Source organism: Lagopus muta, chromosome 1 (assembly GCF_023343835.1).
Source record: "Lagopus muta isolate bLagMut1 chromosome 1, bLagMut1 primary, whole genome shotgun sequence".
NCBI lineage: Eukaryota > Metazoa > Chordata > Aves > Galliformes > Phasianidae > Lagopus > Lagopus muta.
Window position 1 is genome coordinate 163,665,437 of NC_064433.1, and position 72,089 is coordinate 163,737,525.

General features: G+C 41.1%; 1 protein-coding gene across 1 annotated transcript; it reads right to left on the reverse strand.

Moving 5' to 3' along the window:
- Window positions 1-18,081: 18,081 nt before the first annotated feature.
- OLFM4 (olfactomedin 4) lies at window positions 18,082-42,254 on the reverse strand. Its single transcript, XM_048963901.1, has 6 exons — window positions 42,174-42,254; window positions 40,089-40,163; window positions 35,515-35,667; window positions 29,241-29,453; window positions 28,141-28,294; window positions 18,082-18,875 (listed from the first exon to the last, which is right to left on the reverse strand). Exons 1-6 carry the CDS (start codon window positions 42,252-42,254, stop codon window positions 18,082-18,084), a joined length of 1,470 nt encoding a protein of 489 aa, XP_048819858.1.
- Between the last annotated feature and the right edge of the window lie 29,835 nt (window positions 42,255-72,089).

A 72,089-nucleotide genomic window follows, 5' to 3' on the forward strand; every position in this document is an offset into this window, starting at 1 on the left:
CTGAGAATCAAGATTGTCACACTACATCTTTCAATAAAAAAAGATCAGAAGGCATTTTTGACTGAGCATACTCTGCGTGTTATGGCAAGGTTCAAAGTTCAACCGGGAGGATTCTTTCTGAGCCACAAAAAAAAGAATAAATCAGCTGTTGATTCTGAAGTTTGTTTGGATGTGCCAGCACACCCTAAAACACCAAGTGAATCCAGGCTGCTTGGGTCGAGGGATTATATAAGAGAAAGTTTTCTTCTAATCACAGCAGAGAAAGAAAATGAGAAAATGAACTGCCCTTTGTTGAGCTACTGCAAATGTCAGCAGAGGAAGCAGAAATTCTATCCTGCTCTCTGATCCTGGATAGCAGGTCACCTGCCAGTGATAGGTTAAATAACAGGAACACATTGCTTTACTAAAGAGCCTTACAATACTTCAGGACTCCTTTTTTGCACAATTTTATTTCTAGTTATCAAGGAGCGACAAAATACTTTTCAGCTATTAACATGCTGGTAACAGTCTGAGCTCTATACGACACATTTGGATGCTTGGGTCAATTCTGAAATATTCTACAAAACCATGGGAAAACATTTTGTAAATCTAATTGGGACAGATTAAAGGTGCAAGATTAGAAATACAGAAAAATAATGTAGTAAAAAGCATCATAACTAGTTGGGCTACTGCTGTTTAGAATCTTGAGAGGTATAAACTGATGAAAAAAAAGAAAGCAAGGTGCTTTCTGACTATACATAAGAAGAGCCTGGGCAAAATTAACCTTTGAAATGCCTGAATTAGTGTCAAGGCAAATTCCTGAAGTCAAGGCTGTAAATTGGAATAGGGATAGTGTATTGCTGAGTCATCAGGCAGGAGAAGTCACAAGTCAGGACCTGAACAGAACCTCCAACATCACAACAGATCATTCAGGCTACTCCCAGCACCACAGCATTTAAATTGAAGTGAGCCAGGTGAGACATAGTAACGTACTTGTGTGGTGAAGGGGAAAGAAGCATGAAGCAGTGAAGTTTCTCAAAAGTAGCCAAACATCCCTTACATCTGTTCCTTGTTAAACATACAACAGGTCATCAGATTAAAAGAAAAGGCAAGTGATGTGCCATAAAAATATAGACAGATGACAATGTGCTTTGCACACCACAAATGTTTAGGGACATCGTTTAGTGGGCATGGTATTGATGAGTTGACAGTTGGACTAGATGATCTTAGTGGTCTTTTTAAACTTCATTTACTCTATAATGCTATGAAATAGTGTGACAAGTACACCAGGCTCTGTTTGCTTGCCCAAGGACCTTGGCTGGTTTATTTAGGATGCAGCAGTGTTTGTGTTCTCCCTCCTCTTCACTGCCACCAGGTGTTGGTTGCTTCAGCTAAAGGCAGTTGGCAGGCAGAAGTTCTACAACACCTCAGTAGTGCTACTATTTAGTTTTTAAGCTTACACAGCTGTATACAGCAAGCTTGCACAAAAATTCGGCCCCCGTTGACACCTATTCTGCATTACATTTTCAGAAGTCTTCCTGAGCTGGCTGAGTGCTGTGATGGCTTTTGAAATGAGAACTGATAAGGGCTGAGTTGGGAAATAAAAAGGAAAAGGAGGTGGGAAGACTAATGCTAGTGACATTGCCTAGGAAGAAACAGAAAGATTTTAGCATGATCGATACATTGGGATTTGCAGAAATTATTCAGGTGAGAAAAAAAATGGTTGTTTGATGTTCAGTGGCAGAGGAAGGAAAGGGGGCTTCGGAGGGGCTACTAAGAGCTCCATTTTGTCTGCATTAAGCTTATGCTGATGGTTTCAAAAGCATAATTGCTTCTAAAATAGTCAAATTATGCATTATGAATACATTATCTCATGCATTTAGCCTTCTTTTTCTGCTGACAAATAATTCACAAAACAATCCTGATTTCTGCAAATGTATCCACTCAAAGCTCAGAAATTAGTCTAAAAACAGATCTTTACAGCACTGAGACAAACACCTCCGCTAGTTCAGCTACATTAGTAGGTCAGATAGATCTTTCATTAGATATTTTTTCTCGCCCCCTCTCTCTCTCACACACACATACATACACATATAAGTCAGTACCTACTACACAGTCTCTATATTATGGCAGCCTTGTGAACGTTTCTCAGCTCACAACAGCAATTGCCATGGAAATGTTGTGACAATCCCCTCGAGGCAAATGAGTGGTCTACACAACAGCATTTCTGAGCTCAAGAGGTCCCTTTTCAAGGCTATATTGTATTGAGTAAGTCACACCATTACTGAGGCAGTCTCAAGACTGGCAGTGCAAAACTATACAGTGATCTGCCAGCCTTAATCGCTTTTCAGCTCTATGCAGCAGCCTTCTGGAAGTTCTGAGACATGCTTTTCCAACAGTTGTGCAGTATAACTGAAGCATCCATTGTTAAGAGGCTGTTTTCAATTTTTCTTAGCAGTCCCTTTTGTAGCAGGGTCAGCTTTTTAGGGAGGGTTAACTCTCCTTCGCTGTCAAAAGGACCCCAGTTTCCAAGAAAAAGATCCCACAAAATAAAAAGAATTCAATGGGCTATTTAAATAAAGTAGTAGCATGTTTTCATAACTCTTTAGTTCTGTCCTTGTTCAGGACAGCTAAACTCTACTCCTGCTTCATGCAGCTTTCAGGTATGAATCTGTTAGGGTCTAGGAATACTCTTTATTCTCTCCATTCTTTAGCTCTTCCCATCTTTTCTCCTCCCAAGATCTCTCTCTTTGTCATTTGTTTGATACATAGATATTAAAAAATAGTGCATGTCATGACCTATTGCATACTATCACCTTCCTACCACACTGGAACTGGTATAATCTACCCCACTTCAGAGTATTGTCTTTTATGTGTGTATTTTATACTGGAGAGACTTAAGCTTTTAGTTATTGCTTCTAGGCAATACACCTGACAAATCAAATTTCAGGAACATTTCAACTTGGGAAGGGGATCTTGCTGGTTATACAGACTGCCTGCAAGCTCTAGGCTCATGTCGTTTACACTTGGTATGTATCTCCTGGAATGGAGGATAGTCTACATCCAAGGTTTGGTTCAGTGACACCTCTCACTGTAAGGGGATTAACTGAATACAAAAAGTGTGAGAGTGACAATCTGGGAATGTAGAAGCCTTGCTCAGGGACAGAAATGGCAGTGTAAGTAAGAACATGACAAGGACTTCAGTTCACAGCACATTACAGTGCTAAGTTTGAGGGGTCATGCCTGTAGGAATTGTACACATTCACTCCACCCTGACATCTTTGCTGATGTGACTAACAGGGCTGAGCATTTAGGTGACAATGGTGATGTGGTGATAACTGTTTCTGCAGAAACCAAATTACGAAGATCTAATTTCCTGTGAGCCACCAAATGGCCATTTCCACAACCACAGCCCTTGGCATTTACATGGAGGCCTTATTCACAATGTTCTTTCACCCTTCTCATCCCAGTTAGGAAACGATCATTACAGATCCCATTTTTAGAAGAGAAGAAACAATAACAATCAATGTGAATAACCTGCCCACAAGGAAATAGTTCTTATAACTCATTCTTAGGGCATGTCACCTGGGCAGCTCCTCCCCACCAAAGAGACTTCCTTACCTACATCCCTGAGTTGGTCAGACCTGAGACAATCATGACAAGTTCCACAATCCACGTGCACAGCATTCACTCATCCTGCCCAAATCTTAGACTGTCCTTGAGAGGCTCATTGCTATAATACATACTGGAAAATAAATGTACATATCTCATTGATTACTAGAACGACTGCAATAAAATTCCTTCCTCGTGCCTTTCTGTTGTTTTTCTTAACTCTGCACATGTAATTTTCCATCCTATTGTACTTGCTCTGAACTCTGCTTTGAAGAGCTTTTCCATTTACTGAAATACTAAACAGTCACAACAGTTTATTTGCACTTCCATTGTGCCTGCCTCCCTTCGAAGAATATCAACACAAATTACAAACATTAGTGATTTTAGCCTCAATTCACTCCAGCAATATAATCCCTAGTTTACAGATGAGGAAACTAAAATGTGACTTGACCAAAGTCACATAGAAAATTCACTCTGGAAATAAGGGGTTCTCGAGTATGTTGGAGGCCATAGGTACCATGAGCATGTGCAGCAGAGAAACACTATGCATGTGGAAAGAACAGCTACTGAGAAAGGGCTGAGGATTTACTCCATATGAGTCTCTAGTCATGTAATGCTACTGCTCAGAAAGTCTGGCCTATTTGGCTGGAGGGCAGCTTTAGAAGGAAGGACTCAGAACCTAAGCCTTGATGTACTCAAAGTTAACGCAGCACAGCCAAAAGCAAAAGGCTCTACATACATGTTCCTACCTATATGTTCCTGCCTAAATTTTAGACTAAAATGAAGAAAAAGATGTGCACATCACCAGAAACTTTCTTTTTTTTTTTCTCCTCTTGTCCGTATCATCGCATGATACAAACAATTCACCTGCACCAGGCAGAGCTTTTAATGATCAACTAAAACAAATTTCATAAAGTAATGCTTCACTTCTCTGTTTGGGGATTGTTGCTTTTTGGAGGATTTTTTTCCCCTTTTAGACTAAGGAGAAAAAGGGACTACATGAATCATGGATCACTCAGCTGCTCTTATAGGAACATGTACAATGTAGTGGTCTATAGTCTTTCTGATCCTAACTCTCACCAGTTGGCAGCAAACAATTCCATTAGACTATTAGAATAGAGTACAGCTTGCTGATACTTGAGTCTAATTTAAACTTGAATTACTGGGTGTAAGATGAAATCCTACCAAATATTTTCAGTCACTAGCAAATATGGAAATGTGAAGACTTTGAAAGGGAGATTATCTTTCCAACTCAACTGACCAAATAGAGGTGGGCTACATGAGTTTTCAGAGGTTTGTCAGGAACAACTAATTAATTCCCAAGTGCTTACATAGACAATACCCTTATAAAAGCTTAGTTTCTTCCTCTAAGATTGCTTTACAAGTAGCTTGAAATTTAAGCTGATGTTAAATGCATAAACTAGAATGACTAGGCCTTACTTTATCTTTTTTATCTAGTAAGTTGTGCTTTACTTTTACTTAAAGGAAAGTGTCCAAAATTATTTCTGTAGAAGTCAAAATTGAGATTCTATTCATATTATTACTGAATAGACATTAGTATCTATTCAGTAAAAATGATTATGTAGCCAACCTTCTTAACGCAAATATTGTCGGTGCTGAATTTTCAGTCCTCCTTTTACAGTGTTAAGAGTCACAGAGAATGAAGTGTCATATTCTTCTTATAGCTGAATTCACACTGTGCTCATTATATAAGTTGTCTGCTCACACATCAGAAATAGAGCTATCCCAAAAATGTAGGTGAATAATAGATTTGATAAAATATGTTGTTTTCATGTGATAGAAAGTATGTAAATTTGATTTTCATTTATTTGACATTTCGTCTGAAAAAAAACAGGAATGAAACTTTCCAAATGGCACAACATTTCATTTCAACATTTTCAAAAGGAATCTTTTCTGCATTTTTTATTTTAAAATGATTTTTCCGTATCAAAATTGACCTCATTTAAAAATAAGGAGATTCAACCGTATATGGGACGTGCTTTTAGTTGACTACACATTTTAGTTATGTCAGTGTGGAACAAAGTGTATCATTTTAGGGTCCCTGCATCCTCTCTTCCTCCATCCCCAGCCCCACCACTACAGAGGAGGAAAAACGCTCCAGTGTGATTTTAGTTGAGCTAGACGTTTTTTCCCCATTATTTTATGGCTCAGCCCTCAAACTGTAAATTCTGTACATTATTCTTTTCTCATCAGGAACGAATCATTGGGTTAGATTCACTTCATCCAACTTAAGTTCCTCTGAATGCAACAGTAAATATCAGGCACTTATAAGATATGCAAGATGGAAGGTGTCTACACATGAAAAGGGCTTGCAAGAAGCCAACTGAATACAGCTAATGGAGTCGAGAGAGATAATGAGGATAACCTGGAGGAAACACATGCATCTGAACAGCTGAGGAAATCTTGAGTTTCACTGACCAAGATGACTGAGGACCACACATTCGGGGCTTTCTTGATCACTGTGTAAGCAGCTGGGGCTGTTTGAGGCACTCTAGAAGAGATGCATATGATACAGAATTAGAGAAAATTTCTCTGGACCAAGTAGAGGCAAAGAAGAATATTCTAAGGTAGGTCAAATAGTTCTAAAAATATTTTGATGGGCAACAGAATCAATCTCTAGGCTTTTCTTCTAATCTACATACTTTGACACAATAGTCTATGGTGTTATCCAGCCTACTAATTATTTTGTATTTTTGCTTAAGGAGTAAATGGATTCATAGTCAGACACTCCCTAACCCTTGTGCCCATACAACTAGCAGAGACTTAATACATTTTCTAGATTGATAAAGTTGCACTAAAAAACCCATGTTCCATCTAATTAATGTGGATTTACTGTACATTAACAAATGTGAATTTTGAATATTCACATCAAACTCTATATACTTTGAGAACCATGAATAAAATACAACCAGTCACATCAAGTACTTCATGAGCTTTTTGCTAACATTTCCCTAAAAAAGAAAAATGACTTTGGTTCTGTAATTAAAGTACTCATGCCAAATTAATTGCTGTGCTAAAACAAAACTACCCATTACAGCACTTAGTTTCACTCCTGGAAGCCTAGGCAGTGTTCTGACTGGCACCTGGGAGGCTGGAAATTGCCATGTTTAGGCTGCCCAATGTAGTGTCTGAATGAGGAGGCCGATTTTCCCAGGTTCCCTGAATAAATCATAGAGAAAGTACAAAAGGAAAAAAAACCCTTCCAACCCTACAGATGTTTTGAATTATTAATAAATTTGTTCACTCACTCTCATGGGAGAAATTAGGACTATGTGAGATGTCCTCAAATATCATGGCTTTCGGACAGGGAACCCTCACCCATCTGTAACTGCTGTGGGAAAAGGTCCTACTCTTACACATCCGAACATCACTGAACCTAAACAACATTACAGTCTAAGTGACATCCTCCTTCACCACAAATTTCCCAGATCTTTTATTACCCATGCACACTGAAAAGGACCTCTGTTTTGAATCTAAGCATTTATTGCCCACCCAACACTCCATTGCCATCCAAGATTAGGCAGACAGGTGATGTTCAGGAGATTCAGTCTCATTTTTTTCTCACCCGGCAGAAATTCCATGGGAAGCAAAATGTCCCTCTTGCTGAAAAGGCTTTTGATGGAAGCAGAAAAAGGTAATGTACTGATTTAACGGTTGTATTTGAAATTCACTTCAGTGTGCTGGGTCTTGTTTCCCCCTGCAATTGCCTCCCCCTTGTCTGGATTGAACAATCCCCCTGATGTGACTGCGGAGGTCCTTGAGATGTGCACCATATTTGGGACAAAATAATGCTATTATCATACAAATGATGCTGAAGAGTTGCCTCTGTTGTGCAGGCTACACTACAAAATGAATGAAAAAAAAAAAAAGATTAGATTCTGTGAGATCCTTCCTTGCAGGAACAATGTATTGTAAAGCAGATTTGCTTCATTTCCTTCAAAATCCCTCAGATAATGCAGGACAACGCTTTTCAATAGTTCCCACTATATGCACTGCGTGTCTAAGTAAATGGGAACATGGTACACTTCAGAAATCATTGTAAAGAATTACTGTTTATCTGGATAAGGAAGGGGAGGCTTGAGACCTGATTATGCCTACTGATCCAAACGCATTGAAAACTCTGTTCTCATTTTCACATTCCTCAAGTAGCAAAACTTGACATCTGTGCAAAAACTGTCCCGCCGAACAAAAAATATGGCTGCTGCTGCAACTAAAAGGGCTGGAGTTCGTTGCTAATGAAACTTTCCCCACATTTTTATCTGTCTTTCAGAAGAGTTTGCAGTTATTGTTTTGTTGTTTTTTTTTAAGTTCCCACAGGAAATCTCGGTGGTTTTATCTGCACTTTGAGGGTCATGTAAAAGGTTGGGGCGTGTTTGAATGCCGAAGAAATTATTCAGAATGCAGATTTGTAAACGAGAACGATTATTTACCCGGAACAATTGAGCCTGGGCATAAAAGCCAGGAAGCACATATGCAGCAAGAGGGCTAGATGCCAGCTCTCCGTGCTCGTTGCCTATCAGGGTGTCTCGGCAACCATATCTCTCAGCCAGTGACTATTGAGGATGAGGATTTTCAGTAACTCACAGACTGCTCCAGGGCTCTTTGCATCCTGAGGTCTGTGTGATTGTCATAGTCCATGTAAATATGGCAGCAGGGATATGTCACCTTGCACCTGGCCCCTGCTCCTGCCTGAAATTTGCGGTACTGGTTCTGATTGCTCTTATATCTCTTTAAAACTAGAGCTGCCACAGCCACAGTTATCTTATATGACTTGATGGTATCCTGGCAACAACCTTTGTTAAAGGACAGCAACACTGAATTTTCCTAAACAGCCTTTCCATCCTGTACAATCTCACATGCATGCACAGAACACGCCTGCTATCTCCCTGGAATTATTGTATCTATTTCATGTAGAGAAATGCTGAAATCAATTGTTTGGTCATTTGTGTAGTGAAATCTGTTGTCAACTGTAGTATGCAGCAGGCTGCAAATCGTGCTGATATCATTATGCACAAAGAGCAGGTATTGAAATGATAGAGCATTCAGCTCTGCCTCTGAGAGATACCCCACTGCACAAAGTAGAGTCATATAATTGTTCAGAATGGAGGGGTACATTTTCAGAGTGCTTTGCTCAGCAGTTTATTCTCCTGACTCTGATTAAAGTTAATGGGAGTCGTGCAGCTGAAACCCCATGGATTGCACATGGTTTGATGACACAATACAGCTGCAGACGAAGGCAGGATTGTGAAGAGTCAGGTACAAAGTGGCAATTTTTCTCCATTTAACCATCATCTCTTTTTCAGCTCTCAGCACATTAACCACTTTTCTGCTGATCATGCCTGCAATGTCTAAAATCAAGCAGTGCTCTTTGGAGCAACCTGTTTCCACAGTGAGTGCAGTTACTAGTACCTGTAGTAATTCCTGTCTTGTGTTTTGTTCCCTCAAGTAGGAGGTTTTACAATGTGCACTAATGCAGGAGGGTTTTCATCCTGTTGTAGACTACTCACAAAGTAATCCTTCAACAAGAGACATCAAGTATCAGGTTGGATGTTTGGAAAAATTTCTTCTCAGAAAGAAGGGTAACGCATTGGAACAGGCTAACCAGAGAGGTCATGGAGTCTCCATTCCTGGAGGTGAACCATATAGGTGTGGCACTGAGGGACATGGTCAGTGGGCACGGTGGTGATGGGCTGACAGTTGGACTACGTGACCTAGTGCTCTTTTCCTTCCTCAATGATTCTACAATTCTAAGTACAATTGGCTTGGAAGGGAACGTTCCAGAGATGCTACCACTAAATTCTGTTTGGTGCATTAATGATGTTTTTCAGTATATGAAATAAAATTGTTGTTTTAGGGGTATAACACATTTCTTGCTAAAAGTACTTCACAAACTTGTTTTACCAGCTGTAAATACAAACTAGTTATTTAAAGGAAAAATGTGTTAAAATCTTACTTAATAGAGTATTTAAGCGACAGAGAACTTTGGTTGAGCATTATTTCTCTTGAAGACTGTGAACCCAGAAACCCTGCAGTTTAGGACATCCTGTCCAATACCCCACCATAGGCTGGCAGTGGAAAAATTTCTACTCCATATCTTCCAGATTCATTTCTCATACCACATGATTTCCTAAGCTATAAAAATGTATATCCATGACCTGTTTTTGAGTCAGAAATTCCAATGGTGGAAGATGAAACCAAATATAATACTAAATAACAAAGGACATGGAACCAAGATACACTGCTGACCAACTACAAGGTGCTTTCTTCCTCCCTTGCTCTGCTTTGAACATGTCTATAAGTATTTCTTCACTACACTGATATGAAAGAGATGAGGAAGTTCTCACTGATGTGGACTAGTGTCAGTTTGTGCCATTTGAGCTCAACTCTACTTCCCTTCCAATCTAGATAAAACTAGGTTGTTTTTGGAGGGTTGCAAAATGCATTTTTGTAATCTGCTTATGAATACACGTTTCTATCCCCAGGAGGTGAATACATGCACTTAAAAAAACATTGATTTACAAATCTAGCTATATTAAAACGCTCATAGGAAAGCTGCTTTGCAACAGAAAGAAATTCTCTGCTCATACTTTTCCATGTGGAGAAAGGAAGAGGTAGCAATGGATAAAACAAAAAAGTAACAATGGAAGATCCTTTTTTTTGTTTGTTTGTTTTTTGTCTCCAGGTTCTTATGCTGTGAACATTGTCCCACATTCTGGACATCAGGCTGGAAGATCAGAACAACAAAAAAATAATTGCCGTCCTTCCTGAGCTTGATTCTGTGCCTGCAGAGGCACCTCTGAATCTTCCTGGGTCTCTTCTCTTACTGGAATTACAAAGGAAAAAGCAGAAATTAGTATGAGCTAAGGGAAAGAGAAAATACTTTCTATCTCCCACAGAGAACAGACATACAGTTAAAGCCCCGAGGCCCTTGATAAGAAGACATGAAAGAATCGCTTCCAAAACATAATCCGGTTCCCAAAGATTTGCACTAAGAAATCCCTGCAGGAGCTGACGGTGCCAGAAGCTCTACCAATTCCCATTCCAGTTCCTATCCTGTGTGACAGGGCGCAGTGTGAAGCTACACAGAATGCACCCCAATGTTTCTAAGGGAGTCATGTTGCTTGAAGGGAAAAGACCCCAGTAGATTTCTCAAGGAAGGGGGAGATGTAAAAGAAAAGCTTTGCAGATAAAAAGATCTTTCACAACTTCCAGCTAATTTTCCCTTCTTCCCCACTTATAAAGGCACAGAATCTATCGTGAATATGAGGAAGGCTATTTTATTTTCCCCTTCTTTACACTGAGGTTTCCTTGCTAAATTACTGTTAGTGAAAGACTCCTAGGTCCACAGATAAAAGTCACTATGTGAAGAGCTAATCATTATTATTTCCATTTAAAAGAGCCAAAAAATATCTTCCCCCTTTAAAATAAACCTAAAAGGGGGGGCGCAGGAAACAAGTTAAAACAAGGTGCATTTGATCTCTCCAAACTTTCCTGAGTTCCAAAGAGTCAGCGTCTTTAACGTCACTGTTTCTTGGGGGTATTTTTCATCACAATAAAACGATTCAGCAGAGAATGTTTCCATTCAAAACATTTCAAATTGCTTTCCTGTCAAATGTATAAAATGTCCTGCATTATGCATTAGAAGGATTTGTACCTCAGCTTTGCTAACATAAACAGTATTTCCAGCACAGGCAACTAATAGAACAGGTTAATGCTTTGGGATCTGTTCATAATACAGATGGTAATGATTTGTGCTGCTTGTGTATGTGCTTCCCACATAAACATGAAGATCTGAGTTCTCTTATGCCAATCTTTCTAATGCTGATCTTCCCTCACACAGGCAATTACACCACCTCTGTCTTTCCAGAGTTTTCTTTGGCCTGTCCTGGTTACATATCAGGAGATAAATCTTTGAGTCATACGGATGCATGCAAAATTAGCCAGGAAACCTGCAGGTTATCAAGGCTATGGCCCATCAGGTAGAGTCACGAAAGGTGTTCCCACTTCTATTTGCAGAGTGGCCAGCACAGAGGAAAGGCTCAGGAAGTAAATAGTCACATTAACATAGCCTGCTGTCCAAGTGCTCATTTTAGCAGCATGCTAAAAAAGCTATCCAGTTTTTTACCTTCAAAAAGCTGTCTATTCTGCCAAATGGAAGAGAGCAGAGAGATCTCTGCCTTTGGTGCAAGAGGCACTGGCAACTTTACATCTTATCTACTTAGGACCAGCACTCAAGCGCCATTATAAGGAGCTGCACCACAAGGCACAGACATATCCTTGATTTCCCATGCAATACAGGGAGACCTGAGCTTCTAAAAGGAAGATGCATAACAACTGTCAAGCTCAGACTGCCAGAAAGAAATGCCAAAGGCTGAAGTCTCATAGACATTTGTGGCCATAGCCAAATCTTGTACAAATCCACATAGGCCTCCACTCCTACAACAGTATCAGAAGGGAACAACACAGGAGCTGGGCGCAGGGCTTGGCTGCAAATTCTCCACCTCTCCTCCAGAAACTGTATAACTATACAGGCAAGGAATGCAATATCTCTGGAGCCTAAAAGAGAACGGCAGGCTACTTCTGCTGAGTCTCTCTGATGAAAAGGGAATCCCAGGTCTTTCTGCTGTAATGGATACAGCTTAAGCCTGTTCCATACATACCACTCATGAACATTAGGCACAGCAGTAGACCTTGGAATTCTCCATGTTCTGCTTGAGCTACAACTTTAGCCTCCTTTTTCTTTCTCTATTTCTTGATTCCTTAGAGCTCAACGATCTTTAAGTTTTTTTCAACCTAAGCCATTCTATTATTCTGTTATTCTATGATCTGGAAATGAGAGAACACTGTCCGTATGTGAAAAGCATTTTCTTATATGTAAATGGTTCTTATGCAGATAAGAGTTAAGTGTGTCTTTCATCCATTGCAGACAGACAAAAATATATATATATATTTCCAAGGTCCAGGTTAATAAAGTCATGTATAAAGACTGTCACTGCATCTTTGTCCTGCTCCAATACACAGAATGCTGAGGCAGCTGAGCCTATGGCCTGAGCAGCAGTCATGCTTATCTTTAAAATCTGCTTAATTTGCAGCAGATAGGATTTATGAAAAATTTCCTAGTTTTGAGGGTAGTTAAGTGCTCAAAGAGGCCACCTAGGGAGACTGTCACATTTCCAACATTTGAGATTTTAAAGAACAGATTACACAAACAGCTGTCAAGGGCAGCTCAGACGTACGTGATGCAGCTTGATCCTTCAAGCAGAAGGATGGAGAAAGATATCTCCTGGGATCTCTGTCTAGGATTCTTCTACTCTTCTGCGCAGCTCCAGCCAGAAGTTCTGTACTTAGATTCTCGTTGAAGAGACACCTCCTGTCATCATTGGATCCAATAGCCACATAGTAGCATTGCCCGACTCTTTCCTTCCCTATCATAGCAGGTCTACTGAAGTCAGAGATGTCTGTGGGATAAAACTGGGTCCTGCTGTTCCCTAGGAATCACAAGCAGCAGGCAGAAGATAAACAAGTCTGGGAGCTGCTGTACTGCTGACCACTTTCCAGCCTCACTGCTGAGGAAGAGCAACGGTTTACAGCCAGCTTTGCCATCACCTATGGCACAATGCCAAGTACATTCCAACTGGCCTGTAGAATGTAGGCCAGTGGCAGAAGCCATTCCCTGAAGACTCACAAGAACAGTTGTCCATACAGCTTTGCTTCCCTGTACGTGGTTAACAGCTTGCAAACTGGCAGCAACCCAGCGAACAGAGAGGAAGGCAGGATTCCTGCTAGACACACACATTTGGCCTCACACGTGCTCACTGTTACTAAATGTAACGTTGTGATTCTTTAGTTCTGATCTCCCCAAACCCTGCTTGACTACAAACAAGACTTCACCCTGTAAGAAGCAGAAGTTCTGGTACTTCAACATCACAAGTTGTTTGGGAGTACTAAAAAGACCGTGGCTGCAGGCTCAGCACACTTGTGCTGATGGTCTTCAGCTCTCAGGGAGCAACTATCATGGAGATATAGAAATGTAAAGACGGAAAGGAAAGCAATCTAATATTTACTGGAGAAAAAGCAATCCTATCCCAGAATATACAAATTTAGGAAATCTTTGTAGCCATATTGTCTGCAGATAGATACTGAAACACTGTTTCCAGCAGAATGTTTACACAGTTGTCAGCAAGCATATTGTTCGCCTACTTTTCAAAGCCAATTTATATGCAGCGCACGTAGTAGTGTGCATGAAAATTCAGACAAAAACACAGATGCATGCAACAATCCCTGGCCAGATATTGCTGCTGTTTATTGTTTGTTGCTCAGAAGTGCCTAGGAGAGAGAAGAAAGGTAGCAGCCCATTGTGTTTGGCATTGTACCACCTCATGTTAAAATATAGGCATTTTCCTCAAGGAACATACAATCTCCACTTAAGACAAGATATGAGTATAACAGAAAGTGAGGGAGTGACATACGGGAATGAATAATAAGAGAGTTTGTATGTGCCAACTTTATACTCCCATGTGCCAGCTAATTGAATACATGATGCAAATAAATACTAGTCACCTACTGAAGGCAACAAGTTAGCTGTAATTAGCTGGCAGTTTATCAGGAGCTTCACAGGAGTCGACCTTGGTGAGAAATTTGAAGGAGCTCAGGCAAGGTGCTAGATAGATCTGTTTGGAGAGGGCACTACAGAGGAAAGTGTCACTGTGGGAGAAAGGGAAGAGTGTGTGGCTAGAGAACAAGTGAATGAAGGAGACTGGCATCATATAGGCAGCAAAGGAGGAAGCACTTATGTAACAGTGTAGTTAGGAGGAAAAGATGTGAAAATTCTAGGGTAAAGGAAAAGGAGTTTGCATTTAACCTGCTTGACGGTAGGGGAAAGTGAGGGACAAGGACTGCAAAAGGTAAGGAGGGTGAATTTGTTGTTATCTTTGAACAGACCAGAGGGGAATGAGGTCAGTGGGTGTCAGGAAAGCCTAGGTGAAAAGGCTCACAGGAAAATTTGTGTCACTACAGGCAAAAGCCATGTCAAAGATATGGCATAGAGTCACCAACGTAGAAACAGACAGTGCTGGGAAACATGCCAAAGGAGGAAGAAGGGAAGGAAACACCTCCCAGACAAGGCAGGAGTAACACTGTCTACAAGAGAAGTGGCAATGGGTACAAAGAGTGGAGCCTGCCCAAGGCTGTGCGTAAAGGCCAGTTCAAGATCATGCTTTAATTTTAGCAGTATTGAACCACATTCACCCAGGGCCTGAAAGGACCAGTCAAAGGGAAGCACTGAAAAGATGTATTACTCCCTCTTCTTGAAGTGCTCTGAATGGTTTACAGAAGGCAGTGCTCTCCCTCTGTGTGTTTGCTTGTTGCACAGACCACAGCCTTGTCCCCTCACTTAGGGGCTGGGAGTCAGGTGGCATGAAAACCACTAATCAACAAAATTACACTGGAGTCCCTGTGCTATAGTTCACCATGCCACTATACAGACAGATGTCCTCTCTTCCAGGCTCTCTGGCAGGTAATATTTACATTCAATGTTGTTTATATTCCCCAAAACCTCCACAGAGGGATGCCAAATCAATAAGCCAAGAGCTGGAATGCAATCATTTTGTGCCTTTATTTTTTAAAATGACAGTGGTATTTCTACAATTCTGTAAAGCCCTTTAAAATGTTGAGAGAAGCACAGCTCCCTGCCAGGGCCAGGGGGGGTAATAATGGGCCTGGCTGTCCCTGCTCATGCCCAGGGTCATCCGTGCCTTGACCAGTTCCCATGTCACCGCCACAGCCATCTGTCCCCACTCCAGTGAAGCTGCAGCAGGGTTAGTCTCCAGATCCCCACAGCCCTGCCCAGCTTTGCCACAGGTCCATGTCCTCTGAGCAGCTACATGGATGTGCCCTACTGCTGGCTGGGGCTGTGGAATGGGTTCTGCTCACTAGGCTCTGCCCTAACATTCCTATGGGGAGTCCCCATAGTGCCCAGCCTCAGGAAGGCCCTGCCACATCCTGGCACCAACTGCCTGAGAAGAACTGAGACAGGACAAAATCAAAGGACAATCCCAGCCTTTCTCTGCCTGAGCCAGCCGCTCCATGCAATATACTTAAAGGTTTTCTAAATGCAGAGATGTTTCTTTTTTCCCCCTAGTCCTGAGCGACAAGCATCTCGTCTGCTCACGTCTCGTCTCATCTCTGCAGTGATGTGGTGCTGTACACAGGAGACAGCTGTCACCATCCTGCTACCTCTGGGCCACATCACCCAAGCCCCAGCTGGAGCCCAGTGCCAGGTCACACTGTGTCTTGGTCACACCACAACAGAGTATGACAGGAATCGCATCCCTATCTCATTGCCACCATGGAAGCATCTGATCCAGACACGCTCTTTCCAAAGAGGAAAAGGCCAGAACACAATAGCCAACCCATGAAGGACAGCATGAATGGCAGTTCAGTAGCCAAATCAGTCACATTCATGCTGACACCAACTCACTCCTATAAGAAGCGAGCTGAGGAACCTCAAGGTTTGTGCCTCCAGTGTTTCTCAATCATAAATTAAACACTGCTCAGCTTCCGTGACACACAGAGATGTGGAGGGAATTTGTTTATTTGGTTATTTATTTTTGCAGTGTTTTCTCATTTCTTTTACAGCCAAAGCCTTACAGGAGTTTCTATGGATTATTCACTCAGCAGCCTTTCCAGTGCTGACTGTTCAGATTACTGCATCAACACCTCCATGGCTTTCAAATTCATTTCACAGGTTTGCAAGAAACAGATGCTGATACCTGATAAGTAGCAGCACCTGGCTTGAAAGCTTGTCATCAGTTCATCAGTGTCTAACATCTCCAGTAACATCTCAGCTTGCTGGAGAAATGCTACCCTAACTATCTAACATATTTCAGTGTAGGGAAATAAAACCCCTCTCATGAACTTGTTGACATACTGATTCACGCCTTGGTGTTGTTGCTGGAGCTATGTGAGCACATCAAGCCCAACTGAGTGCAATGATACTCATTTAGTGAGCCTGGCTTCCCATTGCATCCCCAAAGTTGTCTTCTTGTCACAGGAGTTTCACATGACTACAGTACAGCTGAGATTCTTTGAAATATTTTTTAATGAAAACAAAACTAGTTATTTGCATATGTATTGCTTTTGATTATCAGAAGACACAAGCATGTTTGCAAAGGTAGCAAAAGTAAATGAATGACATAAACTGCTTTCTTCATCATAGACTTCTGAATTTCAGTATTTCGGCTTGTTTTTTGACATGATGAAGGTAAGACACTGATACAGTATACACATTCAAAAACCATTACACATCAGCCACATATAACAAACACATATCCAACTAGTTTGACCAGACTTCTGTTTTCCACAAGACCAGTGCCTTACTGTAAGACAGAATTACACAGGGAATGAATTGGACCCTACAGTAACAAGGCTCTCAGAAATCCAATTGCAGAATGGCAAAACTGCTGAATAAAGGCACATTAAATAACACTCCTGTCATTCCATGGCAATGCATGGTATATATATAATTGGGCTGTGGCCAATAAAGTCAACAGAAGGATTTGAAACAGCTTACAAGGGCATAAGGGAAAGGAAAAGTGTTTCTTGCACTGCCAGGAAAGTGGAGCCATGGTGACCACAAAACATGGCTAGACTGCAGTAAGATCATCCCTAAGCCCAGACCTCTGCACAAGGAGTTGCTAAGAGCAACAAATGGGAAAGAGAGGACAGCAAAAACAGTGCTACAATTCTGGCCCCACAGTCACTCCAGGAAGCCTGCTTGGTGCTCTGGCAGTTTGGGAGAGGGCTGAGGTGCTGGGAGGCAGCCACAGGCATGGCAGCTGCCCCACTGCATCAGCATCAAGGGCAGTGAGCTCTGTGCTGTCAGCCCCAGTGCCTTTTCTTCCTTACCTACAGTATGGCTCCTGAAGCCTTGAGCCCAGCTTCTTCTTCATCCACCCAAGAATTGGGTGGCTGTCTTCAGATCAAGTCCTGCTTCCTACACTATTTTAAAGCTTCTATTAAATTGCTGAGGCCTCAGTACACTCTGACAAAGTTCAGTGGAAATTCATTCTTGGTTTCTGAGTGCCAGTCTTGGTGTCTGTGTTACATAAGTGCCCATCAGTGTTAACTGGCTTCTCAGTCAGCAAATAGCCTATTCCCATCAATTCCCATGAGCAAAATGTACTAAATCTACACTGTAAATCTGCCTTCAGAGGCAGGACAATTGCAAAGCACCAAGCACCAATAAGCTCCAATCAAAACCCAGTACTGCCAAGCATGATGCCATTAATTCAACTGATCAAGGTGGTCAATTATTTAAACAAGAGTAATCAAAGCAATATATGTAACATCCAGAATCACAGTACCTCAGACTAGACAAAACCTGTAGTGCTGATAGCATTGTCTAAAGGCATATCAGATCTCTTATTTCAGCTGCTGCCAGTTTCATGGAATGCTTGTGTCACTGAGATACTAAGGCTGAAAGGTTATATCATAACTTAGAAGGTAACCATCATTGTAAACATACAATCTGTGGTCTGTGGGGCTATAAGAAAGACTCTGCATTGTCTCTAACTTTTTATCCATGATGATACTAATATGACCTTCTTCGCCAGTACTTGTGTCATACGTGTAGAAGATTTCCTCTTTCCTAGTGCTCAGTGTCCTTGTGGCATACAGAATGCCACATAACATGAAAGCATTGGAAACAGATGGCTTGTACTGTCTTGTCTGCCAAGTATTTAGCACATCAAGTGTGGTCTCATTGAGTTTGCTAATCACAATGTTGCCCAGGCTATCTTCTGTTGAATATATTACCCACAACCCACTTTCATCCACAGCAAAGTCTATGTCTTGCCACGATACACCTGCATATGAGAAACGGTTACTGACAGCAGCAGAGGGAAGGGCTTTACGCACAACCTCTTTGTTTGTATGTATATCGTACATGGCTATATTTGATGAAGAATAAACATGATAGTACAAAAAATTATTGTAAAGAGCAGCACCACTTCCTTCCCCATAGGATAGTTTTCTTTCATACATTGGATTATACAGCAGCAAATCATCAAAAGAACCATAAATCCTAAGATAGTCAAAATATCTCCCAGCTGTGGTCAGTGGTGCAACCCAATAGATCTCTTCCTCAGGGTTGGAGGGAGAATAATCTCTACCCCAGGAACCATATTTGTAGGAAGATCCTCTCCAGTTCAGCCTTGCAACATAGGGCTGGCTAACATTCAGCAGTCCACGGTGAATGCAGCTACCTGCAATGGAAGAGAAAAAACAGGTTTTCCAAATGTTGTCATTAAGAGAGAGGTTTTGCACAGCATAGTCTCTACAGCATGCTTACTAGGGAATAGCTCTATGGCAAAGCACAGACAAAAATGCATAATTTCATGTGTAAAAGAGCTCCTTTTGGACCAAGGAGTGTTTCAAGCTGACTTAGAAAGTTGATTTAAAAAAAAAAATGGAGTACATGTAATTACAGTGAATATTGTGAGGGGAAAAATAAAAAATAAAAAAAAAAAAAAGAAGAAGAAAAAGAAAGAGAGAGGAAAAAAAAAGACAGCGAACATTCAGCCTCAACCAGGATTAATTTGCAGAAATTAAGTACTTACTGCATCATTCCAGACAGGGGACAGATTTGATGTGTGGTGCACTTGGAAATCCCTTGGTAAATGCAATTTCAGAAGCATTTTAGGCTATTTTCTAATTCAGTAGAATGGAGACTGTGCAAGATGGGAAAGAGGAGCATCTGATTTCTGTGTATTTTGTTGAGGAGGGGTAGGAAGGGGAAGCAGCAGTAGTAATTCCAAGGCACCATTTCAGATGAGCATTCTACTGTCAGAATCACAGTTACGAAACAGTGCATCACATGGTGCCTTCTACCTCAGGCCCTCAAATAAACCTGCAAACAGTATCAGTTACAGCCTAGGAAATGTAGATAGTCTTCGGTCCTAGATTTCATATGAAGCAATTCCAAAGAGGGGCTAGCTTCAAGAAGTGATTATATGTACCAGAACAGTATTATTTTCCATACGTCAACTATGAAGCCATCTCCAGGAACATGGAAATATTTTTTTTTCTCATTTTGCCATCCAAAATATTCTACTTTTTTGCTCCTAAAGAATATACATGCTTTTGGGATGAATAGGATTTATTCCACAATCATCCATTTCATAGGAACAAACCACAACTTGGAATATTCAATGATGATGAACAGCATTTGGAACAAAAATTTCTAAAAGCATCTACAGTAAATACTTTATTCTTAATGAATATCAGTGACATCCTTTTTTCCTGACAAACTCTCAGCATTATCAGCCACTGGTAGAAAAAATTCTCCACTCAGAAATGTTTATGCACCTTTGCTAAGTCCAAAGCTGCCACTGGCAAAGCCAGCAGACTTTTTTCAAGTGTAAATATTAGCATTCTATACAACTGCCACAAAAGGGTTCCACACTTTTCTTTGTAAAGGTATTCCACCTGTGGGAGTGGAAGTGGAAATGTCAAGTGACTGAAACTCGTTCACAGGCTTAATGGTATTCTGAGATATGCAACATTTAGATGTTGTATGAAGGGACATGCTTTAGAGGGGAAATACTGTTGGTAGGCGGACAGTTGGGCTGAATGATCTTGTATGACTTTTCCAACCTCAGTAATTCTATGCTTTTGTGATTATGTGAGGTTTCCCAATTCAGTGAGGCGCTCAGCCTTTCTCCTTAAAGATGGAATATCTACCACTAGAATAGGCTCAAGCTTCATATTTCAATTAACCAACAATTAATGGCACAACTGTTTGGTGTTAAGAATGCCTCACAGCACAGAACCTTCATGTACCACCAACTGTGGTGTCAATAACTAAAGTCAAACTTATCTTTTAAGAATTTCTCTGGGTGTTATGTCATGATTGCTTACTACCTGAATGAATGTGAAAGCTGCTGGTTATAAACGTAGTCTTATGAGGGAACATCTAGCATATAACCTATGTCTCAGAGCAAAAAAAAAAAAAAAGAGAGAAACAACAGAGCAAAATTTATCTTTTGCCATCAAAGCTGACCATTCCTACCAAAGGGTGGAGTATAATTATGAAAATAAGTTGAAAACTGCCAGGAAAAGCCTGTGTGGTATCTTGCATTCAAAGACATCCTAGTCTTAGTCTACAAGTAGGAATGTGCAGAGAGTCCACCTAAGATATATTGTGAAAAATGAACCATTGCAAATGCCAAAAGATCTTTTGGAGAGGTAGGAGAAGGTGCCCTTTGTCTGGAACAAGGATACTTGTGGTCTGATTGTCCAGGCAAGTGCATAACAGCTGTGTCAGTGTGGAAAGTCTATTTGGGCAATGAAGCTCTCCATGTCTCCTCCCTTCTCAAAATGTACCATTTGCCTCTTTCCACTACTTAACACCTCACAGCCATGTGCTCACTTGTGCTCATGACTTGTGTGGACATGTGATTTGCCTTCAGCATTCACTCAGTCTGTGAGGAAGGTGGGAAGCATCTTTGTATTAAATATAAATCAGTGTGCAGAAATAATGCCCCACATTATACCACAGTGGCAACTCCCCTGGGGTCAGCACTGAACCCTAGAGTAAGCCTGCATGATTGAGTGCCTAGGTTACAGCAGAGAGGGTAACACATGTTGCAAACAATCTAGTGTCATATCCCAGCCAATTTAATTCCTGAGATTGTCTCAGCTGGAATATGTGATGACCTTGGTTGAACACTCCTTCCCTCCTTCCAGTCACTTGACATTTCTACTTTACAGGCTGAGAGAGCTGGGCTTGCTCAGCCCGGAAAAAAAGAAGGCTGTGGGGTGACTTCATTGCAGCCTTTCAGTACCTAAAGGGAGCCTATGAACAGGAAGGGAGTCAACTTTTTGAAAGGGTAGATAATGGCAGGACAAGGGGAAATGGTTTTGAGTTGAAGGAGGGAGGATTTAGGTTGGATGTCAGGGGGAAATTCTTTACAGAGAGAGTGGTGAGGTGCTGGAACAGGCTGCCCAGAGAGGTTGTGGATGCCCTGTCCCTGGTTAGGGGATAACCTGTCCCTGGTTAGATGGGGCCCTGTACAACCTGGTCTAGTATTAAATGTGGAGGTTGGTGGCCCTGCCTGAGGCAAGGGGGTGGGAACTTGGTGATCCTTGAGGTCCCTTCCAACCCCAGTCATTCTACGATTCTATTATTCCATGCTCCCAAGAATCATGGCAAATCATTCCTGGCTCTGAAAAGATGAGTACATGCACTTAAGTGCTTCACAAAGGATGAGCCCCTGGAGCAGATAGCTCTTTTCCAAATATAGAACACCAGGGAGGCACTGCTGTGTGGCCAGCCAGGCTGCATCTCTGGAAATGGCACGCTAGTGACAATGCCTCAGCACTTGGCACAGGCACTCATGTTTGGAGGTGCTTACACCTCAGCTCATGCAATGAGAGAAAGCTAAAGCAGAAAGTGCAAAATGGCTTGCAGCCTGCCAACTCCATGAATCAATTTGAGCTGTGTTTTTCTTATATGTCTATTATGTATTGTTACCTCCGGCATGAGGGCTTCTTTAAGCTGGTGACATATTGAATACATTACAGTGATTAAATCACAATAAACGTATCTCAGAATTAAATGGTTATTAAATGCTCCAAATCTCTTGATTTGTTTAGAAAAACAGAGCACCAAAGCTTGCAGGTAGTGAAGCACTTCTAAGCTCATCTATATGCGACCTCAAATAATTTTTCATGTCATTAAGCAGAACACTATTCCAGATTTATTTTAATAATTCATACATTGTTTCATAAATAAAAAACAAACGTGTGTTCAGCAGAGAGACCTTTTTTTACAAAAGAAATAATAAATTATTATTTCTTCCCTTAAAGAGATCTCTCTGCTGAACACTTGTTTGGTTTTTATTTATGAAACAATGAATTATTAAAATAAAGTTAGAAGCATGTTCTGTTTTAATGACATCAAAAATTGTCTGAGGTTTCTATGCAGAATGTGCTTGATTTTGATTTCCTTGAAAACTCTCCCAGAATTTATTACTTTTTTTAACCAGAAAACTCAGTGGTAGTCAGGGGGTGATTTGTCTTCTGCACGGGTTCAGAAGAACTCACTGCTGTTTATTCAGCCTAACCCTGCCTCCCCGTCTGGATCTTGTGGGGAAAAAATGCACAAAGGAAACAAAGTGTCATGTAATTTTGTAAATATTAGAAGGTACTTGAAATAAACTCATATGCATTATGCAAACTTTCATGTCTTTAACTCCTTTTTTGACTGTTCTAGGCTATTGATAAATTAAGTCCTGGTATTTTCACCTTCCCTTGTTTCATGCCTGTGTAGCAAATAGAGGAGAGAAGGGCTAACACATGTACATACACACAGGTATCTACTGCTCCCTGCATAAAGAACCAATATCTCAGCTCAGCTGCTTACTAATCCTTCTGATTCATCAGAAAAGGAGCTGTCATTCAGAAGTCACAACTGAAAGGAACCTGACTTCCCTGGCTGATGGGCTGCAGAACTGAGCATGTGCAAAACACGCTGTTGGGTCTTGTTTCTTCAAGCAAGTAGCTGCATTAACTGCAGAAAGGAAGGGACCATACATGTGGAACCCACATTTATAGGAACTCCCATTAGGGGAACAGAGACCATCAGCAGGCTGGTTCTTCATTCTCATATGTGCTCCCATGCATCAGATGCGTATCCTTCTCTCCCAGCAGATGACCCACTGCATCTAGATATGTGAGCTGTTACTGGCTGTTACTGTGGCTGGAGACACAGGAGGCAGAGCTGCACAGAGAAGAACTTAACTTTGCCATTTATGCCTCAGTAACACGAAAACCCAGAGACACCTCAGTCTTTCACCAGCATCACTGGGCATGGGCTCAGACAAAGGGAGCTGCAGTAAGAGAAGGCATAAGTTTACAGCATCTAAAAGGGGATGGACTGGAGGGCTCAAACTCGTCTGACCTGCCTTCAGGCAGTTAACAATTCAACACCCTCTATGGCCAGCAGAGGCATGAGTGTGTTGCCAGAGGCAGCTCAGCCAGTCCTGGAGAGAAGGCGTGGGCCATCTCCTTTCAGGTACCTGGTGGCATCTCTTTCTGTATGGATATATTTGTTTCACAACCCGACACCTCCCAAAAAAAAACAGGTGTCTTGAGATTGTGTAGGTGGTAAAATTTAAGGCAAAAATGTATTTGTTCTAAAACTCCAATGTGAATGCCTGAGTTTCAGGATTAGACTACATCAAGTCTTCCTCCTGCTGAGAACTATTCACCAGTAACTTGAAATTCTTAATTTCTTAATATACAAAAGCTGGGGAAAACACTTTACTCTTTTCCTTTCCTTTCCTTTCCTTTCCTTTCCTTTCCTTTCCTTTCCTTTCTTTCCTTTCCTTTCCTTTCCTTTCCTTTCCTTTCCTTTCCTTTCCTTTCCTTTCCTTTCCTTTCCTTTCCTTTCCTTTCCTTTCCTTTCCTTTCCTTTCCTTTCCTTTCCTTTCCTTTCCTTTCCTTTCCTTTCCTTTCCTTTCCTTTCCTTTCCTTTCCTTTCCTTTTCTTTTCTTTTCTTTTCTTTTCTTTTCTTTTCTTTTCTTTTCTTTTCTTTTCTTTTCTTTTCTTTTCTTTTCTTTTCTTTTCTTTTCCCTTTGAGTTTTGTTCGACTCACTTCTCCCTGTTGCCTCTCTCAGATAATTTCAGTGAGATGTGACAAAAAATCTGCTTCAGAATCCTCAAAGAAGGTCCTTGCCTTTCTATATTTGTCCTGACACAGTCAGATGAAATCAGCACAAAGGAAAAACAAATGGATAAATATTTCTTCCCACTGGACTGGTGAAAAGAGAGAAGTTGTGCCCTGCTGCAGATAAGGAAGTTAGTGATGATGATGAGGATGAGTAACTATGTATTTACTGATCCAATTTCAGATACCCACATCTCCAGTTGGAAGATGGGGCAAACAAAGACCAGAGATTTCCCTCAGATACATTATTTGAGAAGGAGAGGCTGCTCACTTTGGAAATAAGGCAGCAGAAGCCTTAGGGGACACAGTCAGAGGAGCTGTGTTGTACAGCATTGAGAAGCAAGAAGCTTTAATTAAACTTGCCTTTAGACTCATAGTCTTAGACAGCTTGGGGATTATCCAAGCTCTCTCTGGTTCATATTGCCTACCCAAAATATGCGGGAGAAAGGAAGAAGGAGGAAAGAAAATGCAGTCTGAAAACAGGACAAAGAGTCAGTTTAATACAAACATTATAAATATAATATGAACTAAAAGCAGGGCAAGGCCAAGTGGTTTGGCAGGAATTCAAGGCATTCAGGCTTGCAGAGAAAACGTATGGAAATTTTGTTCAAATGCTCAAATGAGTGCTGGAGAGCTTTAAAGCACGAGGTGTGAGCATCCATGCAAAGCCTTCAAAGTGACCATCCAGAAAATGCAGCTCTCTCACATACTTACTCCATCTCCCCAAGCAATAATGTTGTTCTACAACCACTTGTTTCCATATACAGTCTGCATTACATAAAATTGCTCTACAGAGTCTCTGCCCAGAGAATATTTGCTCCCTACTAGGCACACAGTGTCACGATATTACAGTCCCACATGGATTAGTAGCGGTCTGATTCTACACAACACTCATGTTATCTGTACAGCTGGCAACTCCAGTAGTTAGAAGACTTACCAGCCCTCCACAGTGTGTCTGCTAGTCCATTCTGCCACCCTTGGAATCATAGAATCATAGAATGACTTAGGTTGGAAGTGACATTAAAGATCACTGAGCTCCAACCACTTTGCTGTGAGCAGGGTTGCAACCCACCAGGCTGCCCAGGGCTCCATCTTAACTGGGCCTTGAACGCCTCCAGGGATCTGCTCAGAGACAACCCTCAACCTACACATATTTTCCAAGTCTTCTGAGTTTCCAGTTGCTGGAGGCATGAGAAGAACTCACAAATGACACCAAAGGACATCCTTAGATGATGCCTTAGATGGTGGTGACAGTTCACAATAAGTCACCGAAGCTATTGAAGTTCTAGTGATAGGACAAGAGGTAATGGCCTTAAAAAATAAATACCAAGGGAGGTTCCGTTTGGGTATTATGAAAGGTTTCTTCTCAGAAAGAATGGTGAGGATTGGAACAGGCTGAACAGAAAGGTGATGGAGTCACCATCCCTGGTGTTCTTCATTAGTGGAGATGAGGCATTGAGGGACATGGTTAGAGGGCATGGTGGTGATAGGCTGGCAGTTGGACTTGATGACCTTACTGGTCTTTTTCAGTCTTAATGATTCTATCATTCATAGAACCTGGGAGTAATTTTGTTCTTTATGGCTCCCACACAGTGCAGTAGCATTCAAAGGTACCTGAGACAGCTGGCACACCAGTCAGGAATAAGAAAATGCTAAAGCAATATCAATTTGGTCCCGGATAAACTCTATCTTGTCATCATGTCCTGAGAAGCAATATTAATTAATTCTACTATAGTCATAGAATTGTAGAATCACTGAAGACCTCCAAGATCATCTAGTCCAACCATCAGTCTATCACTGTGCCCACTAAGCCGTGTCCCTAAGTGCAGTCACTCTATATAGTTACATTTGTTCCACCCCAGAGCTATTGACCTGTTCTGCACATGACCTGCCTATCCGTGCACAGAGCTGCACTGTGAAGTGCAGACCTCCCTCTTCTACTCTGTGAAAGCTCCACAGACGCTCACGTCAGCCACCCAGGCTTAAAAGCAGCTCCTGCCTCTATCATTCACAGAAGGACACAGCTTTCTTATTCCAGAGCTCGCAACTTTCCCACCGAAACAAAGGTTTGCTGTAGGCTTGAAGATAAAGAAGCTGTTTCTTTCCACACACCGTCACTCACAATAAATCAGTGAGACGTCCTTCAAATACTTTTAAAACATTGCTTGCTTTTTTTTTTTCTTGCTTTTTTTTTTTTTTTTTTTTTTTTTTTTTCCCCATTGTAGCATTTTAAGCCTTTGCTGAGCAGCAGAGGGGCCTTGAAATTTTGCTGTGCAGATTTCTGTTTCAGCTTTTTCTCTGCCTGATCCCCAGACAAGGTGATACTTGTGCATCCTGCCAGGGAAGCACAGCAGCTGCCTGCACCACCATAACGCCCTGAGGAGATCACAGTAGGGATGCTGCTAAACCATGGGAAGCTTATATTTCTACTAGTCCCACATTCTCACCTTTTCAACACGACACCTGAACTTGCTGACCCAAATGATCAGAGGTAATTCTGGTGGGTGCAAATCAGTGCACACCTCATTTATTTTTTTATGAGTCCCTTTGCATTTAATCTCACTGATTGCTAGTCAGCTTATGTGAAAAAGCAGGATTCTTCCCCCAGATATTGTGTATAATAGAATGCTTACTCTTTTATAATACTCTGTCAAAAGGAATTCCTCGCATAGAAAATACTCAGGGGATAAATGCAGCCTGGTAAATCCTACCATCTGTTAGCAAGTGGAAAGTTTGACACCTCAGCTTGTGGTTCCCAAGCAGTTTGCTCCAGCATATCATTGGCTCAGAGTTCCTCAGACTGCAATTCACTTGCAGTGTGATTTTTCAAACTGAGCATAGGCCAAGACAAAAACTACTCCAGTTGTAAGATAATTACCACATGCCCTGTGAAAACAGTCTGTGCTTTCTAGGATGAGAAGGAATGGCCTCAAGTTGTACCAGGAGAGGTTCAGGTTAGATATTAGGAAAATCTTATTCTCAGAAAGAGTGATAATGCATTGACTGCCCGGTGAGGTAGTAGAGTCATCATTCCTGGAGGTGGCACTGAGGGACATGGTTAGTAAGCATGGCAGTGATGGGTTGATGGTTGGACTAGGTGATCTTAGTGGTCTTTTCCAACCATAATGATTCTACAATTCTATTATGAAGTGTGCTTTTGGAACCACAGATATAACCTCCAAAACACAATATCTCCTATTTTTACAAAGAGTAAAGCCTACTTCCACTGAAATCAATAAGAAAACTCACACTTATTTCCCTGAAGCCAGATTTCCCCCCTCAAGGTTCTTGACCTTTTGATTTAGAAGAAGAGTCTTTCGCCTGTGAAGCAAAAGTAGTCATGCAAATCTACCTTTCTGAGTTTGCATATACCAACAGCTTTGGCACATCAGTTGTTGCTCATAAATTCTCAAGCAACTTTAAAACAAAATTGCCATGACATGACATAGGTCGCTTTCACAGGAACCATTAGAAATCAAAGCTGGTCTGAAAAAAATGCAGATTCCCACATTAAAAAAAAAAAAAAAAAAAAAAAAAGGAAAGGGAAGGGAAGGGAATTGGAAAAAAAAAAGTAGAAGGTATGGGAAGAGACTTGCTTTTCACATGCCAGGTGAGAGGGATTTTACAGCTTTTTCCAGCTGAAACCAACTAATGTGTCTGCAAGAGTTTGTTTCCTGCTCTCTTTTTCATTTTGAACTTGTTGATGAATGATTAGTAGCTGCCTGCTCAATTTGTCAAGACTGGATAGTATCATTACAATCGTTTCTAATATTGCTCCTCATGACAAGACAAATGCTTACCTGGTGGGAAATAAGGGGGTGCTGTTGTTTTGTTTTTGCTCTCTTCGCACTCTCTCAATTGATTCTGAAGATATGCAACTTGTCGACGTATTGCAAGGATATTGTTTTTGTCCATTGATTCTAGTTCACTTACCATTATAGTTAGATTTGTGATCTAAGGGGGGGAAAAATAAAAAAAAAGAAGAAAATTTTATATTCCTGTCAACTTTATTTTATAGATATTTGTAGGCAGGTTTAATTGCATCACAGAAGATGCTGTAAAACAATTCTTAAGGAATATACTCTATTCTGCCGGCCTCGCATTTCCAGCAGTGCAATGTGATCAGTTTTATCTGCTTTGACACTCAGCTCTATAACATAATGCAAAATAGTGTTATTCTGTACACAGTGTAAAAATAGGTCCTAGACCTAGTAGGTCCTAGACCTAGTAGGTCCTAGACAAGTGCACCCTATTGTATGTGAGAAAGTACTTACTCTTATCTTGAAAAGTAGCTTGAAATTTTATTTGCAAAGATAAGTGGTGTTCTCAATCACCTACTTGATGATCTAGAGGACAGTGGAGAAACTAACGATATTTCATTTTCATACGAAGCAATTATTCTCTCTAGGTGAGTGATTAATTACAATTTTGAAAATGTGATTTATAGTCCACTGGGAAGGTGATAGTCTTTCCCATTTCTTGATTTCATATTGATTGGGTCACTGCCCCAGCAACCAGAAGCTAATTTTTTAATTATCTAAGTTAAAGCACAGAGGCTTTCAAGCATGGGTGTCAATAAATTCATATTTATTATAATAATTTAATAAGTTCGTGTGCTTAATGCTGTGCAAAAAAAAAATCTCTTCCAGGCAGAGAGTTGGCAAAGAGAAAGAGGACTCCATTTGTTTGGATGGAGTTTTTTCTTTTCTGTACTCTGCATTAAGGAAAAAGGCATTAATAAATTTAAGGTCAAGCATTTCTTTAATTTGTTCTGATGAAATACTGAACTAATACCACTGGCTGCAGTAGAGATAGGCTACATTTCTCCAACCTAAACACTAAAGAGAGTAGACATTCTGTGTATTGACTCATTTTTGGCTAATTGAGATTCTAGCAGTACCTCCAAATATATTTGATCGATGATGACATTGCTCCCAACAACACTGGATTTCAGCTGAATGACCAGATTTTCTAGGTTACTGATTTCCACTTTCAGTAACTGGAAGTCCAGTTCTGTGTAAGATATGCTGCTCTGCTCCATATGCTCCACTCTGATGGTTATATTAATAATTTGCTGTTGATATATTTCAATCCTTTTTGAATACTCTTTAACCTTAAAAAAAGGGGAAGAAAAAAAAGAAAAAGAAAAGAAAAAGAAAAAAAAAAGTACATATTCAGGTCCAGGTTAGCGAATAAAACAAGACTGTTTGACATATTTATCATATTTCTTAGTACCCCGTATATAACATACACATTCTTGATATACTTACTTTTCACATAAACTGCGTAAACAAAATTATCATCACATGCATTAAAAATGTAAAACTTAACCCTCATTTATTGTTGGCAGTTCCACATAGTCCCCTCAGGAATGCCTGGGGATAACTGAAGGCAGAATTCTACTCAGAATCTTCCTTTTTTTTTTTTTTTTCCAATTCTTTGCCAATATGGTCTCTGTAAGCTAATTTTATCCTCAGTATGCCAACAACCTACATTGGCAATTTTTTTTATTAGAAAAGCTGAAGTGCATTATCTCACAAAAGCAACCCAAGGAGGCTGAGAAACACAACAAAGGGTTTCCACGTTTTTCAAATTTACTTCTTATTAATTCAAAATACAAATAGGATTTTAACCCGTGTTACATTTGAATTGTGCCAAAAGTTTCTTGAATTGGTTTTTGTTTCATCTTTGGGGGGTACGGAATGTTTAAACATAGTGTTAAAAATCAAATTGCATTTAAATGAAAGTGGAAATTTTATTGCAGGCTTTAGCTAAATTAATTTACATAGCAGCCTCTTCAGCCCTTGAACCATTAAACGGTTGTCCAGATGAATGTGTTTTCACATATGTATCTGCTGAGGTAAAGGTCACAGCACATGCATTCCAATGCAAAATTAATACTGTAAGAATATTATATAGACTTGGAACATTCTTATGAAAATTTAAGTTTCTTTAAATTTAACACTTCAGGAAATCTCTGTCTCATATGCTTCACAGAAATCGCATTATTGTTTTTACCTTTAAACCAATATAATCACATCACAAGAGTTAAGCAAGAGTAATTATTCATTCATTGTACCAATAACTCTGTATTTATACCTCAACTGATATTTGCAGTATAAGCTCCTTCTCAATTTCTGTAACTTTTTCAGTTGAGATACTTTTAGTACCCATCCTGCCAATCATTCTTGCATTATCTTAATATTTTTGCCCACCGCCTCTGGAATAGCCTTCAAAATCCTGTCAGGATGTGAAGACCACAGATTTGCTGTTTCTCTCAGCCTCTGAGACTGGAAGGCCAGCAAATAAGTCCATGTAATTTTTTCTGAATCTCTTATGGTCTAAAAAAAATAGGTATGGGAGCTCATGAAGGACAATAAGGATCTTTTAAGATCATTAGATATCCAGAGAACTGGTTTAAGAAGGAGAACCATAAATGTCCAGGATCCCTTTTTTTTAAAGTATAATTTTCAGTATCAGCATAACTACACTATAAATCTGAAATGAACAGGCATGCCACCACAAGCTGCAGCAGAAACACCCTGACTCATGATGGGTACTCTAGATCTCCCAGGCTAAGCCTGGGTAAAGAATAACTTTAAAGATATTTGTTACAATTAAGCATCAAAAATGACAGCATAGAAAGACCCAGCTCCTCATAACTGGCTTGAAAAAAAAAAAAAAGGCAGCTGGGGTGCGTTATTTGAGTTGTCACCATCACCTGTTAGGAGAGAAGGTCTGGGCAATGGTCTTGGAAAACTCAACTCTATACGGACCTTGCACTTTTACTGGTCACTGAAATCATTTTAGAGCTGGAAGATATCCTCTAAAATAGTTCTGAGAAAATATCTTTAAAGGTCAGTGTCTAAACTGTACATCCAGATTTTGCACAAGAAAAAAAAAAGAGTTATGATTACATTCTGAACAACATCCAGCTGGTCCGTGTCTGAGTAACATTGCACTGGTATGTGAAACTACAACTATCGTAGAGGTATTCGGAAATCTATCTAGGTCCTATTGGTCTATTAGGACTATTAGTCTATTATTAGAACTAGTCTATTTTTGGTTTAATAATTAGTCTATTATTAGTCTAATAGTCCATCTAATAGTCCAAAGGGTTATTAGCTTGTCCCATACTTTGTTACTATTACCAACATTACAACTATTAGTATTATTTTTATGATTGTCCTGTGCAGACCAGTCTACAGACGGCTGAAATAGATTCTTGGAGTTAATGACAGCTACTCATTAGTGAGCAATCTGTGAATTTGGAGTTTTCTTCAGGGTCTTGAGTTTGTGAACAAAGCACTGAGCACAGGACCCAGGCATACATCATTATTTCAGCCCTGATCGCAGAGTGCTGCAGGACACAGACTGGAAGCTCTCCTTCCGCATCGGACTGTCTTCATCCAGACAACCATCCAGGTCTTTCAAGGACACCAACACTATACTGCATAGCTGAGAGCTGTCCATGTTAGTTGAGCCTGAACTAGCTCCAGCACTCTGCAGTGCTCTGTACAAACACACCAGCATCTCAGTGGATTTAAGCTCATAGGACCCCTGGCTTACCATTAGACAAATGCAGTTTTGTTAGCAGTGATGTTTTAATAGATCTGTACTGTTTTTGCAGATAAAACCAGAGCATACACCAAGCACTGTGGTGCAGAGTGAACATTCCAACCTGATCAGAACTGGCTCAGGGGTTTCTTTAGCTGAGAAATATCAGTTGAAAAAAAAGGGAACATGATGTTGCTCTGTTGCTTGGCAGACAGATTCAAGCAGCTTGCAATTCCTGCTCTCCTACAGTATCTGTGTGCTAGTGACTGGCTGTTGTCTCTTGCTGGACTGGCACAGAAATTCTGTGCATGGCCCATGTTTAGGAGCACAGACCGAAAACTGGTTCTGTCTGCTGTCACATTTGTCATAAAGGCCTTAAGTAGGGCATAATGAGTGCACAGAGCTTGAAATAGGAAGAAAATGGAGCGATATGATGTATATGTAGGGAAAAGAGAAAGAAAAAAAAAAGAACTAGTTTCATTTGTTCCTCCACCTTCATGGAATGAAAAGGGCAGGGAAAATCTTCAGTGCTCATATACTGTGTCGTTTACCTGCAATTGGTATTTATCAAAACAGGTTTTGCAGCATGCAAACAGACACTTCTCTAGCATACATTTAGAGACTACAGAAGAGGGAACTGAAGTGCAAGATGAAGATGCAAAAGAAGAAAAGAAAAGTAAACATGGATAGATGAGAAAGAAGTGACAAACCAGCAGTCCTAGAAAGCTACTTGGCCTGGGGCTTTGGGCAGCTGTGACCTCCACAAACCCATAACGAGCACAGCTGGCAAGCAGTCTGCAAGTTGACACTAAGGAGAATTCCACTCCAGGTTGATCTATTTTGAAAACAGTTCTTCCTGGTGGAGGGTAGGAGTGCTTTCTTCTCCTGTCTTTGTTAAGCAAGGATGTCATAATCACTGTGAGTTAAGTTCTGAAAAGTACTCTCTCTCCTTGGGATAAAGTGCTGATCCATCCCTGTTACTGAGGTGTCCTCTCCCCTTTCTTATTGTGAGGAGCAGCCAATTCCCGCTTTGATTTGAAAGGTTAATTTTCTTCTGTAATCATAATTATGCTGGCAAAGGTTGATGTGACAGAGGAAAAATTAGTCTGGTATTTTCAGCCTACAGTTTGCACTCATTTGGCGCATGAGAGCATCTCTTTATCTGCAAGCTTCCCTGCCTGCTGTTTCTATAAAAGGACCCCCTTGCTTTTTTGAATTAGTGTACAATCAGGCAAAAGGTTAACGATTCAATCAGGCTGTTTATCTGGGACTTGTAGCACATGGAAAGCATCTTTAAGAGGGCCCAATCCTGAAGCTCTCACCCAGGAAAATCTCCCACGAGCTTCAAAGAGTGTTTTAGAAGAGTGAGTAAAGCATGAGTTCTCAGTGTCCAAAAAGCAAGCACTTAGAAGAAATCACCACCACTGTGCTGAGACTAGGTTGAGCTGAGAAGACAGACTGGGATCTGAATTGCCAACAGAATTGCAGATGGCAGAATGATTCCCCAGAATTTTGTTCAGGATATTCTGTTCTAATAACGGTTAATAATGAGAACAAGGGTTTCATTGCACTGTTCCATTATTTTCATCTTTCTGTGAGTATTATTACAACCGAGTAGTAGTATATGGGACTTCACAAGAAAGAAGGTGAAGTATCTGTGTATATAGAGGCTCATGCATAACAAGATCTTAGATTGCTTAAGTTCAGTTATCAACAGGGCAGTGCTTGGGAGATTGCTCCTTTCTGCAGAAAAACAGCAATAACAACAACAACAAAACAAAACAGAAAAACAACATCATAACTGATATAAGTTGCACACATACAGTTACACCAAAATACAATACTTTTTTTTATTTCTGACCCAAAGTGTCTCTTTGCCTGTATCACACTGCAGTGTATGTCACACTTCATCTAACCAGGTGCATTGTAACACTGCTTGGCTGATTGGTCTCGACAGGATAAAATCCAGCGAAGCCTGAGTGAGGTCAAGAATTGTCACTGTCTGCAGCTAGAATTGAAAACCAAGGTCAGCATCTACCCTGCAGTACACTGTTGGGCACCTAAAGACAATACAGTTATACCATTTTATACCAGCTGGCAGCCTGGACATTAAAGTTCACAGCAGGGATTCAGCTTGCCCTCACTTGAAAGATGAGTTTCAGATACAAGCTTAGACATCTAATTTTAGGTATCTATAGTAACCTGTGTCTTCCTATGAGCAAGATGCCTGAACTCCCTGTAGAGTCAATGGACATCTGAGGTTGTCCACACAGAAAGATCAAGCAGCAATTGAGATGCACTGCAGATCTGTGAGGTTGGCAGATATGCCACTCATCCTAAATGGAACATGCACTGCTCTGAGGAGGGTACTGGTAAGAGGCCAGTTCCACCATGGCAAGCGACTGGGAAAAGTGGTACACAAACACTTTGAAGAATCCCACCAATTTTCTGTTTGGGAATCATTGCTTTGCTCTTTTCCCAGTGCAATTAGTTTTAATACTGGCAGTGACCACAATGGGAACAGTACAAAGATCTGAAATCTCAGTGACTGTCATGGATCATTAACTGAGCAACACCTCCTTCCTGCAGGAGAACAAGTAACTCCTGTGCTTGGGAATAGTGGGGCTTCTGCCAGCTTGCCTTCCACAACCCCACTGACAGCTGAAGGTGCTTCATCATCAGCTTCAGTTCTTTCAAATTTAGTGATTTCAACTGATCTTTCCATAGGATCCTCTGCCTGTTGTTGTGGTGTTTTATGCTTAATTTCTTATCGGTTCCTGATTATACCAGAAGAGGTTTATGAATATTTATGGTTAGAATTTATAATTTAATGCTGTGCCTTTTCTGCTGTTTAACTCAAGGACACTTCATTCCTTAAGATGCCTGGTTCCTGAAGAAAACACTTTCTGCTGGACACCTCATCTGAATCCTGAATGTTTATCCACCACCAAAAGACAAAGGCAGACTTCTGCCCTCACAGGCAGCTTCCCCCATTGCACAGCAGCACGTGTAGGTCTGTCTGAGTTCCTCAGAAATTGATCTGATTTCATACAACAAGCAGCCAAAGTAGCAGAAGAAGTGTTTGTCTTTAAAAATAATACATAATTCAGCACTCTCCCTGCCACAGCCTCAGATGTTGACATAGAACTTTGTTTGTTGGATTGATTTTTAATCCATGAAAACAAAAAGAGTGAGGGAACAAATATTCACCTCCCTTCCTCACTCTGAAATATGTTGACCTTACTCCTCCTTCCATTCATTTCCCTCTTGCAATCTGGCTGGCTGGATACAAACGATAACACAAGAAAACAGGAGGCTTGGTTTCCTCCAGTTCTGTATAGCAATCACAGAACAATAAAAGTGAGCCTAAAGGGAAAAATACTGCACGCCTTTAGCTGCAAGAGCCTAAAAAAGAAACTAAGGATATTCAAATGTACGACACGCTACAGTGTCAGAGATTTGAGATTTAATCACCCTTCTCCCTGTCCTTACAGAGACCTCTCTCCTGCTGTTTGAAAGACAGGTCACCGAAAAGTGCTGACTGCTGTACTTTTTCACAGGAAACCATTTTTCAGCCAAGATACAATTGTTATATTTGCGAGAAAAGAACACCTTACTTGAGAAAGCTCTGCCTCAAATTTCTGCAAGAGCGTTGTGGCTATCACTTGCAATTGCTCGACCTTCAGCACGGGAAAGTCGGTATCCGGCAAGTACACAGAGCACTGACAACTTCCATGGTCATCCAGAGAGCCAGTCACGTTGGCAAAGAGCTGCAAAAACAAGGCAATAATGAAAAAAAAGATGTTAATATACTTCTCTAGAACCAATAGCTAATGCCTGGCAATAATCTGACAATCATAGGATCAACAACTTTGCTGTTAGTTTTTTTTCACCTTTTTATTCCAAGGAATTCCTATTATCCGGTAATTTATTTTATTTTATTTTATTTTATTTTGGCTCAGCCTTACAAATCTTTCAGAAAAAAAAAATTAAATCTTGCTGTAAAAAATGTAATCTTTGGAAAAACAGAAGCATAATAGTCCTTACTTCTCCCTTACTTCTCCAGCTTGCAATAAGTTACCCAGAGAAGTGGAGGCCCCAACCCTGGAAGTGCTAAGACCAGGTATTTATGGAGCTGCTGGGCAGCCTGAGCTGCTGGGTGGCAATGCCCATGTCAAAGAGTTGAGACTGGATGATCCTTGGAGTCCCTTCCGACACAAGCCATTCTATGATCCTATTAATCTTATGGACAATCATCCTAAGAAAATGAAAGAATCTTACTAGGAGGTGAGAAACCACACAACAGCAAGAAAATAATAACTTAGTAACTTATGTCGTATATTTACTGCTCTGTTTATCTGAATTGAATTAATCAACTCATCTAGTCATTTCCATGCATAGAGCTGAAAGCAACAAAATAGAAAAACAGTGACTGAGAAAGTTTTGAAAAGAAACATGTTTTGTTTGAAATTTCTTAGCCAGCCCCAGCAAACAGGCATGAATTTAATTGTCTACTAGTGAAAGGTGAAGAACTGAATACTCAGGCTCAAGATAATGCAAAGATACCTCTTTTCCTACAGTGTTGAACATCACACTACACATCACTGCCCACCCACCCTCAGCCATGGATAGCTTGCAAAACTGTGACCCATGCCATTAGCGTGAATTGCCTTGTCCTGGCTATTTGCACACTCAGAGCATCATCACCGGAGCAATGGATATGGTGTTTGGAAAGGTCAGGGCTGGCAATTCATGATTGTGCCATAATTTATGGCCAAATCACATAATTTCCACTGGGTTGAATTCAGAGCATGCTTGGGGCAATGAAATATTTGGGGTTTTTTTGTACACAAAACATTCGCCAGTTCATAAACCTATCACAGCTTTATTAATAAATTTATTTATTGTTCCTTTAAAATATTCTGGCACATACTTCAGTGAAGCTGCATATTTTTAAGCTAGGAGCTTGCTCTTCAAATACACTTCTTTCTATAATCTCTCCTCTTGCCTTGCAGAAATCCCAGTGTTATTCATCTATTTTCTTATTCTCTCTCCCTCTTAAAAATCAAAAGAAGCAAACAACAAAACTATTAATCAAAAGATGGAATTTCAGCACTTCTTCTCTCACTTTTTCACAGTGGTTTTATTCAACTTCCTCACCACCCGATCAACCCAGTGATGGCCAGCAGCAAAGCCCAAGAATAGAGCAGCAGCAAGAAGGAATGATCCATGTTCACACTTCTGGCAACCTCTTTCTGCAGCCATAACAGCATGTACCTCATTTTGAAAGAAATCATGAAAAGATGTTTTATCTGTGTTATTCAAGCACCATGGTCCTTAAAACTTCACTCCAGGCCAGACTGCTGAAGACATTTAACATGAAAAGAAGCAAAGAAGTATCTCATAGGATGCAAGAGTGTCCCAGCACGTCATTTCTATTGATTTCCCTGCCAGATAGGTTACGAAAGCACTTCTGAATATCACACTGAAAATATACTGCAAACTAATTCTGAGTACCTTTAAAGATACATCTAACAGAATGTAAACTAGTATGAAAAATAAGTCCCTCAGTCCTTTGGTCTTAAGAATAGGTCATTTGGAAGCTTTTGCATCTCTGATTCCTCTACATGGGCATGATAAGGATGGTACGTTGCTCAGCAATAACAGGAAAATAAACAGGAGGGGGGAAAGAACAAAGAAAGAAAGAAATATGGCTTACTGAGTATCTGTAGGACTGTCATGTGCATTGGCATACTGTTGAGTGGAAGCTCTTGTATTCCATCCCTTCCGTATATAACACAGATATAATATATATATGTACATATTTAATATATATGCATGCATATGCTAGGAGGGGGTATACTACACATAGAATAGCATAATATGTACTACACATATGTATGTGTTTCTATATCTAGAAATGTGTGAAATATAAGTTTTACATTTCACTAAACTACAGTCCTAACTATACAGAGACATCCATTTTTTTCTGTGCTACAATGCTTATTCCATATGTCAAATAGACTCTTCATAAGCATACTCAAATGATCACCCTAAATGATCCTGCAGAAAAACCTCCAACTTGGGCATTCAAATTCCCTATGAAAAAACAATCATTCTATTTTAATATTTGTGTTGAAAGAGAGCCTAGAGTTGAAGGCAGAGCTTCACTGCATTCAGTGCTATTTATATGCGTGCCAAGAGACAGTTTTCCCAATGGAGAAGGCAGCCTTCTTCCTCTCTTCCATTGACATTGCTAACTTTAGGATTATGATATTGATGAGAAAAAGAAGCATTTTTTAGTTAAGATCCTCTTGGATCAGCAAGTGCTTCAATCAAGATATAACAGCAGTCAAATGATGACCATATAGCAAAAATGTCTTTCTTTATCCTATGGAAAAATGCACAGGACAAGCTGTTACTTTTGATGGATTTGTGTGTTCTTTAAAGTTTAATAATTTACATTGAAACTTTAAATGAGAGCAAACTGTCCTAGCCTACAGCAAGGACTCAACAGCAACATTTCACTGTAAAATTAAGCTGTTACATATACATATTTGAAGCTATGAAAAATGTTTCTTTCCCACATCCCTTCAATTTAAGAAAAACACCAAGAGCCAACAGGTACCTGATCCGCTGAAAAACAGAAAATGTATTCAGTTACCTAGACTGTAAATTAGAGTTATATCCTCAAAACAGCCTATTTCAATGCTTCATTTCCAGCTACATTGCATCCCAGTGGCATTCACAATTCTGAATTAGCTTCTCACTCTTCCTAAGACAGAATGTGATCCGCAGAAACCATATGGCAAGGATAGGAGCCTTCTCAGCTGTACGAGGAGATGGATGGATTTAGGGTCCCGCTCCTAACTCCATTTAATTTTTTAAGCTCTCAGCTGGAGGTGGAGATTTAACACTCTCTTATAAGATGTTTCTCCATACATCCCACACTGGGCTAGCCTGGGTGATGAAAACCTGCTATCAAGCTGCCTACTGTCTTTGACTTGAGCTGGAGCTGTGCTTTGGGTAGACACCGTCCTTGGTGCTTAGGTTTCAGGACCACTCAGAGCAATTGTAGCCTGTAGAATCATCTCCAAAAGCAAACATGTTACTGAGCAGTCACTGACAGAGGGAGGCAAAGAGACTCAGAAATGCACAGACCTTGGACTTGAGCACTGTACCAGAATTCTCAACAATTCAGGTTCAAGTCCCTCTACAAGTAAATAGTTGAGTAAAATTTGAACTAAGTAGAACAGGGAGAATCAAGATTTTCTCACTCTCATCAGCCTCTTGAGGACACTTTAAAGGTGACAGAATACTATTTCAAGGCCCTACTTTCATTTGCATGAGAAAAACAGAATTCAACAGAAGCCTTCCTCTTCCTCCAGGGACGTCATCCAGAGAAGTATCTCCAGAGGAGAATTCACAGCCTCTCTGGGCAGCCTCTTCCAGCGATTTGTCATCCTCACCATGAAGAAGTTGTTTTGCATATTCCTATGCTCCAGTTTATGGACATTTCCCCTTGTCCTATCCCACAGACCACTAGAAAAATGTTGTCCATGTCCCTTTGTGTCCCACACTTAAGATATTTATAAACATTAATAAGACCGTCTCTGAGTCTTCTTTTCTGCAGGCTGAACCTGTTCACTCAGCCTTTCCTCATAGGGAAGATGCTCCAGGGCTTTTATAAGCTTTGTGGCTCTCTGCTGGACTCTTTCCAGGAGATTCTTGTCTTTTTTGCATACTGAGCCCAGAACTGGAAACAGTACTCAAGATGAGGTTTACCAGGGCAGACTAGAGGTGAAGATCACCTCCCTTGACCTACTGGCCACGATCCTCTTAGTGCACTCCAGGCAGGATGCCATTGGCCTTCTTGGCCACAGGGGCACACTGCTGGTTCATGGCTGATCTGTCATTCACGAGGACCCCCAGTTCCGTCTCCACAGAGCTCCTCTCCAGCAGGTCATCCCCCAACTTCTTCTGACACATGCAGTTATTCCTTCCCTGGTACAAGGCTCTACACTTGCTTTTGTTAAACCTCATCTGATTTCTTACCGCAACATCTGGGTAGCCTGACTTACCTGGATCAGGGCTAAGCCTCCAAGTGACTATGTTGCATTTAAAAAATGCATGGAAACTTCTTAGTTATACTCTTTCTCAGATTTTATTGAACAGTTAGCAATGGTCATACCTTTGGGGAGCTGCGCTGACTGGTAGCCTTCTCGTTAAGCTGAGTCAGATATTGAAGTGTGCTGACAGGAGGAGTCTAAAATGGAAAGGAAAGCCTCTTTCAGTGCAAATTCCCACATTTGTCACCTTCCTTTCCCTACCAGCTAGCCACCATCCTACAGCTACAAAGCACTTTGATTTTACTACAGGAACCATCCCCAGAAACTATAAAATTAATTGTCTTCTCTTGACAACTGGCATTTCCCTGAGCACACTGTCACCTCGCAGACACCTTGTTCCAAAGACAGGCTACATGTGGCCAGAGGAAGGCAGGGGATGCTCAGCCTGCTCAAGAGGTGTGAGCTGGGGCCATGACAGACAGATCTGGCACATCTGTGTGGCAGTCGGAAACAACAGCACTGTGTCCCCGTGCCCTAAATTCACAGGCTGCTGTTCTTCCGGCAGTGACATCTGCTCCAGGCCTCCCAGATTGCGCGCCTGCTCTCGGAGCAGGACTTGCTGCCCCTTCAATCTAAGCCATCAGGTTGCAAGCTGTGACAGCTGGGACACGTATCCCACTCTGCTCACAGTGGAGGGGACAACATCAAGCTATGGGGAAGGAGCACGAGGTGAGCTGCCACACTTCTCAGCTGGGAAGCTGATCCACCTGGGACTCTTTTATATAATAAAACAACATACATCCCTTTTAATGTTCAGATGTGAACATATGTGCCTCCCTATCACAGAAAGGAGAGCAGCTGTCACCTTGGCATTGTACATCCCCGGAGGTCTGCCACAACTACACGGAGTGTGCTGAGGATGGTGTACCATGGTGATACAGCATAATGCTGCCCAGAGGAGAGCCTCATCAAAACCTGTTACAAGGTGGGAATTGCAGCAACACACCTCAGTGTCAAATGGTGTGACAGACGTAGCACCAAATGGGCTTCTCCCCAAGGAGGACACCTATTGCTCAGTCTTGCTGCATTTCCCAAATCCCAGCCCCCATTCCTGAGCCATGGAATGATGTGGAACTCCAAGTGGGCAGCAAAGGGGACAGCAGGGACAAACTTTTGTAGGACAGTTTATCTAAGCAATCCATTTGAACAACCATATGTGTGTTCAGGCATGGTGTGAGAGTAGATAGTAGCAATTAAATTACACAAACACAGAATCAGTTTTAAGCTAAGCAGAATGAGGAGAAATATCTCCTGCTTAAGTTTCCTCTCCTCAGTTTATCAACATATATTTAAATCTCCTTCTTGACTCCTGAAGAGTCAAGGAGTCTTAAAATCCAGATTGGTGTCTAAAGCAGACATATCACAGTCACCGAGAGACAAAGTGGGAGTCTTCCTAATGTTAACTGTAGAAATAGTAAAAGGCAGCCTCTTGGGTCAAGCTGAGACAAAATGTTTTCTTTCATTTGGGAATGCTTGAAATCTATTTTGCAAACTTTTTCTAATGACAATTTAAGCCTAGTTTTTAATTAAAAATAAAATGAGACCATAGAAAATCAAAACAAATCTCTCACCAATGCCATTTTTTACATATTTTCGAAGTTTTCTCTTCTGCCCTCTTTCCTGTTACTTTTTCTTCCTGATTGATGTATTTGATTTGAACTTTTCTCATGCATAACCAGATATAGTTTTAGGGGGAAGAGGGAGAACACTCCACACAAAACACCCAGCATGGCTTTCATGTGCCTGGACAGCGATTACGACAGCAATCAAGCAGTTGGGAAAGCCCCCGCCTTCCAACTCCTTCCACATCAAAGATGTGTATCCTTTCCTCTTATAAGCCTTTGCTAATTAATTAGAAGCTACACAGAGCATTTAATATCCACTGAGATTCTCACTGGGAGTTGCACTCATCTAACCAAAGGCAGAATTTGACTCTGATTTTAAACCCATGCCTCATTTTTACATTTATTACCCAGTCCCTGTACATCAGTCGAGAGGAGGATGGAGAGATACTTTAAACTTTCTCCATGCAAAGATCTCAGCATTTGTCTAATAACTTCCCAACAACCTAAAAAGATTTTGCACCAATCTAAACAACATGAGAAGAACCAAAGGCGCAAAACTTGGATGATGATATCCCTTCTTACCACTTCTGGAGCTGCTGTCACGGTTGCCTGTGTGATTGTGCCCTGCACAAGGAGCAGCAGAGCCACCTGTATGTCCTTCATCTCTGCCAGCAGATGTAACAGCCAGGGGAACGGGAGCTCTTTTTATCATCGGGGCTGGGGATTTCCCCAGCCAAATCTTAAGGAACTTGCTTGATGTTATATGTTTTTTGAAAAACGATGTCATAAAATCTTGTGAAGTTGTCACATTACTAACGCACAAAGACAAGTTACTAACCGTCAGAAATTAACTGACAATTAATCACTGTCACCCAATTTCCCGAAAAGAAAGTGCTCCCACATGGTGCATTATCTAATCTTCATCGTGGTTATGTAGGATAACAGGTGCTTGTTTGCTACAGCGGGTTGTAAGAACTTCCTCTTAATATGTCTCAACCACAAAAATTCTCATAGATCTATCCTAAGATATGCAGACAATGCAGGTCTGATCTGGAGAAGAGCAGATCAGATGAGACATGCAACAGGAACACCCTCCATATACTTGAAAGCCCAACGGACCTTTTACAGTAAGCTAAATGTGGGGTCTCAGCTCTAACACAGAACAGGTGGGAAAAAAATTTCCTCCTATTGATATCTTGTACATTATCAGCATGTACCCATTAGTGTTTACTCATATATCAACATTGTGTTAATGCTTAAGCAATTGCTCTCTTTTATGGAGTTTCATGCCACTTGGCCACAATAATTCACTGTAGCCTTTGAAGCTCTGATCCAGAGAGATAAAAAAGGCTGTAGACAATGCATAGCAAGGCCTCACACTGCAACTGCAACTACAGCTACGGTATGACTGGTAGCTATTTGTCTGCCAACCCCAAGGCATCCAAACCTCCATAAGATAACCCACCAAGTTACAAGACCAGCTACAACCTCAGTGGAGTCAACTGCAAGTCCTCAACTAGCAAAACAGGGATTAAAATTACTCTTCAGACTCTGTGGATGACTTAGAAATTTAGCTTGGGAGGAATGTTGCAGCTGGGGTGGAGAAGATGTCTGTGCATTTGCAAAAGAAGCCAAGAAGCCTCTAGACTAAAATGCGTTATCTTTTGTCCCTTCCTGTCTCAGTGCCTGTATCATCAACGCAGCATTCACTGTTTCCTTCTTCATTCTGTCAGACTTATTTCTTCTCCTGGATCAGTGGCAAATGGCTGCAGTAGTGTGTAAGTGGAGAAAGTGGTCAGGAGATCCTTATTTTCTACCAACATTGGAACGCAGTGGTAAGAACAGGAGCAGCAATACTACCTCATAAAAAACCTGTCTCAAACAGTTTTCCTGTTACTGTCATAGCATTATCGGCTCCAATTTATAAACAGAAAAGCTGAGGCTTATAGTAGATCCATACTAGAAAAGTCTTCAGAGAAATAAAGTCCACTAAGGGTGACGTGTTTTAACCACAGCTTTGCATAAGCATAAGCCCCCAGATACATTCATGAAGCTAGCAACAGCATCTTTTTTGAGTAGCTCATTTTGTAGGGCAGGGACATAATCTGTTCTTGCAAACCACTTTTTTGTAGCAAAAGCAGCATTTCCACTGGAGGATTTCATGGTATAACTAGTAATTTAATGTAAGGTAGACAAGACCTGGGAGGCATGCAATAGTGTCTAAGCTCAAAAAAGCAGAGCCATGGTGGTAAAGCAAGAAACAGAATTCTCTTTCTCCCAGATTATAAGCAATCCACTCTCCTAGGGTGAATCACAGTCCTTTGAAGGGAATGCAGAGGCCTATGCTGTAATCGGTGTCTTTGAAAGGGCTCAAACCCTGAGCCTCCATTCACGAGGAGCAGAAGGGCTCACAATACAGCAATTATAGATTACTAACCATCTTCCGACAATACAAGAAAAACACTTTGCACCCATCCAGAGCAACCCAGCACATATGTAATTCAGACAATGGGTAAGTGATCAGCTGATACTGCATAATCACCACTTCTTTCTCAGCCTGTCTCTTGGTGTGATTAACTAATCTTCTCCAAACAGAACTGAGGAATATCCTGGAAACAGATCAGTCCCAAAAGGTGACCTGTGGTAGACCCCAGCCACCAGATGTCCTTTATTGGTTTGTTCCCTAATTTTAACCCACAGGCTCTCAGTCTATTTATGCCTATTACTCAGAGACATCTTTTCACTGTCTGTCCACATAGAGGACATAGAGGACAGATCTCCCAACCCTCCTACATTGCCTATCCCTTCTAAAAAGCTTTTAGCCCTCAATCATAGTATTCCAGGTGTGCAATTCATCCCACCTTGTTTCCGTGATAGCAATAATATGGCAGTTTTCCAATTGCTCCATGGTTTCCTGTTCCTTCTGGTTATTTTCCATGCCACATGCATTGCTGCAGAGGCAATTCAGCTGAGCTATCAATGGCATTACCTTCTTGGAGAATCCCCCCCACACTCCTCTGGGACAATTCTGAGGTTTCTCCCCATTGTTTCCTAAAGTGTCAGTGTTCCCTGGCTCTTCTGTCACTCAGCCACAAGAGCCAAGTACATCTCCTTGCCCATCCAAGTCTAGTTTAAAGATCTGGTGATGAGTATAGCCAGCTTGCTGCCCAGGATATTCTTGACCTGGATATCTCTTGACCTGTTGCACCCCATCCAAAGTCAACACATGCCCAGTCTATCAAAGGAGCATCCTTGATCATAGAACTCCTGAGCATGACACCATCCATGCAGCCATTAATTCAACTGCTCCATTCTCCTCCGTCTGCCCAGATCATAGTCTGCAACTGCGAGGGCTGAGAACAATACCTGTGCTCCTAATTGCTTCAGCAAATTCCCAAGTGACATAAATATTTTTTTTTCTGACATTTAGGAATTTCCTAGTTGCAGCCTCCTGTGACTCAGCTTGAAAGAGCAGGAGCAGAGAGTAATCCTCTGGCTTTGTCATTCCAGGTAGTTTCTTCTTGATGTCCCAAATGTAGGCCCCTGGCAGGCAACAAACCTCTCTAGAGAGATTTGGCTCTCTAGAAGAGACCGAAAAGGACAGGTTTTTGGATTGGCTGACACGCCTGAAGGCTGTGTTGCCATTCAGCAAGACCTGGATAGGCTGGAGAGCTGGGCAGAAAAAAACCGGATGAGGTTTAACAAAAGCAAGTGTAGAGTCTTGCATCTGGGGAGGAATAATTCCATGCACCAGTACAGGTTGGGGGATGACCTGCTGGAGGGGAGCTCTGCGGAGAGGGACCTGGGTGTCCTGGTGGACGACAGGTTGGCCATGAGCCAGCAGTGTGCCCTTGTGGCCAAAAAGGCCAATGGCTTACTGGGGTGCATTAAAAAGAGCGTGGCCAGCAGGTCGAGGGAGGTGATCCTCCCCCTCTACTCTGCCCTGGTAAGACCTCATCTGGAGTACTGCGTCCAGTTCTGGGCTCCCCAGTACAAAAAAGACAGGGATCTCTTGGAAAGAGCCCAGCGGAGGGCCACGAAGATGGTGAAGGGCCTGGAGCATCTCTCCTATGAAGAAAGGCTGAGTGAACTGGGTCTGTTCAGCCTTGAGAAAAGAAGACTAAGAGGGGACCTGATCCAGGTCTATAAATATCTAAGGTGTGGGGGGCAGAATGGCGAGGCCGGACTCTTTTCAGTGGTGAGTGGAGACAGGACAAGGGGAAATGGCTGGAAACTGGAGCATAGGAAGTTCTGCACAAATGTGCACAAGAACTTCTTTACAGTGAGGTGACGGAGCACTGGAACAGGCTGCCCAGGGAGGTGGTGGAGTCTCCTTCTCTGGAGATGTTCAAGACCTGCCTGGATGCCGACCTGTGTGACCTGGTGTAGGGAACCTGCTTTGGCAGGGGGTTGGACTCGGTGATCTCAGGAGGTCCCTTCCAACCCCTACAATTCTGTGATTCTGTGATTCTGTGGCAGGTGCTTCATCATGTGAATGTGAAGGAATCAAGCAAGCTGCCATAAAGGAGCAAGCTGCTACTGCAGGCTGCAGCATGTACCAGACAAATGCAGATTTAAAGGCAGCCTTGGGCAGACAGCATAGACACAGCTTGTGAGTTTGGAGTCTGGATCTCTAATCAGGAGAAAAACCTGTTTTCTGAATGTAACAATGAGCCTCTGTTTCTACAGAGATTTGTACAGCAAATCAACAGCAAAGTACACCTAACAGCTTCTCAACGGTTTTTCTTTCATCCATGATAGCCACTTCTGATCAAGAAAGCAAATATTAGCTAAGTAATGATAGTTAATCATTTGCTTTGGTAGTTTGTTTTGTATTTCTGTTTGTACATGGACTAGCAGAGAAAACAGGGACCAACATTTTCTTCCTAGTCAAGGCATAATTATTATTAAATATAAATATCGCATTCAGCTCTGTGTAGCATCCTTCATCTGAAAAATATGTCTGTCTTTCTGTCTGCATTTTGGAGGAGAGAAAGTTTACTTGCAAGACATAAAGGAAGGTTGTAATTATTTAGGAATTTCCACTTAGAAAAACAGATGTATGTGGGGATTTTCTCTTTGTCAAGTTGCACCCACCATTACTTCCTCGTTGTACAACAGAGCAAGTGGTTAATCCAGGGTGAAGTCCCTTGTGCACAAAACTTCTCTCTGACTTCAGAGGGAGATAGATGTTAAAAAATAATAATTTTTTTTAAGTCTCTCATAGGCCTATTCAGCAGAGACCTTCTCAAACCAGCCTAACTTAGGCATTATGTTTATTACAGCAGGGATTACTGGAATTATTATTCAGCAGAGAGAGAGATGATTCACACCATCTGCTGTCCTATTGGCTTGATCTGAAGTCACTGGAGTCAAACACTACTTGGCCATGGTTGGTGGTATGAATATAACCCACCTACATACAAAAAAAGAGACTATTTACTTGCCACAGGGGCATGATTTGAGATTAAATGCTTTAATAAGAATTAGAGACACTCAGCTACTACAGGAAGAGAGATCACTTTATACACATGGAACTAACGGCACAAAGATACTCTTTCTCTCAGTTAGCTTAGCAGGCCAATGACAGGATGAAGAATTGAATGTAGGTTTTGCATCTGGGTTCTATCTATCAAATAATCATCCACTAATACATTCATTCAAGCTTATATGACACTGTCAAATTATTTCTGAGCTGTTCAGGACATGCCCAGCACAGACTTATAATATACTTCCTTACAAAAGAAATAAAAAGCAAAAACAAGAAGTTACAAAACTGGCTGTAGTGTCTAATTCTACTAACCTGATAGAATGGCTCAGAGAGCACCTTACACTTTGCAAGTCTAATGTAAAAGCGTTTCCACTCTTTGCCCGCAGACGTGATAAGACACCGAGTCTCATGGAATCAGCATTCCAGTGCCTGTCGTCCAGTACCTCGTATGCTATGGATTTAGCAAAGCTTGCCTAAAGCTTGTAAAATCCATCCTTCCCCCAAAGTATGCATTTCTGAAGTAAAGCCAAAAAGACAGAAAAAAATACTAATTCAAATTCATCCTGTGACACAAGAACATAACAGTTAACATTCCTTTTTTTTATTTTTTTATTTTTAAGGTGATTGCAAAATGGTTCTTCCTGAAGCTAAGCAGTTTGGGCTTCTATGGTTATAGGATCGTCACACAGTAAAACAAGGAGGTCAAGGGGACAAAGTGAGCAAAGTTCTTTGGTAAGACACCATGTAACGATTGACACTATAAAATCCCGCTGTTTCACAAAATCAATGTCAGACATAACTCAATACTTCTATGCTGGTCTTTTTATATATTACTTTCTTTTTTCCCCTCCAAGTGATTCACATGCTTATGTAATGTATTTTGGTGTCAGCTATCAAAAAGATCATCTTTATGGGAGCCATCATGCAAATACTTTCATTTAATCCTTTTATCAGTAGCATGTCAGGTTAGTGTTTTAAAAGCTATCTCTCTGTGCTATGTCCAAAGAGAGAAAGTGTATGAGAAATGTTGTCACTTTAAAAAGTGATTTAAAAAATGGCATTAGTGAGGATGAACCTCAGTTTACCAAGCCTGTAGCAAAGAGGCATCTTTCTGTAGCAGACTGAGACACGGGTACTATATGTGGAGAGGGCAAAATATGCCTTAGAGCTTTAAAAATGCTGCTGACACAGGCTGAGCTGACTGAGCTGCCAAAACTGATGGGAAAAAATAATTAAAAAAAAAAAGATCACCTGTAATGTAACCTTCACTTGAAAAGACATAAGAGGAAGAAGACAGGTGAGATATATGCCAGACAGAAGGATGAGGAATGATTAGCACCAGATTTTGTGTCTTGACAGAAGAGCTTGTTACTCTTTGAAACAAAGCAACCTAGAGACTCTTGGATAAATTAATTAATGTCTAGCTGCAATCTGCCTGTAAGTTCAAAGCCAAAAGGAATTAGGGAAGTGCAGTCCTGGTCTCTAAGAATGAGAAGACAACCAGCAAAATAGAGGATGACAAAAGGGAGAGAGCATAGACAAAAAATAGCGTGTTTTATTAGAGACCATCAAAATGCATGAAAAGCAAAAGCTAGAGGAGACAAATGTGTGTATATGAAACAAGTACAGCAGTAGCAAAATATGCTGTCATGAGCAGTAAGAATGAAATCCTGCTGGAGGACATTTGAGGAAAAGCAATCACAGTTTCATTAAGACAAAGAGTAAAACCAAGCATAAGGTAATTTCATACAGCATAACAAAGAAAGGCAAATGAAAACATCTGGGATGAGGAGGGTCAGAGGACGAGTAAACTAGGAAAGAGGTGTATCCTTAAACTTATATTAAGATACATTTACATGAAGGGCTAGTCACACGTGTAAAGGCAGGAGAAACCAGCATGCATATGCTTTCAAAGAAGAAATAATAATTGCTTAACAATAACCTGGGGCAATGACAAAGCAGGGGGCTTGTTATGGCTAACAGATAACTGCTCCATCAAAGGACGTCCTGGAAGCAGAGCCAGCATGAAGTAGAAATGAATGATTCATTTCACTATTACATTGAAGATAAGTCAATTTTTAGAAGTAAAACTCAATGCACAGTTTTGGAAGACTCCAACCTTCTCATCTGAGCTGCTGTTTTTTTAGCTCTTAAGTACACTGCAGTTGAAACTCCAAATCTTGTGTTTAATCCATGGCTCTTCTCTTTGAAATCCACATCCAGTGATGAGAAGAATCACTGTACCTTCAGAAGGATTTGACATTCATATTTATATCCTCAGACTGGTCGTGGTTTGAGCCATAACTTCAGTCCCAACACTTACAGGCAGCTACATAATAAAGACTTAATACAGAAAGGTTCTTGAAACATCTGTTCCACATACCACCATATTGCAGGTCCCAAAATATTCCATCTCCTTGAACAACAAGACCTTTATTAAAAAAACAAAAGCCGATTCTCTAATGCCTGCACATGCCTCTGGCTGGTGAATATAAACACAGACATTTGGCCAAAGGGAAGGTTTCCAGCTGGTTTTATGACTCTGCCCTTTCCAGGCAAACCACTACCTCAGTCAGCTTGAAAAGCAGCACTAGACTCGTGCATTGGTGGCCCCAGCTGCTCTGTGAATGAAAAATGGGGTTGGCCCACGCAGGAGGTGGTTGGTGAATGTTTCATGATCACAGGACTCAATGTGCACATACCCCGATGCGCAGAGTTAATAGCAAAGGAAAAATGTTCTCATCCTACAGTATAAGCCACATCTGAATGATGTAGTTAGAAAATCAGAGAATCACAGAATGGCCAGGGTTGAAAGGGATCTTAAGGATAGCCTTGTTCTAACCTTCATGTCATGGGCACTAGACTGGGCTGCCCAAAGACTCACCCAGGGGTGGGGAATCCATAGCTGCTTTGAACAACCCATTCCAGTGCATTACCAGAATTCTAGTGAAGAATTTCTTCCTAAATTATAATCTAAATCACAGAATCACAGAATGGCCCAGGTTAGAAGGGACCTCAAGGATCATGAATTTCCAACCCCCCTGCCACAGCCAGGGCCACCAACCTCCCCATTTCATACTAGACCAGGCTGCCCAAGGCCCCATCCAACCTGGCCTTGAACATCTCCAGGGATGGGGCATCCACAACCTCTCTGGGCAGCCTGTTCCAGCAACCTACCTCTCTCATAGTAAAAAATCTCTCCTCTTAAATAAATAAATAAATAAAATATTTATATATTATAAATAAATAAATAAAACTATTACCCCTTGTCCTATCATTATCAGAACATATAAAAAGTCAATCTTTATCTTCTTTATCACTCTCTTTCGTTACTAGAAGATTGCAATGAGGTTTCCCCTGAACCTTCTCCAGATTGAGCAAGCCCATCTCCCTCAACCTTTCTTCACAGGAGAAGTGCTCCAGCCCTCTGATAATCCTTGTGGCCTTCTTCTAGATCAGCTCTAAAAGTTCCACAACTTTCTTGTGCTGGTAAGCTCAAATCTGGCTGCAGCACTCCAGATGGGGCCTCATGAGGGCAAAGCAAAGGGTGATAATCACCTCCCTCACCCTATTGATCTCATTTCTTTTGATGCAGCCCAGCATACAGTTGGCACTCTGGGCTCACACTATTAGCTCTCATTGAGTTCTTCATCAACAAGGACTCCAAAGTTCTCCTGCTCTCAATCCATTCTTCACTCAACCTATATTCATCCTTGGGATTGCCCTGAACAAGGTGGAGGACCTTGCACTTGGCCTTCACAACGTTCATGTGCACCCAACTTTCAAGCCTGTCCCTATCCCTCTGGACAGCTTCTCCTTCTTCTACCATATCAATTGAAACACTCACACTAACACATCCTCCACTTCTTATTATTCCCACTCATTTTGAACCTCAGCACAGGGTTGTCTTGGTCAACCTAAGGTGATAAGATAAATAGTTTTTCAGAACTGCTCTACCAGTACTTTTCTTCTCACAGATATAAAAGAAATCTCTTCTCATTTACATAAGAAATGTAAAGTGTGATATGTCCAAGCCCACTAAAAATATTGTCACTTGCTTTTAAAAGACAAAAATCTTCCAAGCTTGGCATGGAAGTAGTAAGTCCTCCTTTAAAATTTCATCTTCAGACAGATAACGCAATGAAGACAACATGGAAAATAAATGGAGCTGAAATAAAAAATGAGGAAACTTATAGATTATTGGCTAGGTATAGGTGCTACTTGATTTAGCCATTAGCTTCATGAATATTTTCACATTAATATTAGATTACCCTGAGGAGACCCATAACATGTATTTCAAAGACCTCATTGACTCCCAGCAAGGGGGAATATTCTCATGCCTTTCCTGTAGCATTCACACAGATTTAAACTTACCCTATGTCTACTTAGCTGCTTGGAGCATTGTATCACCAGAGCAATTAAAATATCCAGAATCAAGGTGTGGCCGTTGCATCTTCAAACAGACTGATACTGTGCAATGCAGATATGATGCATTCATATATGAGATAAACTACACAGGGACTTGAGTACGATCCAACAGAATAGATGAGCAGATATTTGCATGAGTAATTTCTTCTTCTCAGCTACTTTAATCACATAGGAGATAGGAAAAAAAAAAAAAAAAAAGAGCTCACACCCAGATAATTGTGGAATCGTAGAATCACTGAGGTTGGAAAAGACCGTTAAGATCATCTAGCCCAACCACTGACCTATCCCCAGCACATCCATTAAACCATATCCTTCAGAGCTACAACTACATGGTTCTTGAACACCTTCCTGGGCAGCCTGTTCCAGTACATCACCACTCTTTCTGGGAAGAAATTGTTCCTAATATCTAATCTGAACCTCTCCTGGTGCAACTTACATCCATTAATCCCCATTTTATCACTGTAACACGGGAGAAGACGCCAATCCCCACCTCACCACAACCTCCCTTCAGGTAGTTGTAGAGATAGGTAAGGTCTCACCTGAGCCTTACCTTGTCCAGATTGAATAATCCTAGTTACCTCAGCTGCTCCCTATAAGACTTGTGCTCCAGAACCTTCACATCTTTGTTGCTCTTCTCCCGGCACACTCCAGGACCTCAGTGCCTTTATCGTACTGAGGGGACCAAAACTGAACACAGTACTCAAGTTGTGTCCTCATCAGGGCTGAGAGAGGCTATACCTTGAGTAGTATGTTCATAATGCTTTACTCTAGAAAATAAAGTCCTCATTTGGTTTTGTAAACTATTCATATACTTTATCTTCCTGTACCTGTAAACACAGATATGAACGCTTTGGGTTTTGCAATAGGCACAGTAATTCATTCTTGTCAGATATACAGTTTGCATAATGGCAACTGCAAGCAATTCCACATCAGCCTTGCTCTCCTACAAATTAAGAGATGGATTACAGGACAGTGGGCATTCTGGACAGTGTGGAGGAGGGACAAATCTGCAAATCTCCGAATAGGATAGGCTCTGCATTACCTGCAGTTACTATTATGCAACTCAATCTGCTTCTCAGAACAAATTAACATACCCGCTTTCAAATTTTGAGACATCCAAAGCAAGAGAGTCTGAAGAACATAGCCTGGCCCAAGTAGCCTACCCTCTCCATACCCTGGGGAACCTCGAGCAAGAAAAGGTTTCCTACAATGCTGCTTGCACTGTAGCATGCATGCTGATTGTTTTCCTTACTGTTAAGACTTCTTTGGGTTTTCTACACGCTCCAGAGTTTATTAGTCCAATTCATCCTCTATTGCAGGGAGCTTAATCCAATTGTGCAGAGAGCATAGGTAACGACCCCTGTATTAAAGCATTTACAAGGGCAAATGCCTCATTTTCAGCCTTTGGTAATAAAGCTAAATTTCAAGTGTCTGAGCTCAGTGTTTGTCTTAATGTTTTTTTTAAGACTCAGGAGGACCAGAACAATTTTTCTGTTGCTATTGCTTTTAGAATGAGGTTAAAGGAGAACAGACAGTTCTCTGGAATGCCGTTTTTGTGTCACAGCTGCAAAAAGCCTTGCTGGCTTTCAGAAGGAGCCCAGCATTTAAACAAACCTAGTGCAGAGGCTGAAAAATATTTCTTGCTGAGCTCAAGGAAAAAAAAATCCAATTTTCCCAAGTTATGAATTCACATTTTGCAGAAAATTATCAAATACATAATACAAGGTCATTCATAGAACGGTGTGGGAAGACTTTAATGCACAGACCCAACAGTGAGTTGCTGAGCCATGTTACCTCTTTGGTGTCTTCTAACAAGTCTCCAGGCCTGGTTAATCTATCTGCATCATCAGAAGATGATGCAGCACCCACTTGCCCTTCTGCAGCAGTGGAGTGCCCCCACTCAACATGTTACGTTATAACGTGTCCCCATCTCAGTTCACAGCCCAGTTTAACATGAGTGAAGTCAGGTTTGTGCTAAAGCAGCACCCCATGAATTCAAGGAGTAAGACCTGAATGAGCACATGCTTCTGCCTGCTATCTGCCACCACAGTAGGATTTTCTAACAGAATCCCTGCAATAAACAACAAGGATGAAGAGAAGGATGGAGAAGCGATAACATCTTGAATCACTATAGGTTGAATTGGACAGGAACGTGAGTTGGAGGATTCACAAAGGCTTGCAAATGTAATTCAGAACATATGGCATGTTTTTGAGGGCTTGTTTACACAACAAAGTGTATTTAGTCTGAGACAGCGTCAACTTAAAGGAAAATAAGACTCAATCATTTTTTTGCATAGGCTCTCATTTCAAAATGTAAGTGACTAACTCTGAAATTGATTAGCCTACTCTTATTCGAACTAGGCAGATTCACAAAAGAAACAGTATCTATGGATTTAGAGCACCCACCTAAAGAATGAATAGCACAGCTGAGGCTGGCAGGACCTCTGCGTCCCTCTGCTTCAGACCTTGCCCCAGCAGGGACACCCAGAGCTGGGTCTGGGAGATCCCCAAGGAGGAGACCCCACAGCCTCTGGGCTGCCTGTGCCGGTGCTCTGCCACTGCACAGCACAGAAGGGCTCCTGGTGTTCAGAGGGAACCTCCTGTGCTCCAGTTTGTGCCCATGGCCTCTGATCTGACCTCTGACAGAGCCTGACTGCAGTCTCTTGGCCCCCTCCCTTCAGGTATTTATGGGCATTGATAACACCTCCATTTCTCCAGCTAAGCAGCCCTGGCTCTCTCAGCCTCTACTCATAAGAGAGAAGCTCCAGTTCCCTAATAATCTTCGTAGATGATCTAGTGGAGAAGACTCCACTGGACTTTATCCAGTAGTTCTACATCTCTCTTGAACTGAGGGATCCAGTACTGGTTACAGTAATATATCTCCTTGTGGTCAAATTTGGAGCAAATTCTCAAAACACATAACAAAAACAGGTAAGAATGTACCACCAGAGGAAACAAAGGTCAAGAGGAAAGATGAGCAGTGATAAAATGTGTTTTGTTGTGTTTTTTTTTTAAAGAACCATAATGTTCATCTATTTAGCCACCAACAGTTGTAGACACATTTCTTCACATGCCTTTCTGAATAGTCAAATCCATAGCTGTAAAAGATATGGTTTTTTTCACAGATCTTGGCTGTGAAACTTGTTTTTTCTTTACAGTTTGGATTTCAGCTTTTCCCTGAAGGGTAATGATTATCATTCCATAAGCTTGACAAGCACCCATCTGCACCTCTACGTACTGAAACCTCAATCCTCCTCCTGTAAGACATATTCCCAATCACTGCTTTAGCAGAATAGCAGCTAATTTCCAATGGCCTGTGGAAGCTTGCCATTGGATTTGGAGTTTGCTGCCAGGCTGGTTTCTGCCAGTTTGTGACAGTATTTGCACTGCTTTATCATCATGATCTTACTAGGAGTCTGAAGCAATGGTAAAATGGTATTTACACAGCAATAAACCTTGTTCCCACACAAATACATTATACAACATCAAAATACTTCATTTTTGCCTACACTATTGATGATTCTTCATCACCATGAATGGTTCTGTTCATTCCTCTATAATTACCATAAAGTAATCTGCTACATTTTCTGTTTCAATTGAAGTTTTTAAATAACAGCATTAACATCCTAGCCCAACAGGACTTCATTTACAAATCTGATCTCTTCAGTTGTTTACTTGAAAAATGTATTTTCACCTTTTTTATAAACTCCAAATGAAGGTAGAAGGACTCTACCTCCTTTAAAATGCTATTGAAGTTTCTCAACTCATCAGTTTTTATTTTAATGGAATTGACACTGCTCCATGCATTGCTTAAAAATGGTGGTGAAACATTCATCTCCATACACCCCTTGCTCAGTACCTGCAAACCTGTTCTCATTATCAGTGATATTCCAAAGAGATGTTAACATTTTCACCAGTGCAAATCTAAGGAGGAGATAACTCTTACTGTCTATAGATAGCGAGAGAACCTAAAATCTCTGACAAATGAGTCCTGGCAGCTCATAGCATGAAACACACAGAGGTTTCTTCCTCTATGTGCCCACTGCCTCACCCTGCTGGAAGTACTGCTTGTTAACACTGCATGATGTGTGATGCTCCCCAAGCCTTTACTCACTTCTTAGCATCTCTGCTGAGAGCACTGGAGGAGGCAGCCTTTTTGCATCCACAATTCTTTGGCTGCCCACATAGAACACAGGGCAGGACCAGCAGTACAAAGTGGCAGAGTTGTGATGCCTCCTCTGTGGTTGCCAATGGTTTCAGCTTACCTCAGATACACTATCCAAGCCAGGGAAAGCCATCACGTCAAAGCCAGCAACATTACAAGCCACTGGCAGAACCCACTTCAGATGTCAGAATGTAGGAAGGGAAAAGCGCAGAAAAGAGATGCTTCTCATTTTCCTGCTACATTCACACAAAATGCAGTATAGATCTTGCACGAAGAGATTCCTTTCTGTTGGATTTTCTTGCACCTGTTATAATCTAATTAGGAGAAAATAGGACTTATCTTGCTCACATTATAAACAGAGGCAACGTAAATGTATAAATCCTTCTCTTATATTCCTTTTTCTTCCATCTGAAATGCCAGAAGTCTGGCCTGTGAACCCAATGAGTAATTCTCTTTTGCATAGCATGATGAATAATGGATCAAGGTTATATCCACCACAGATGAAAATCGTTCTGTTCTGAAATCCATTCACTGCTTCACGGACCCCAAATCCTCTAGGTGCTATATATTTCAGCTGTCATAAACCCATGTAATGTTCCTCTGCATGACACTATTCATTTAGATCACCAATTTAGTTAAAATGACAGATGTGAAGAAAAAAAAAACACATGTAACCAAACAACTCCCCAGCGATCACACAGCTGCTGATGCTGAAGGGACTGTATGCTTTATTCTGCAACAGTCAGGCATTTACCACCTGCTGCCAGCCTCATGTCAGGTGGAACTATGCAGAACTCCTTCAGCTTACTTGTATTCAAGCTGTTCATTCTCTCCATGTTTCTTGCAGGCAAATGAAACGCAGTAGGTGGGATCCTGTCTCACTGTCCCTGCAGTTTTCAGAAGTCTCTCCATTGTCAGATCAGGGCCCACAGTCCTGCTCTTGACAGATGAGGAAACCTAGCAGTACGTGGTTTCATCTTTCTTTGCACAAAACCCTGGTGCACATAAGGAAGAAATTAATGTAAAAACAGAAAGGGAAAAAAAAAAGGGGGGGAGGGGGGGGGGCAACAACCTAAACAAATGGCATCTATTTCCCCTACCTTTAAAGCCAAGGTCCTGCCATTCACACCACAGATGAATTGTCCTTATTTTGTAAGTAGTCTTGGGCTCCCTCAAAATGGCTTAGGGAACTTCTGAAACTCAGACAAGCAAGGTATAACAAACCAGGCTATTAGGCTCCTTTTGAGCAGTGCCCTTAAGCAAGAGCTTATGACCCACTAATGAAAATAGCCAAGTGCTTTGATGAATTGGGTCTTTAAACAACAAGGAAGCCATATTTCAAAGTGGCACCATGTATCTCTAAAACGAGCATATGGCTCTTAATGTTCTCTGAAAGGCTTTTATTTTACAATATGCATCAATTTATTCTGCAGTATCCAGTTTTCCTCCATTTTTAACACAATTAAAATTACGAAGAAAAAACTAAGTTTGCTTTTCTGATTGAACAAACAAAATGTTTCCAGATTATGTCACTTTTTGCTATATAATAAAGAACAATCACAAGATGTGCTTTCTTCACATAGAATTCATCATTATCTTGAATGGGAGAAATACATGCTTTTCTGTTCAAATCATTATAAATCAGCTTTCATCGTGAAATTTGTGCATAAAATTAGCCAGCCTGATCATCTAAAAAATGAAATGAATCAATGTAACATTGTTTTTATATGGCATATTGTCATCATTCATTATCAATTTAATTTTGCATGTGTTCTCTGGTTCGATAGGCAAGTTGTGCAAAGGAAAAAAAAATTCTTAAAGACTTTGGCACCTACAGCTAAGCTGTTAAATTCATATTAATGCATCAAAACAAGTAATCAGCAACTCTGAAAATCAGGTCATTCATTTTTGTGTCTAAAGATAGATCTAGATGACTAAGTTTAGGCATTCAGAGTTGAAAAATGTTCATCCAAACATGTCATCAGGGAGAGCTGAATAGAATTCTAGAAGAAACACTGGAGACAAAATTTCTAAATGATAACAATTTGGATGATAAATAGTATTATAATTTATTATTCATATAAATCTATTTGTGTGCCTGGCATTCTAAAGGCAGGAGAAGAAATACAATAAATATGCAATTCTAAATATACATTAAAGACTAGAACAGAGGCTATAAAGATTTAGAACACAATTTACTGGTGTTCAGCTGATTGTAGTATTTGTCTGAAGAAAGGATTTATGCAGAGATTTTTTAAAAAGTAAGATGACACTTCCGAATTTAGAAACAGACAGAAACACAATCAAGAAAAATTCTTCAACTTAGACCTAGATCCATAAAGTTATTTAGGTGCATAATTTCTACATCAACATCCAACTTCTCAAAGGGGAATCAAGGGGAAAACAAGGGGAAGTAGGGGGGGGAATTTAGCTGTAAACTCTATAGAGAGAAAGGTAATTCCAAAGAGCAACTTACATTACTCTAAGGAAGATGTCTTAGAAGGATTCTGGATATGTTTATGTTTATGTTAATTAGAGTGGAAAATAGACAATTAGCCTCAACTAAACATCTGACTTTTAAAGGTGAAATAAATCCCTTTGCTGGTGCCTACATCAAAGTTGTGTTCCTATATTTCATTCAGACTGAAGAACTGAAAGGTAGATGCTGACATCTGGGTATTTTCAGGGCTCAACAGTCACATGCATTTGTAAGAAAATGCATGACACCTCTAACCAACTTTTGTAAAGGGAACAGTCACATTCCTGATGAAGCGAAAAGCAAGTGTGTTCGAACTGAGGAGAACATCACAGATAAGATAGTCTGGTTTTTAAAGAATTGTTAAACAATCCATATATTCCTGGTGAATCCTTGGCAGGCTGCGTAGTAAGCAGTGACCATTCATTTTTTGCCAGCTTCTGTATCTGGCCTCCCAGCCAGACAGTATAACTTACTGCCCTTCCTAAGGATCTAAGAGCCTTAATGAAGAGTTACTGGTCAAATTTAGACGCTAAAGAAAATGCATTATGGCTGGGACATTCACACAAATAACTTACTAATAACTGCCCATTTTGCAAAGAGGAAGACCGATGTGATTTAACAGGGTCGTGTTTCAGTAAAACACACAGTTCTATCCTTATAAAGGAAAGTGTCATCCTACATTACAGAGAAACCATTGTTTTTATCTCTAGGGAGAGCACAAATGCAGTGTGAAATTTTTGCATGAAGACAGCAATGAGACCAGAATCTAGAAAGCATTTTAGATGTGCAATCCTGCATTACCTCTGAGGAAAAAATTATTACAGACGAAAGTTCAGCTGTGTGACTACTTGCCAACGTGAGAATGGCAGTGAACCATCTCAGTCCGTCTTCAAAAGTGAATCTACATCTCTGTGGAGTCTTTCAAGATCAGATGGCAAATCTTATCAGTCTAACCCACACAGATGTCAAAACTGAGGCTTAGGCTACAAATGATGTAGCCACCAAATTTTTTTTATAAAGAGCAGAAGTGTGAGATAGTTCACAGTGGGTGAATCACAGAATCACAGAATGGCCAGGGTTGGAAGGGACCTCAAGGATCATGAATCTCTAACCCCCCTGCCACATGCAGGGCCACCAACCTGCAAGTTGTGAAGGGTGAAGATCAACTATATGAAATAGGAAGGGCTGATTGCTTCTCTCTCTCTTTCTTTCTCTCCATCAGTCTGGAAACAAGTTCACTTAGCTTAGACCAGGCACCTAACTTGTAGACAGTTACATTTAGGTATGATCAGTGCAGGGAATAGCCTGCAGCAGGGAATAGCCCTGAAGTGCCAGGGTCAAAAAGATGTACAGGCAGGGTAAATGAAGTTGGTTGTGTGGAGATAATTCAGCTCCTTGCTGCTTCTTCTGTAATGTTCTCTTCCTGGTCCTGTTTCAGTAAGTCTGCCACTCTTAGTCCACCAAATCAGGGCAGGTTCCTTGTATTGCCAGCCAGGAATAGCTGTGATTTTCACCTGAATCTGAGGGCCAGCCAGAGTGAAAATGACATCTTTAAGCTTAAGAGAAGAATTTTGCTGAAACAGAAGTAATTCTTACAATCTGCTTACCGAAACAAGAAGAGTAATAAAAAACATGCAAACTTCAGCAATAACGAAGCAAACCAATATAAACAAGAAACAGACATTTAACTGGCTTCGCCACTGCAAAGCAGCATGTAGAGGCAGGCCTGCTATCCTCACAGCACAGCTAAGCAAGCCCTGCATCAGCTGGCTACCAAATCTGAAAAGCACGGGCTGTCAGTGCTTTCCTGACATCTCTAATCTCCTACAGGACTCCTACCACGCCAGTGGTGCCTCCGTCTTTGTACACTGCATTTCCCACCAGCAGGTCGTGCAGCAGTACAGTTGTGGGGGTGCGGTGGATACAATACCAGCTCCCAATCTCCCCCGTCATCAACAAAATTGACTACCTTGCCACTGCTCCTGAGCAGCCTCTGATGAAGGACTCCTACTGGGAGTTGTCATTTTGATAGAAGGCATCAGTGACCTATTTTTTTCTTCTGACACCTCTGGCATAGGTCCCACTCTTCTTTCTATTGTCTCAGCACATCTTTAACAAGAAATATTAAATTCTCATGTTGTCAGAGTCCTCCCCATTCCAGCCCTCCTTGTAGCAGGGCGAAATAGCAATAATGAGGCTGAATAAATCTGCAATGCAGTGAATATTGCTTTCCCGCGGGCTGCTCAAGAGAAAGCACAAAAACTGTTTTGCATCCTGCAGCCTCCATCACCCTCATAACTTAGGTCCAGCTAATCTAGGCCCAGAGCAAACATCATGCATCAAATTTGGCAAACCACCCCCTCTCCATGAACAAATCAATAGAGCAAACAACAACTTCACAAACGGAAAGCAGTGTTTAAATGCTGTAATAATATATCTCCAGTAAGTCTATTATAGAAGAGTGTAGAGAAGTCATATTGAATTATAAGTTTTGCACAATTTTTACTAACTATTGTGGGCTGCACAATTTCTGTAAACTTACCAAGGCTAATATTCTTCTTTAACCTGCTCAGTTCTGACTGGGAAACAGAATAAAGAGGGTGTTTACAGTTTGTGGGTACATCTGTGGTTGGTGCAGCTCATGAGCCAAATTCATATCATTTAATTGAGTGCCATATTCCACCAGTCAGATACAATTCCCACAGTTCCCAAGTTAAATAGCTTGAAATTGGATGTATTTGAAGCAGGGTTTCAAACTTAGCCCTTCTTGTTTTTCCAGACATCTGAAAAGAATACCGTAATTTATAACTATGTGTTATTCTGCTACTAAAGCAGCTAGATGAAAAGGAAGAAGTCTTCATATTCATAGAGCCTTCACACAGTTACAGCGTGTAACCTTGGTGACTTCCAGCATCAAATGAGAAAAGACAATGCTTGGACTTTTAGCTTTTTGCTTTGAGCACTTTTGATATACAATGAAATCAGTTCTGAGCATCTGGTCTTTTTAACCCCTTACATTCAAAGGTCACTTGATTTTTTTCAGCAGAGATCTGTTGATTCTACAAATATAATTTCAGACTTATTAAGAAAGGATAACAGCTTGTGATACGAGGAGTTGGCTACAGTGGGGTTAGATGCTCTTCTGTTCCTTCCTGTTATTTACAATTTTACTGAACTGCTAAAAATAAAAATTGAAATTAACTCTGACCATTACATGACATCTCTTAGAGGAAACATGCAGTATGGTGCATGACAGAATCAGCGATTTGCAAGTAGCTCAAGGTGTCTTTTGTCCTTCCTTCAGGCTTTTATCTTGTGGTTTGACTTTGGTTTGACTGATTCTATTTGAATCACATCCACTATTATTTTTCTAACTCGGTCAGGTTCTGGTACTCACGACAGCAGGTCCCTGCTGTCACTGAAGTAAAAAACAGATACATAAGATGTTCAGCCTGTACAAATAACTGGCTGAGAAAATGATGTAACTTTTAATAATATCCTGTGCAGAGACGAACCCACCTCTCAGAATCCCAATGCAAAACTTACTTCCAAACGTCCACTGATACTGGGTACAGTGCATCTGCCTGGGTCTCTTTGCCAGTGAGAGGCAAAAGTCCTGTTTTCTGTTCCAGCTTCCTAAAAAATGCACATTTCCAAAACAAAGTCTGTGGGTCTTAGTGTCTGAAATTCCTTTTTGACATATGTTCAATTCCCCAATATTCTGAAAGTATTTTTGTGACTGTAATCACCTTGAGCATCCACCCAACGTGAACATCCATCCAGTCTGCTCGGAATCAAACTGTTACTGCAGTTTATATTACAAAGCTGGTAACTATAAAAGATCCACCACTCTTGCAGGCACTAAGGCATTGTTTAATAAATTCAGTTTGACTACCAGGCGCAGAACTCAAAGCACATGAATTCAGTACATTATTCAGAAAGCTGAGAAAGAGGTGGGAACGAAAGAACTAATTTCACCTAATTTGAGACAACTCACTGGGGCACTAAATAGGGAATTTAGTCATCTTAAATGTTTTTATACTATGGAAAAAAAGCAAAGGAGATATCTCCAGAGAGCAATTCATGTTAAATCACCCTTAACTGGCACTGTCACACACCCCCAGCCCAATGCTTCAGTGGAGGATTCATAAATAATACCAGAAGGGAGTCATCCTTTCTAACTGCTTCTTGATTACCATTCACACCAGAATTAGCATATCAAGGTAGGAAGAAACACATGAATATTTATTACCTTCATTCCTACATGGAAGCTTAAATGAAGAATTTGCAAGAACGTGAGGAACAGACCTACAGGTATTATTTATATGCTTAAGTAAATTCTCTGAGCTAAAATTCTGATGGCAAAGTTCTGACTTTGAAGAAGTGAGAAAGCCACGTCTCCGAGCATGTTATTTACGGGAGATATCTCTGAAATAATCGCAGCAATCTCCTTAATTGGCTGCACTGACAATGAGTGCAATCCATGGAGCCCTTGAAAACAGGCAGCTAGGAAACAGTGGGGAGAGAACAGCTGAAGCTGGCTGAGCAGCGGCAGCTCACAAGCCAGCCAACAAGCACTGCTTGGAGAAATTTTAACACACATTAACTCCCAGGGCTTCCTTCCTTTCAGCCTGAAATTTTTTCAAGTGGCAAAACTGCCATCCTCTGCCCCATCACCAAGCCCTCCTTTCCCACAGCCAGCGGGCTAAGGGACTGCAATGCAGGCACTGCTGCTGGGTATTCTGCCATCCTTAGGCATCATGCATAGCTTTTCCACAGAAAGGCATAGGGTGGAAGTCAACCTGTCTCAATTGTTCTGCACCTCAGCTAGCCATATGTAACCACACACACCGCCTAAGCGTCACGCAGCCCTTCCCAGGCTCTCCTGTATCTCATAAACAACTCAGAAATCTTCTTGAATGAAGAGAGGAACAAATCTACCCTTGAAACGTTTCAGGCATGTCCACCTTTCTTCACTGAGTAGAGAAAAGAAGCAAAGTGGGAGCACAGTATAATCAGCAGGACTAGGGAGGGGATCTCCCTCTGTACTCAGCACTGATGAGGCTGCACCTTGAGTATTCTGTTCAGTTTGGGGCCCTTCATTACAAGAAAGACATTGAGGCCCAGGAGCATGTCCAGAGAAGGGCAATGAAGCTGTGAAGGGTCTGGAGCAAAGTCTTACGGAGAATGGCTGAGGGAACTGGGATTGTTCTATCTGGAGAAGAGAATGGTCAGGGGAGATCTTATGTCTCTCTACAACTACTGGAAGGAGGTTGTGGTGGCATGGGGTTGGCCTCTTCTTCCAGGTAACAGTGGTAGGATGAGAGAGAATAGCCGTAAGTTGCATTAAGGGAGGATCAGGTTAGATATACTAGGAAGAATTTCTTCTCAGAGTGGTGCTGCACTGGCACAGGTTACCCAGGGAACTGGTGGAATCACTGTCCCTGAAGCTGTTCAAGAACACTGTAGATGTGGCACTGCGGGACAAGGTAGCAGGCAAGGTGGGGATGGGTTGACAGTTGGACTAGATGATCTTACAAGTCTTTTCCAGCTTTAATGATTCTATGATCCTATGATTCTGTAAATACCATAATCATGCCAGATCTCACCTCCAAATGTTTTGCAGGAGTATATAATTACGCTTTATTATTATATTCATTTATGATTGTCTGACTACGGGACATCCCTAGGTGATGCCTGCATTTGGCCCACTAACCTGTGAATGTGATAAAAGTACTGCTATGTATTCATCACATCAAATCATGCATCACCAGTTAAGGCTCCAACAGAGTCAGGTACAGGGAGTATGAGTAAAGGGGGTTTTCTGAGAAGGAGAAAGGTAGGGAGGAGAGAGAGCATGGGCAGGAAAAACAGAACAAGGAGGGGGAGATGCAAAAAAACACCACTGAAAGCAACTTTCACTGCAGCTTAAGATTAATGATTGCTCATGCACAAGCACTCCACAATCTGAGGTAAGTGGAAAAAGCTAGAGATGCTGCTCAGTAGCCAGTGTAGACCCTTGCAGACATAAAAAGCAGTACGGTGATGTTCCCACTCAGACATATAAAACCAATGTGATGTATGTAGCTTTTAAGTGTTGGTGCGGTATAAAAGTTTTATTGCTGCTTTGGCTTCAAGAAAGCTACAAACCTTGGTTTAGGAATTGCAAGCCCCTGTAAAAGTGGTTATGAAAGGCATTTTTCCTAATCATGTTAGCAAACCCTTCTCTCCATTTTCCCTCTCATTAAAAAGCTTAAATATTTTACAGCTCTAGCGTGCGGGCTTATGTCCAGATTACCCTTCATTAAATGACTCTTACAGTAGCTGGATACAAGCCTTGTCTATTATTACACACCAGCTAATTATGTCTCCTTTGTTTTCATTTCATCATTTTAAACAAAGCTTTTAGGGACCCAGCCACTCAGTGAGAGGTGTTGCCAAGCTGAACACATTTTCAGTAAATCCCAGCTGGGCTGCATTCATTTCATCTGATGATCTTTGTAACATGAAGTAGGTCTTCGCAAAAATAAAAAGGGAATGGGAGGGAGAAAGTGAAGAGAAGAAAAATAACAACAGTGTCCAACCTGTAGTGCTCTTCCTGTGGTTTAAAGCAAAGACGACTTCTCACTGGGAAAAAAATCCAGCAGGATGTCAGTGAAGAGTGAAATACTATGTACAGTCATTCTAGACATCATAGCTAAGCTATGTGAGTGACTAGTTCTATCAAGAGTTTTCTGATTTCTGACAGCATTGCTGTTTTCAAATTATCCCAGTAATGTTTCCACAGTGTATTATTATATTCATGGCAAGAAGAAGGGTAGGAGGTCTGAAAATTACTTCCCTCCTGGCAATGAATTGTCATTTAGGTCCCATGTTGAGCCAGCTCTTTGCATTGCCTGAGAAGCCAAGGGAGCCAACAAAAAGATCTGATTTCCCCAGAGCTGGGGGCCAAGGGAAATGATTGGGCATCTGAATCTCCCTAGGGTGCAAAGAACAATACGAAAAGGCTTTGCTAAAAAGATCTATCTTTCAGTATCTGTTCAAATAGAATCTACATTTAAATATTATGTTAATTACTCACTCTCATATAGGATACATCAAATAATCAAAATAATCATATCAGAAAAAATAACAAGCATTGCAATGAGATTTTTCATGTGCAAGGTGGCATTTTATTCTCTGAGAATAGTTTATAGGATGGCTGACCCTCGCATCACAGAGCCAAAAGCCCATCTGTGACATGATAGAGAAGCTAAATGAGAAAGGAAGGACTTTATAGGTATCTCAATTGTCCCCCTTTTCTCAAGGGCATTTTGTAATTCTTTAACCTTTTTGACTGTTCTACCCATGTATGCCTTGCTTGACCATGTAGCTTTCTGGCCTTCCTTGAGCATATGGCACATACATATCTCGCTGAGAGAAGTTCTGCATGTTCCTGCTATCCATGCTCTTTGAGCTTGCAAGTCCCACCCTTTACTTTCAAGCCTTAGAAGATTTAGAGGGTATGAAACCCCAAAAGACAGTAAATTTGAAAAGCTTCTATTGTTAGCAATCTAAGAGTTTAGTGAGTTCTTAAGGGACTATGCTAAAGGTTTTAAGAAAACAATGTCACTGCTAAGGAAGTCAGTAGAAAACTCACTAAAAATATGACCATGTCTCTACTGAATATCATGTGATGGTTCATCTTCTATTAAAATCTGTCAAATAAAAACCTTTCTGTGGCATCCTCTGCCATCACGTACTCTTGCTACATATTGAAAGAGAAACAGTCCTTCTGTGCCTCCTAATCTCTTTCCCATGTAAACAGGGGAAGAAATGAGTCGACAAAGGCAGCAGCTAGAGTCCTTTGTTCAATATTTAGTTCTCAGAAATAAGTTCTGCATAGGTAGAAATCTTCCTTCTTTTCTCTCTCAATTCCTGGTTGTTCTCCAACTGAATGGGATCGAGGCTAACCATTCTTCCCTCAAAAAATCAGCTTCAGCTCAGTAAATCATTTGCCATTGCTTTTCATCCCAAATACGGAGCCCCCAACACAAGAAGGACATGGAGTTGCTGGAGCAGGTCCAGAGGAAGGCCGAAAAGATGATCAGAGGGCTGGAGCACCTCCCCTATGAGGACAGGATGAGAGAGCTTGCAATCTTCAACCTGGAGAAGGCTCCAGGGAGACCTTATAGCAGCCCTCCAGTACCTGAAGGGACCTACAGGAGAAGGATTTTTTGTAAGGGCATGTGGCAACAGGATGAGGGGAAACAGATTTAAATTGGAAGAAGGTAGATTCAGTCTAGATATTAGAAAGAAATTCTTTACTGTGAAGGTGGTGAGACACTGGAACAGGTTGCCCAGAGAGGCTGTGGATACCCCCTCCCTGGAAGCATTCAAGGCCAGGCTTGATGGGGCTTTGAGTAACCTGATCCAGAGGGGGGTGTCCTTGCCTATAGCAGGAGATTGGAACTAGATGATCTTAAATGCATCTTCCAACCCAAACCATTCTATTTCTATGATTACCTGAGCAATATGACCAATGCACCAGTGCACTTTTTCTTTCTCCATCAACTTTATCAGTCCTTTTTCTAACACCCAACTTGGTAGATAGATCCATGAGGCAAGAAAGCACCTTTATCCCCCCCAGGTGCAGGACAGGAAGCGACCTCCCATCTTACTGGCCCACAAAACACCATCATTTGTCTCACACAACAGCAGTGAAGAATCATGTCTTCCCTCCCCATGTGTCAGATGCATTAAATAAAACAGGAAAATGAAAATCAGTCTTGCAGAAATGTATCTCTGCAAGCCCCCCAGGAAACGTAAGCCCCAGGTTACATTTCCAAACAGTGCATCTTTTTCAGAGATATTTGTTCATGGAAGAGCAAAATGAGTTCTCATTTTCTCATGCAAAATGAGTTCTCTTTCGCACATGCAGATGTTGCTTTGATTTTCTTCCAAAAGAAAAATTCCTCGCTTCTTCCAGGCTGAGGGGAGAGGGCCAATCACGTGGTGAATGCCCCAAAAGCCAGTGAGTATCCTTGTCCCGTAGCATGGCTTTGCCAGCAGTACAGCAGGGGTCGCAGCAGCTGTTGGAGAGCCTGCTTGGCATTGTCTCTGGTGTTTGCTATTATACATGCCAGATAAATACCATAAAAGAAAGCCTGTCAAGCAAACCATTTCCTATTATTTGGAAATTAGCTACCTTTACACAGTATCTAAAAAAATTGTTTCCATTATTACAATATTTTAATGCATCCACAAGAAATCACCACACAGAAATGTTTCTGGTTTTAAAACAGTGGCTTTTTTTCCATGAACAATTTGACTCCCTTTTTCCTACAATTCGATTCAGGAGAAATATTACAAAAACTCAGGTACAAAAACATTGCAATTATTTTCTTGTGCTTTTTGGTACCCGGGGAACAATTTGTTTCTCTTAATTTCAAAAGAGAGAAACAATTAATTAAGCTAATGAGAATTAACAACAACAACAAAAAAAGTACTTCAAAGGATTTCTGATCTGTGGGAAAAAACTTATTTTTGTTCTGATGCGAAAATAAAGTGTTTCTTTGCATAAATAATCTCACTGAAGCTGTGTGTATCTTTAAAATGTATTCCCAAGATTGTGGCTTCTGCAAATATGGGCTTCAAAATGCAGTTATTTTGGTAGGCTGATTTTGATATGTGCATTTGCTTGTAAAATCCTTTGTTAAGGGAGGACATTATCACCAAGCTTAGAGATAAGACGTAAATCCATGATGGTCTCCAGTAGCAAACTGGGCAAACATTTGCATGTCTGGCAGAAGCACACAGACAAAGCTTTTTGACTGTAGTTTTACTAATAAGAAGAAAAAAGTGAATTCGCTGGTCCAAACGTCTCCCTTAGCAGAGAAAACCCTGCAGGGAAAAGCAAACACGTAAAAATGCACTGAAGCAAAGTAATGCTCCTTGAAGCCGACTGTGCCCCTAAACTATGCTCCTGAGATTATATCCCGAGGCAGCAGGGGGCATGGTTAAGAGCAATTCTCTCCAGCTCTGAAAGAATGAAGGCAAGTGTCGGTACTGCCATAAAATCAGTTCATGGATGATTGCTCCCAGGACGACTCGAAGCAGCATTGACACGAGTTTGGACATTGCATTGGCGAGGAACCGTTCCTAATGGCTTTCCATCTGATCCCTGGCTGCAGGGTCAGTCGAGCCACCACACGAGGTCATGCATCCGATGCGTCAGCGTGCAGCCAGCTCGTAACGGTGACACCTGTTGCACTGTGCAGAGAAGGCTGCCAAACAGGCAAGTGGAGCTTAGGATGCCACACAGATCTGGCAGGCTTCCTTGTACCCTGTTAATCCACTGTTTCTGCACTTTCCGCAGCCCTCTTGTGTGTTTTTCTGGTTTCAAAGTCTGATCACAGCTTGATCATCAGTCAGATCCTGTTAGCACTGGACAACTTAACACGTATCATCATAACATAACAGGACTGGTAATTATTTGTTCTTTTCAGTACGTGCCAGCCTGGCCTGAAGAGCATGGACCTACACTATGTATACTATATACACTATACTGTAGTATCAATGGTATCTCTCTTGTTACTGCTTTGCTTGCACACAAAATTTGCACTGGTATAATTAAAAGTGGTTTCCAAATTGTTTCAGCACAGCTTCTCTGTACAGGGACACTTCCATCAGTTATTTCACGTTCATCCAGCACAGGATTCAGTCACATGAAGCATTTAAGATACCACTGCTCACCAGCTGCCATCTGTCAGCTGAACCATGACAACATACTCTAAACACCCTACCCCTAGTGTCCAATAAAATGCTTAAAAGGCCACTCTTGTGCTTTTCTGACCAGCTCTTAAAGATCACACAGCACCCTGGGGCATGCCAAGAATAGCTGGGGCTTCTCAAGCCTGCTCTCCAAACCAGCACAGCGGCTCCCCTTACTTTTTGCCACTACATTTAGCACCTTCAGCTCTTTTCCTCTTCACTGCACTGTGCAGCAGGGCTGGATGTGAAGATTTTGATGGATACCAGTGGCTATTAACAGTGAATGAGTATTTTAATTGCAAGCAGACATACTGCGAATGGGGTTAATTTCCCTACAGTCCCTGAAGGACATCAGAAGGTGAAAGAAAGGAGACATATGTCCTAAAATCCCAAAATGACTAAATGATTTCCCTTTTGTATTGTATTCTTCCACTCCTCATGAAAGAGATGGTGAAAACTGGATGACTACTAGTGCAATCCACCAGTGTGTGCTGAAGCAGATCTCACATTTCAGGCACATCATGGCAGTGGCTCTGCCCTGCCAAGAGGCCCAGTCTGGTCCAGACATGCACCCATTGCTCAGCAACCACCAAACCATCAGTGTCCCATCATGTGGTCTGAGCTGAAACGAGGGCATGGGGGGAAAACAGTGCAGTATTGGTTCGAGCCGTGGCAAATAATTTCACGCATGTTGATACACTGGCTAAAATACATCCTGTGAACAGCAGAAAACATGCAGCCATGCTTTGAGAAATTTGAGAACAGGTTTCAAGATGACTGTAAAAAGTAGTTTTTCAGTATATTTGCAATTCTTTTTCAGTTAACGCATATAAATTACCTGCAAAATTTCAAATGGAAAGTGAAGAGTTGCAATCAGGCATTGGAATCAAAGAAAACTTTGATCATGTCTCTCTTCCAGATTTTATAAGCCCTATGTTAAAAGAGAGAAATATCCCTCACTTCACAATCACATCTTATTCATGTCACCAATTTCTGGCAGTACATACATTTGTGAACGATTATTTTCAAGGTTGAAGTAAAGGAAGAGTAAAATTTCATCAGAAATCTCTGGCAAACATCATGAAATCTCACTAACTGCAGCTACTTCCACTGAACCTTAATGATGCATTAGTTATGTAAAAATCAAGGTCAAATATCCCACTAGTGCAGTGGTTTTGTTGCTCTCTCTTTTTTTTCTTTTTTTTTTTTCTTTTTTTTTTTTTTAATAAAAGTATAAAAAAATAAGTTTTGTTATATATATGCATGAACTATATTATGTATTTTATGAGGGCTGTTCCAGAAGTAATGCCTCCTGTTCTATTATGTTGACACACTACACTGGAGGCAGATGTTGGTAATATGGCAGTAGAGGCTGAACCTTCCCTCCAGTATTCCATTGCATTTTGTTGTTGTGTGACAGATGGCAGCAGACAGGTAGTCTGACAAAATGGCAGCTGACACTGAAGAGTATACAAAGAAAGGGTTTGTCACTGAATTCCACCGTGGAGAAAAAATGGCATCCATTGACATTCACTGATGCTTGGTGAACATGTGAGCACAGTGAGGTGGTGGGTGGTGGTGCATTTCAGCAGTGGTGACGGTGACAGTGGTTCATCTCTACCAGTGCAGATTTTGATGAGCGTGACATACAAATTCTTGCTCATCACCAATGAAATGTGTAGCTAATGGTTGTGATTGTGCTGAAAAACAGAGATTTGTAGCTGAGAATTTGCTTGATCAAATAGTGTTACTGTGGTCTTTGTATTGCTTGTAGTTTCAATGGAAAAAAAAATAGGAGGCATTACTTTTAATGCAACATATATATATATGCATCCCAAGACAATTTCTCTTCACTCAGTGTGGCCAAGGCAAGTCAAAAGATTGGACACCCATGTATTATACCAAACAATGATCTATTCTTGGGATTTTAACATGGTACCAGTTAAAATTGACAGAGATATTTATTCTGCTCTAAATAGATGTGAGTAATTGGATCCTGCAAGTACTGAAGCATCCACATGACTTTTACTCACATGAATAGTCCCATGAAGTTGGAAGATCATAAATCAGCAAGCTTTCCTCTAATTTCTGTAGTAGAATTTTTATCTGTAATTTTTAAGTAGCAGCACCTACATGCTGAGAAGAGGATTCATCCAAGTTAACGCTGAATGTCTAAAACCAAGGTGTCTAGTCTGAGCTGATTGCTCCAGGCTAGCCTAGTTGGTGAGAAAAGTTAAGCACTTTCAGTTGGGTGAGTCATCTCTCATGCAGTCAGTGTCTAAGACATGCCCTTTGGCAGTCCCAGCTTCTTTCTGCTGACTGTAACAGGAGCCAAAGGTGACTAGCTCAGAAACAGACATCATTTAAACCACAGACTTCCAGAGGCAGGTGAGATGAATTCTGTCCCATATATTTAAGCAATTGAACTTGAGTTCTTTGAAAGTTGCCCCTGTAACATCAAGAAATCTGTCTGCTTTGACTTGTTCCAAAAGGACAATCTAATCATAATTCTAAGTAACTTTTCTACAGAATTAGACCAGGGTGCTCAGCATTTTTGAGTGGAAGAGCTTTTCAGAACAGTTACATCTACTGTATATCTCTCCTCACTCCTATCCAAATTGCTTCTCCCAAATATCCCATAGGCACTACATTGGCAAACAGGATGGCATACTACCAGCCCCTGCTTGTGACAGTTGGGTGCCTCAGGCACAACCAAGACTGCACACACAGGTTCCAATCTGTGCTTAGCGCTATGGCCCCACTGGTCTCAACTCTGGCACAGCATCCAGGCACAGCACAAGTGCTGAACTAGAAATCATCACAGTCATAAAGTCATAGAATCATAGAATGACCTGGGTTGAAAAGGACCACAGTGATCATGTAATTTCAACCCCCCTGCTATGTGCAGGGTCGCCAACCAGCAGACCAGGCTGCCCAGAGCCACATTCAGCCAGGCCTTGAATGCCTTCAGAGATGGGGCATCCACAGCCTCCTTGGGCAACCTGATCCAGTGCGTCACCACCCTCTATGTGAAAAGCTTCCTCATGATAATCTAAATCTACCTCACTCTCTACAAGGACAGAGAGAAATAAGGATTCCCCTTCAGGAATGCTGGAGATACTACAGTCAGCATTCACTTTACTGAATTTACATCTGACCATCTATATCTGACCTATTAAAACC

Excerpts from the sequence above, each read along its gene's own strand:
- OLFM4 (XM_048963901.1), bottom strand. The coding sequence starts at position 42,254 with ATGAAGGACATACAGGTGGCTCTGCTGCTCCTTGTGCAGGGCACAATC. Across the intron at positions 40,164-42,173 it reads TGACAGCAGCTCCAGAAGTG|ACTCCTCCTGTCAGCACACT; the intron begins GTAAGAAGGGAT and ends TTTCCATTTTAG. Across the intron at positions 29,454-35,514 it reads TTGAGGCAGAGCTTTCTCAA|GTTAAAGAGTATTCAAAAAG; the intron begins GTAAGGTGTTCT and ends CCTTTTTTTAAG.